The 68,333-nt window shown below is 43.3% G+C and overlaps 1 protein-coding gene and 2 long non-coding RNA genes across 5 annotated transcripts; 2 read left to right on the plus strand and 1 right to left on the minus strand.

Moving 5' to 3' along the window:
• Positions 1 to 7,261: 7,261 nt before the first annotated feature.
• KCNJ2 (potassium inwardly rectifying channel subfamily J member 2) lies at positions 7,262 to 16,480 on the plus strand. The gene is made up of 2 exons (XM_068654646.1): positions 7,262 to 7,440; positions 12,497 to 16,480. The coding sequence occupies exon 2, from the start codon at positions 12,713 to 12,715 to the stop codon at positions 13,994 to 13,996; it is 1,284 nt and encodes a 427-aa protein (XP_068510747.1). The 5' UTR covers positions 7,262 to 7,440; positions 12,497 to 12,712; the 3' UTR covers positions 13,997 to 16,480.
• Positions 16,481 to 18,542: 2,062 nt separating this feature from the next.
• Positions 18,543 to 31,122, plus strand: LOC137841610 (uncharacterized). 2 transcript variants are annotated; one of them, XR_011088677.1, is made up of 4 exons: positions 18,543 to 19,446; positions 22,303 to 22,522; positions 23,876 to 23,970; positions 27,488 to 31,122. It is a non-coding gene; the product is annotated as an uncharacterized lncRNA (long non-coding RNA). The 2 variants fall into 2 exon arrangements; XR_011088678.1 differs by lacking the exon at positions 27,488 to 31,122 and adding an exon at positions 27,092 to 27,480.
• Positions 31,123 to 47,811: 16,689 nt separating this feature from the next.
• LOC137841609 (uncharacterized) lies at positions 47,812 to 54,344 on the minus strand. 2 transcript variants are annotated; one of them, XR_011088676.1, is made up of 3 exons: positions 54,189 to 54,344; positions 51,273 to 51,377; positions 47,812 to 49,668 (listed from the first exon to the last, which is right to left on the minus strand). It is a non-coding gene; the product is annotated as an uncharacterized lncRNA (long non-coding RNA). The 2 variants fall into 2 exon arrangements; XR_011088675.1 differs by having other exon boundaries at positions 47,812 to 49,769.
• Between the last annotated feature and the right edge of the window lie 13,989 nt (positions 54,345 to 68,333).

Genomic DNA, 68,333 nt, shown 5'->3' on the forward strand with positions numbered 1-68,333 from the left:
GTTCGGCCCAAAATTTAATTCAGGATGCCCAGAAGTGGGTGGGGAATCCTCCCTCCCTCTGCGTCTGCACAAGCGAAAGGCAAAATTTAGCCTGGAGGCACAAAATGACATCAGAAAAGCAAATAAGCAGCGCAAGATTACGATAGGAAAAGAAAGGAAGCAGTGGCATTTTCTTGCCGAAGATTATTTCCTCTCTGACGACAGATTTTTCAAATGACAGAGGTGTTTTAGTGGGTGGGCCTTGAAGGCCCGGTCCAAATAATCAGTCAAAAACAATATCAGGAAGCTTAACCAACAATCTGAGCTTGGTATGGCTTTACTCATCTGTTCAATTTTAGTTTTGAGGGAAATTTAGGAAGGTGCCAGCTAATTTAATTCGTCTACCTCCTTCCCAACCATGCGGGAGTTACGAGTGGGGCTGGGCAGCCATTTTGTGCCAGCGATCCACTCCCCTGATTGCCCTGGCTGCACAGCTCCCAGCCAGGCTCTCCAGCAAGGAAGAAAAGATGCCGAGACCATGGCTGTGAGAGGTCCTGGGGCCTTTGTGGGTGCCACTGTGGAGCCGAAGAGGGAATTGCTGTGCCTGGTTGGAGGTGACATGCTTTGGAACAGCCGGCCCAGTCACCCGGTCTCCTATCAGGGAGTAGTCTGCACCACGGCCATCAAGATGGAGTTCCGCATGTGATGTAAATAGGCACAGTGCTGGCTCCTCAGGAAATTCAAGCTTGTTTTCTACTGTATTCTGTATTTTTCCTTCCACAATGGCCAATGATCTAACTCTCTGTTTTCAGCAAAGTTTATTTGCTTTCCGGCAGAGAAAATAAACTCTGATGTTGTCATTTACCGTGTGGCCACGCAGTCCAGGCCAATTCTGACGTTCTGGTACAAACCAGTGGAAAACACTGAGGACATTTTTATCTAAGCTAATATAATAGACTGAAAAATCTAAGAAAGTTAGGAGAGCAGTAATTAATTCACAGGGCAATGTTAACACAAACCAGGTGCTTCTGAGTTTATCAACGCACAGTTTTCACTAGAGTGGCTACAGTGATTGGCAGTAAAATACAGTGATAGATAATAAAAAAGACTATCAACAGAAATACAATATGCATATTGCAATGCAGGGAAGCCATGTAGGATTTTAACAGAGGCAATCTCAGTCACTTCTAGATCTTGAATCCCACTTATTTCACATCATCTTTCCTTCAGGAACTGCCAGGCATCACCTGAGAAAGTGGAGGCTGAATCACTTAGGTGAACCAACTTATATATAGGTTGGCAGGACAGTTGCAGAAATACTTTGTGTTAATTTTGCTTAGAAAAGATGAAAAATTTCCATCTCTTCCCATTGGAAATTTCCCCCATTTCCACCTACAGTGGCACACACACAGTGACAAAGGCCAAATCAGATCTCTACTTCATCCCTTCTCTTACAGCGGTACTGGAATTAGGAAAAACACGGGCTGGTAGCATTGCCCCTTGCTTGTCTTGCACAGAACACCTAAAAGTAAGCTCCCTCTGTGCTTGCTTAGTGCTCCGCTGCTGTGCCAGAAGGGTCGGTGGGCAAGATGCTGCAGGAGCGGAGAAGCGGACCAGAAACACATCTTCACATGCAGCTCTCTCCCCACCCTCACACCTTGGCTAACAGCCATTTGCAAGGATCAACTCATCAGACTCAGAACTTCCAGGGAAAGAGGTTTAAGTTTTGTTCCTGCGTCTCTGAGCTCAGAGGGCTCTGCAGGTGAACGTTTGAAAGGTGGCCAAGCACGACATGGGCTCCCGAGCGAGTACGTGGCTTGACTGGTGCTATCCCACAGCAGGGTACGCATTGAAAACCCTGTGAATACCTGCTCCCTTGATAGCCCTCCTGCTTCCATACAGTATTCACATAACTAAAAATTTGCAAGCCAGAGAAATACAAAGATATTCTTACCCTGTTCTGTTCAGCTGAGCGTGAGCCTATCCTGATTTTAGAAAATCTGGCAGGCCAGTAACACTAAACAACTGAAGCTGTAAGGAAGAGAATGAAAGTGTAGTCACACAGTGTTGTATGTGTAAGTTGCTGGCTCTTAACCCTTTTCCTTCCAGGAATTGTCAGGTTCCCTATGTCAGCTACATGGGCATGTTCTCACCACTCTGGCTAGTTTTATTAACCATTAACTCCCTTTCCCTTGAGATATCCAAAGAATGGGAACTATGGAAAATGATTACAGAGATTAATAGGAAAATATTAACTGTATTAATATGCAAATCCTTGGGCAGTTTTGCGACTTAGTCTAAGGTCATTCTCATTAATCTGAACATATGTTCCCCATTGCCTTTGAGGACAAATTGCCATAGCTGACTGAGGGCTGAAGGAGTTAAAATAAACAACATTGCTATGTCACAAATGATACTAGATGTCCCTCAACTTTACTGTATTTCCAAAAAAAAAATAAATAAATAAAAAATTATCCATAATCCTAAACTGTGAAAATAGATGACTAAATGGTTATACAAATGTCTTTCTAAAGCAAGTCTTCCAGAAAGTGAAGAACGTGCAAGGTGTACATTAAATGGCAGATTTACATTCCCTAATCATTTTTAGGGTTTTTGACCCTGTAGTGGTAAGTGTCGTTTGAGACCTGGGAGATCTCCCCACACCTTGTGTCATCTGTGTTCCCTCACTCCCCCCTTTTTTAGCCATATCTTATTGTGTCTAAGAGTTTAGCTGGAAATTAAAGATCCTTTAAAGTAGGCATCTTAATTCAGTGTGAATCAAACCACATGGAATATGGTGCTGGAAATAAGTTTTCCTTGGCAGAACTTCTTGGGTTGCTTTTGGATTTCTGGTTATATACAGTTACTGTTAGCTATGGATTACTGTTTGTAATTCATTATTTCGAGATTTCTTCACCTTGCTTCCCACATCCACCATCTGCAGTAGCAATGACTGAAAGCATTTACTTTAATATTTCAAAATATAGCCACCAGTTGGTGGTTTGACTTTACAATCAGACTGAATTAGACAGACTGAAATCTTCAGCAAAGATTTTGGACACACAGTATCTGGGAAGGAAAGAGAGAAAATGTGAATGGTGTGTGAATTCCGCTATTCTCGGTGATATAAAACAATTCAATTTCCTATGCCATATTTCACTCCTTCTATGAACAAGCACAGTATTATCCAGTATAACCATGTCACTGGCTGCACATCTGTATATCCTATTTGCTTGCAAGGTACAAAATATATTTATTTGCTCTCTCAAGTCTTATCGAACATGTAACTGACTCCCTCTGGAATTTCCATTGGATTCACCCATTCCTTTTATTGCAAATGTGGCTTCATTTTTCCTTGGAGATCCCAGCATTAGATCTATAAAGATCCAGTTAATGTCTAAACCCCAGGGGGTTGATGTGAATGGGGAAACCACTTTTTCCTGGTGAATTTTTTCCAGTTGACTTAATGGTTAGAGAAGAAAGGCTAACTTATGCCAGTTTACATGCATGGAAATGGTGAGACCAACAGAAAGCACAACACGTTATTTACAGCATTTCTTCTCATCTTGTGGAAACCGACTGCTTTGATTCTACCAGACCATGTTTTCCTTGCAAATACAATACAATCAAGCTATTTTCAGCTGGCAATAAAATCCTTGAGAACCAAAGCAGATTTGGCCACTTTAAGAGATGGAGACTAATGCAATCTGATAATTAGGTCATTTCACCGCCAAGACAGAAAAACCAATTTAATAACATGCAGTAAGACAGGGGCAAGAGCCTCTGGGTCCCAGCTGGCAAGATCTGTGCCTGCAATACCACTCTCTAATTTGCTTCTGCAGGTCATCTGCAGATCTCTGCAAGACTGAGGGAGAGGGTGGCCGTGATGGCAAAGGTGAGAATGACGCTGGAAAACAGAAAATACATGTATGAAGAGAAAAGCCTTTCCTTTCACTAATGTGAAAGGCTGAAAGATGTATGAGAAAAAGCATCCCACTATGCTAATGGCTCCTTTTCTTACACTTCCTACCCTAGTTTGAAACATAAATATTCTGCTTTGCCAGAGCCCTTTCAATCCCTTGATGCCGTTTCTTTTGCAGATAGTGGATCTTGCCTTGAAAACTCCTCAGACCATGACTATCTCCTGCAGCTCTTCTAATATTTCAGTAAGGAGGCTCTATGTGGTGGCAGAAAGGTACTTCTCTAGCTAGACTACATCAAATGGGAAAACACTGAGAAAAGACAAAAAAACCCTCACTCACTCTTGAGGGTTAAGTTTTCAGCTGTCTCTCACCCTCTTTGTCCTGGCTTGTTGCAACAGGAAAGGGTTTTTTAGAAACCTTTCTTGTAACTTCAACTTCCCTGTTTGGGGAGTTTGGGAGTACTTCTCTTGCTGAAGCTCACGCAGACGAGAGACAGCTTTGTTACACTTCTTATAATCTGTGTAATAGATTAGAATCAATATTTCATTCTAAGAAGAGCTTTCTGGGCAGAGTTGCTTCAACTTTAAGAAAGCTATAAAATAGCCATGATGTTTATATTCTAGCCTTCTTCACCGTGAAATGCTAAATGGCTTGGCCTGCATGTCCATTCTGCCGTGAATAAGACTTACTCATATCGGCAGATCCGGGCTCTCTGGGTCTCGTAGGTCAGTAGCCTTTATCAGTCAGTTTACATGAGTAAAGGCTGAGTAAGAGTCTGTAAGGTCAGGCTTTAATCGGTGACATCTTGTGGGTATTGTGCAGAGATTTGTTGAACCCACCCTCCAGCACACTGCATGTATTGTCAGCAGAGCATTTCGTAGCTATAGTGTATCACAGCACCTTGGTTTCAGTTACGCTCAGATGAGCACACACCTCAACGTGGGTCAAGTCGTTGCTATTTTAGCTGTTCAGAGGATGCACACATACGTTGAGAGAAATTAGGGATTTTTTTTTTCCTCTGGTGTGGTTACATGGACTGTGTAGTATTTGTCCCTATGACTTTCAAATCCTGTGGATGGGTGACCTTGGTCTTACTGAACATAAAAAATAATTGTCTTTCCCTCTTGCAGATTTTTTTTTCCAGTTTAATCAATCAGGAGAAACTTACCTGAGCTATAAGACTTTTTATTTTTTCAATTAAAAATGAACAGAACCACCCAAGAATAATTCATAAAAAATATGATTGCCTAACATGGCAGATTGCTCAATATACAAAAGAAATGTCTTTTCTTCCCCTCTTGCCACCGTGCAAACTTTGCATATCCTGCACACACAACACTGGGGACTTATAAAAGCAGCTGCATTTGGTCATTGTGTTTGTTGCTGCACCAGCGCTGTGCTTCCTCATTCAGAATATAGGGAACTCGACAAATACTGTAAATGACAGCAGTGACAGCGGCAATTGTTCAGCAACAACCTGAGAGTGTTTGTTTTTTTCAAGCCTTTACTCCATGAGAAAGCATTTAGGCACAGCATTTTTATTGAGTATTTAGAGACTGCTAATGTCAGTTATAATCTCCCAAAACCGGTGAGGAGGAGGAGGAGAGCTTCAGCGACCTGCTGGTGACTGCAGGCACTGGCACTGCTGTGGGAAGCAGGGCATCATCTTTAGAGCCTCTTGTGGGTATGGTAAGAAGCTCCCTGGCAGAGGGGACCGTACTGTCCCCTGGGGAGAAGGTCTGACTGCTGCTTTATGCCACCTTGTCCCTGAAGCCACCCAGCGCCTGCTTGCTGGGCATTGCAGCAGCTACCATTGCAGCCCTGGGTGCAGTTTAAGGTGCTCGCGCCAACTTCTAACACCTTGTGTGGTCTGCGAGCCTTGCATTCAGCAGTCACCTTCGCTCTTATTTTTCTAGCACAGCACACAGGGCTCTCTGATGCAGTTCAGCTGTTAGCATTCAGGAACTCGGCTTTCCGCGGGCAGCAGGAGAGCGCTGCAGCAGAGGACACCTGCCTCGGAAACTAACACCCCTGCACTGTCCATCAGAGCTGGAGTTTGGCAAACTTCAGAGCATGCTTACAAGGCTGTTTTTGTTCCTGAAGGGCTCCCAGCCAGACATTTCATCCTTGTTTTCTTTGTCAGATGTCTTAGGCCACGTCCACTGTGGGGAGGACAAGCTATTAAATATCATTTTGATTTCTGCACATTTCACCAGTGGCCAGACAGCCTGCTGATCGCACTGCCACAGGTGATCTCTGAAGTGAAGAGATGGGTCCCACGTACTGCAGGCACTTTTCTTGCTTCCAGCTTTGCTCTAAAATACCTTAGTTCAGGGATCAAAGCTCTTATTTTGGAAGGGACGTTAGATTTCAAAGAGAAGGATGTTAATTTAAAATAGCGGTAGTGCGGTATGCCTGACTTGTGTCTCGTGCACACGAGGGTTGGATGTTTGCGATTAGATACCCTGCATTTTAGCATTTCTTTTCCCCGAAATAAAGATGGAATGTGACTACAGAAAGGAACAAAACTGTTTTCTCCCTGCTATTGTTTCTTCCTACACCGGCCCTCGGACACAAGCCCGAGACGAGAAAACTGGAGCGAGCAGACACGCAGATCCCCCGGCACCTTCACAAGCTGCCCGTTAAAGCCCTTCCCAGCATGGGGAGGAAACACCCGTGGGCAGGTGCTTGGTGGCCGCGGGCTCAACCGGTGGATGCGGGGCACAGTGGGCGCCCTGGGGCTCGGGGGAGGCTGGGCTGGGTGCTACGGGGCTTGGGTGTCCCGGGGATGGGTGCCTTGGGGATGGGCGCTTCGGGGATGGGTGCTCCGGGGATGGGTGCTCCGGGGCTTGGGTGCTCCGGGGATGGGCGCACCAGGGATGGGTGCTCCGGGGATGGGTGCTCCGGGGATGGGTGCTCCGGGGATGGGTGCTCCGGGGATGGGCGCTTCGGGGCGTTCCGGGGTTTGGATGCCCCGGGGCTTGTGCGCTCCAGGGCTGGGTGCTCAGGGGATGGGCGCCCCAGGGATGGGCGCCCCGGGGCTTGTGCGCTCCGGGGATGAGCGCTCCGGGCATGAGCGCTCCGGAGATGAGCGCTCCGGGGATGAGCGCTCGGGAGCTTCTTCGCTCCCACCTCCGCCTCCCCTCCGAGCCGCCCCCGTGCTCTCCGTGCCCCGCGGCGCCCCCCGGCGGGGCAGCCCCGCGCCCAGCCCCGCTCCGCTCCCAGCCCCGCGGCTCCCCCCGGCCGGGGCCGCTCCGCCGCTCTCCCCGCAGCCCCGCGCGGCTCGGCTCGGCTCGGCACGGCCCAGCCTCCTGCCTCCCATTGGTCCGGGATAGCGCCGAGGGCGGGGACGGCAGGGCCGCTATTAAACATCCCATGGCAGCCCGCAAAAAGGGGCAGCGGCTCATTGAGTGGCTCAGTTGCAAAGCGGTGCGGCGGCGGCCGGCGGGCACCTTGGGATTGGCTTGCTGCGTCCCCCCAGCTGCTGGATCTTACGCCCTTTTAACTCTCTAAGCACCTCTGTTAAGGCCACCGGCAGGTAAGGAGAGCCTTCTTATTGCATCTCTTGCAAATGGTCCCCCCCGAGATGCCAGCCTGCTTTCTGGGGGCAGGGGCGAGGCACCGGGAGCTGGCCAGGGGCATGCAGGGTGCCCCGAAATTCCCGAGCCGAAGCTTTCCTTGCTTGGGGAGTTTGTTGCACGGTTCGGCATAACCCCTTGGAGGGGGAACTCCTGCGTTTGTCATGTACCAGACCCGAGCTATTCTCAGTGCCTAAAATAATTAGATAGGTATGCTGGGAACACTCGAGCATCTGCTTGCAGCATCTGTTTATGTTCATAACTTTCCATGCACCAGCTGCTCCCCCCGAGATATTTTATTCGGGGGAAGGGCTGGAAGTTTGCATGACAACTCCGTCTTGCAGGAGCAGCACTGCTCCATCCCTTCCCATTCTTCTCGCCTGTTGTTTCCTGTACGAGAGAAAGGTCAAAAGTATCAAGCTTTAGCGATCAGATGCGTGGTTTTGAAAGGAGTGTCCGAAATGTTTCAGAGGGGTGTGAAACCTACCCGTAACTTCATTCATTGCCCTTATGGAAACGGGGGATTTTCTTTATTTTCAATCATCCTGCCAGAAATAGGAAGAAAGAAAAAAAAAAAACAACATTGCAGCTGGGGAGCCGGTGAAGAGGCTGCATTGTTTCAACATAGTTCATGACAGCTAGAGGAAAAAATACTGATAAGAAATGGCAGATTTATTTATGGGTTTGAGCGACTGCTTTGTCATCTTCCCGGGCTGGGGCTGCCGCAGGTGCGCGCTGGCTCTGGTGTCCAGTGCTGGGGCCATGCAGCCCCGTCCGGCCCGCAGGCAGCGGCACTTGTTCGGTGCTTCAGCCTTACCTTTACACTTGTTTGCTTTTCCATCCTCACAGCCGGTGCATCAAGTACACCCCCTGGTGATGACTATTTCACTTGTAGCTATTTTGTCATCAGCTAGAAATATCCCGAACCCGGCTCCTTTGCGGGATAGCAGATGCAAACGCCACTTGTGCTTTCCTTTCTCCTGTTTCTTCATACCCATTTCCTTGCATCATCTGTTCATTATATTTTATTTTATTTCATTTTTTTCCCTCACTGCCTGATGGCTAAGGACAGATCCTTCTGAAGGCACCTCACTGCTTCGTACCCCGTGTAACGTGAGCCCTGCCAAGTGGAGTGGTGCTGGGCAGCGACGTCCAAGTGCGGCAGGGCTTTGGGGGAAGGTGCTTGGGGTGGCTGCACACAGAAGCGAGCGAGCAGGGACTGTGGGAACGGGCTTCACTCATGCGAGCAGCTCCTTTGTTCTGTTTACTGAGGACAGCAGGGGAAGGCGCTTCGCTAAGGTAGCGCCGGTGCTCTCTTAGCAACATGTGCCCTGCTCACGCTGCGGGGCTGCGTGGCGTCAGCCTGGGAATAACTGCTCCGAGCGCTCATTAGTGCTCCTCTCTCTCCCCCGCGCTTCTTGCACTTCACAGTTTTTGCTCAGTATTAAACCTTCTGCCCAAATTCCCTTCAAGGTGTTGGTCGCGGTGCTTAGACGTGATGTAAATGTCTCTCCTCTGGGGAAATCTTGAGGGGGATGCATGCTAAGGGGAAAGTGGGGGTTTGGGTTTCTGGTTGTGGGATTCGCACCCATGTTGGCTTGGAAATGCTGCAGAAGCAGCACAGCCCTGCTTCCCTCTGCTCCTCCAAGCATCCCCTTGAAGCAGAATAAGTCTGTGGCTCTCCCATCCCATCCCATCCTATCCTATCCCATCCCATCCCGGTAACACTGCGTCGGTGCCAGTGCCGGTAATTGCAAGCTGCGTTGCTCTGGTCTCCGATCTTCTTCCAGCAGGAGCGGTAGCGTCAATTAATAATAATGATAACACACCTAGCGATGATTGACTTTACAGCTCTGTGTGTGTGAGCCTGGTTGCAGTGTGTTGAACCCAATTACACACAGGGTTGGGTTGGTTTGCGGGTTCTGGGTTTGTCTGGTGAGGTTTGTGGGGCTGGTCCCGCGCTAGCTGAGCACCTCCAGCCTCCAACGCGTTGCTGTCGGGGTATGTGGGGGCAGCAGGCTCATTTTGCCTTTCAGCAGCAGGTGGATTAGCAAAAGAAGAAGTACCATTAAATTTTCATGCTCACTTGATTGTTCGTGGGATTTCTTTTGGGTGAACTCTGCTGAAACTCACTGTGCAGGTCAGGGTGAACACAGACCTGGTGGGGCCCAAGCACGGTGCTGGCCATGTTCCTTTCCCCGTATCCTCCCCATGCCGAGCACTCGCGAGGAAGAGAGGCGATTTGTGTAGCAGAAAGAAGACAGCCACCCCGCCAGCAGCGGCGGAGCATGCCAGAGCTTTGTTGTATAAACTTCAAGGAGCAGGCTGTAAACTTAGCAAAGCGTGCCCCCGGGCGCACCTCCGAGTTTTAGGATCCTCGGAGCCCAGGAGGTGCAGGTCTGCTCCTGGGGCTGAGAGCCGACAGCGTGCAGCTATAAAGCTTTTCTGATGGACACAGAAATGCTGTGCAGATGTACAGGAGGCAGAACGTGCTCAGACGGTCCGAGCGGGGATATGGCAGTGTGCGATACCTCATTCGGGTCCCAAACTTCTAAATTCAGCCAGCTCGCTGCAGGAAGTTGCCGTTAGGATTTCAGTGATTTGTGGAATTCAAACAAATGTCCTGGGGTCAAGCCTTTTGTGGGGGGAGCTGCATATTCTGACACTTGAGACTTTACAGCTTATCTTTCCCTCCACCGCAAGTTTTCCTCTAAAATCCAAGAGACGATGCAGAGGGGGGGAAAAAAACAAGATTTCAAAATAATCTGTTCCCTAGGTTGTGTATTTCCATCAGCCTGGAACAAAGCAGACTCTGAATGTGGAAGTTGAACGCGACTATGATTATAGGATGTGGTTTAGAAAAGTGATCAATCCGTGAACCAATGCAATGCTTTTTCAGGGAGTTCTGTGTGTGGAATGCATAAACAATTTCACTTTCCCCCTCTACTCAGGTTTCTAAAAATATTTTTAAGATTTTGGTTTTTTAAGTGAACATTAAAAGAATTCCTTTGTGGTTTTTGAGAAACCCCATGATTAAAAAGGTGCAAGGGAAAAAGTGACTCCCGACATAGTATAGGCTAGATAGTCAGATTAGCATAAGGGCAGTTATACCATCCCGTAAATCTACATTTCACTCAAACAGGACACTAATGAACCCATCAAAAGTTGCCAAAATGTCTTGTTTGCTGCTGAAGTCACAGATGACTAATGTCGGCAAGTAGGGGTTGGACCCATTCTTGCACAACAAACAGAAGTGAGAAAAAAAGAGAAGGTAAAAGAAAACCCTGAAGACGTCCTCCAGGGAAAAACATCCTGCACGCAACTGCAAGCATGCTGTTGTTCTCTGTTTGTCACCTGCTCCTTTTCCCAACAAGTGTTTGCTGACCTAAAGCCCTCGTGATGTAGTGGAAGGATGTGGGAGGGCCCAGAAACTGTTTGAAATCCCTCAAGTTGTTGGAACACTTCGGCCGGGCTTTGGGCGCTGCTGTTGGGAAAGGAGGTAGACCCTTAAGGAGAGTATCATGATTTAATCCCCCACTAACGTAAAAGGTGTTTAAGCCTCCTCTCCCATGACAACAGATAGCAGACGCTCCTCGGCACTTGGTTTTGGTTTTATTTCCTCCGTGGGGTGCATGTATGGATGGAGCAGTTGCAGTAATGCATCTCTTCTCCTCTGCAGCATTTCAATTACATTTCCTGATGTACAGTGCATGACTTAATGGATGACGCACTTGTTAAAAGCTAAGCCTGGGTCTAAGCCAGACCTCCCTGAAACAAGTCTGGTAGCTTCTACCCTCCGGAAGAAGGTTTTGTAGCCTCTCTGCTGAGTCTTAATTGCTGGCATCTAAGACCCAGAGGACACTCAGAACCGCTGCCTCCTGCTCCCGAGGGGAAGGTGCTGGTACTCTCCACCAAAGGTGTTACGAAGGCTCTCAGCCAGCCCTACTCCACCGTAGCCTTCTGCTGGTTGCATTCACAGGGGCAGATGTTGGCTGTTACCAGGTTTAGTTTGCTTCATATGGCTTAAACCTGATATAAATGTAAAAGCCATCCAGAACCCAACGAGTTGATGGCATTACGGGTACTAATGCAGCCTTTATTCCTCTCCTTTGCAGAGAGCACACAATGCCTTGTTAACTCCCACTTAATAAAAACAAACAAGTAAATGAACAAAAAAAAACAAACATAAGTTCTATGCAATGTAACTTCAATACATAAAGGGGACTTATAAGAAAGAGAGGGTCTGTACTGGCAGGACAAGGGGAGATGGTTTTAAACTGCAAGAGTGCAGATTTAAATGGGATATAAGGAAGCTGTTTTTCACTAAGGGTGATGAAGCCCTGGCCCAGGCAGAAGCTGTGGGTACCCTGTCCCTGAAGGTGCCCAGGGCCAGGCTGGGGGGGCTTTGGGCAGTCTGGGCTGGCTACGTGGGTCCCTACCGATGGCAGGGGGTGGCACTGGATGAGCTTTAAAGGTCTCTTCCCCAAACTGTTTCATGCTAATTTAAAGGAAATCACTGATACTTATGCTTGCATTTCCTGACTCTATTATTTTTCTCAGCACACGTTGTCCTCCCTTTTGCACACTCCCTTGTTTGCCATAGGTAAAGCAGTCCAGGAGACAGACCTTGTACATCGTTAAAAGCTGCTTCAGTATTTTTATTTGAACAGATGGAGGCTAAAGCTAATTCTTTGTTTCAAAACAAACAGAAAGCGCGGTTGTAAGCAGCAGATAGATTCTTTGCATGCTTGACTTTAAAGTGAATATTGCTTAGAGACTTGTGCGACATGATCACAGTGCTTTCACTGAGAAGAGCAGTGGCTTCTCTATAGTAACGATGTCACCTCTGTCAGTATATAACTGCGCTCGGAGAACTGTGCATTCCAGAAAATGCTGTTGTTAAGAATAAGGAAACTTCCTGCAAATCCAGAGGAGTCGTTTTACTTGATTCTTGCAGGCTTGATTCATTGTCCTTTTCCTCCAGGATCTAATACGACATTTCTCTTTCTCTTGCAGACCATGCCCTCTCTATGACGGTTACTTGTTAAGCTAACTCTGCATGCCAGAAGACCGTCCTTGGTTGATCCAAGGGCTTTTGGGGACTCCGGCCTCTCCCCAGTTTTTCTGTGTGTGTGTGTTCCTCTAGAACTTTCAAAACTGTTTCTCCAAAGGGTTTTGCAGAAACTTAGACTGTTTTCTAAAGCAGAAGCACCTCAGTCCACAGCAGTAGTGATGGGCAGCGTGCGAACCAACCGCTACAGCATCGTGTCTTCGGAGGAGGACGGCATGAAGCTGGCAACCATGGCCGTTGCCAACGGCTTTGGGAATGGAAAAAGTAAGGTACACACCAGACAGCAATGCAGGAGCCGCTTTGTCAAAAAAGACGGCCACTGCAACGTCCAGTTTATTAACGTGGGCGAGAAGGGACAGCGATACCTGGCAGACATCTTCACCACCTGTGTGGACATCCGCTGGAGGTGGATGCTAGTTATCTTCTGCCTGACTTTCATCCTCTCCTGGCTTTTTTTTGGCTGTGTGTTTTGGTTGATCGCGCTGTTGCATGGGGATCTGGAGAATCAAGAGAATAACAAACCTTGTGTCTCTCAAGTGAGCAGCTTCACTGCAGCCTTTCTGTTCTCCATTGAGACCCAGACCACGATCGGCTATGGCTTCAGGTGTGTCACAGACGAGTGCCCCATTGCAGTTTTCATGGTGGTTTTCCAGTCTATAGTAGGCTGCATCATTGACGCCTTCATCATTGGTGCCGTCATGGCAAAGATGGCTAAGCCAAAAAAGAGAAACGAAACTCTAGTCTTCAGCCACAATGCCGTGGTGGCCATGAGAGACGGGAAACTGTGCCTGATGTGGCGCGTCGGGAACCTGAGGAAAAGCCACTTGGTGGAGGCACATGTGCGAGCACAGCTCCTCAAATCCAGGATCACGTCGGAAGGGGAGTACATCCCTTTGGATCAAATAGACATCAACGTAGGGTTTGACAGCGGGATAGACCGCATATTCCTGGTCTCCCCAATTACAATAGTACACGAAATAGATGAAGACAGTCCTTTGTATGACTTGAGCAAACAAGACATGGACAATGCTGACTTTGAAATTGTAGTAATTTTAGAGGGCATGGTGGAAGCTACTGCCATGACGACCCAGTGCCGTAGCTCATATCTGGCAAACGAAATCCTCTGGGGCCACCGCTATGAGCCCGTACTCTTTGAAGAGAAAAACTACTACAAAGTGGATTACTCGAGGTTCCACAAAACATACGAAGTGCCCAACACACCCATCTGCAGTGCCAGAGACTTAGCAGAAAAGAAATACATTCTCTCGAACGCAAACTCCTTTTGCTACGAGAACGAAGTGGCCCTCACCAGCAAAGAGGAGGAGGAGATTGACACTGGGGTGCCTGAGAGCATGAGCACAGACACCCACCCCGACATGGACCACCACAACCAAGCGGGGGTGCCTCTAGAGCCACGGCCGCTACGGCGGGAGTCGGAAATATGACTGACAAACTCTTCCTCTCTCTTTTGGTTGAAAGGAAAAATAAAAAAAATCTATCGGTCAAAGGCACGTTGACCTGAGAAGTTGGCCCAGAACAGTCTTCAGACAACGGTACTGTTGAAGAGTGGTGTGAAGGCAAGCAGACCTGAGAAACCCCGGCTGGTTTTAGGGCTGTCCTCGTAGGAGGGACAACAGAAAATGAACTCTAAACACAAAGCACTAAACATGTCTAAGTATGAACAGAAGGCACATATGTTGTAGAATAAATTATGTATATATTTTTTTACAAAACTTGAACTTGCAGGCAAGCTTTGGTTGGGTTATTATTATTTTTTTTCAACTTTTTCCAGAATGCTTCTCTCTAGGGAACAAGAATGTTTTTAATGGCATAACAAAGGCAAGAATCTGCCTTATTATTATTATTATAATTATTTTTTAAAAAAGCTGCTGCTAACTACATGAACACAAATGGTTATTTTTGTTGCAGTGTAGTTTTTATTTTCTCTTGTGTAATTTAAAAAGAAAAAAAAAAGTCAGTGTTGAACTTTTGGGGTTGAAAAGCTCGTGATCACTACAGAGAGGCCAACGTTGCCAGGAAGTCTAAACTCCTTTTGAGGCCAGTAGTTTGATAGCTAGAATCAATTTCTCTCTTTCCAATTACATAAGGGGCATTATGTAATATCAGGCCAATCAGTAGCCTCCAGCAAAATTAAGATTTTTGGGGGGAGAATTTAATTCTCTGACTAAAGGAAAAATGAAATATATATATACATAGAAAAAAGTACTAAGTTAAAACTACCTAAGTGGATACCAAAGAAAATGCACAGTTTTGCACAGTGGAGTTTATTTAAGAAAAAAAAAAAAAAAGAAAAAAAAAAAGAAACAGGCTGCTTTAAACAAACAAAAAATTCAAACCTCAGACACTTTTTTTTTTCTTTTGATTTTTTTGTTTTTCTTTTTACGACCTTTATTTTGCACCTTATTCTAAAAGCTTATGACTCGGATCTAAAGTGAGGTAGGGATCTACCCTGCCTTATTTCCCTTCTACGGGGGAATAAATTCCCTTCCTTGCTGGTAAGGAGAAGCACAGCTGGGGGAAGGCAAAGGAGCAAACATCTGTCCTCCCCGGTTGCTCGCCGAGCCGGGCTGCAGCAGAAGGTCGAGTGTTAGTGCACACATTCCCAAACTGGCGCTAGACCTCAGCGCCCTGAAAACTGAGCCATCCGCCGTGCTGCAGGCGTGGGACCCCCACGTTTCCAGGCAAAATCTGCCAGGGACAGGGAAGCTGGTGAGCTGTGCCGGGGCAAAGCGCTTCTGGCGCGGGTGTTTGGGCACAGATGAGCCGAGCCATGTATAAATCCCCAGGAAGAGGTTTGGGAGAGGGTAATGGAGAGGTAAAAAGGCTTTTGTAACACAGCTCTTGGGAACGGCACAGGAATGGTGGCATTTTGTGAAAATGCTTCTCTTCAGCAGGGCAAGGGTGTCAGAAAAAGTGTATTTTCCAGCTCATTTGGAGAGGGTTTATTTGGGAGGATGAGGCTGCAAGGCAAGCTCCATCTCCTGCCTCCTTTTCCCCGCAAACATCAACATCAGTGATCAGTGGATGAGAGACATGGCCGAGCTCTGAGCAGGTTTTGTGACCTCCTGCGATGCTCTGGCCCTGGCTCCTTCGCCCAGAAGGCTTTAAATTCTCTGTGCCTCTAAGATCAAGGATGCAACCAAACTGCACGTCACGCCTGCTCACTGGTGGCTCCCCCGAGGAGCAGGTGGAGAGGGGAGGCGGTGGGGACAGCAACCCTAGTCCACTCTTACAGTATTGGATCACTGTATGCCATTAAAAAACAGCTTGTTCTAGGTCTAATGTCTTCTGCAAACAGATATCTGTGAAGGCCGCTGGCCCCTTCCAGCCCTGCCTGAAAGAAATGCCTGCAATGAAATGGTCTCTGATAAGATGGTATCTGCAGTGGGTGGGTTCGAAACTGTGGAAATTTGACATTGTAAATGTAGATTTGGCTACTAGAGAGGGCAGACGATTAAGTACAAGGCTATTACTGGGGTGGGGGGAAGTAAATGAGAGGAAAGCTGAACGCGCAAAGCGACTCGATTGCAGTTTCTGGGTCAACAGTAGTGAAGACAACTGAGTGCTGCTAGTGCTGCTATTGTGATATACTTGTACAAGGAAAATACCTAAACCAAAGAGTATTCAGTGAAACGGAAAGCGCATGAAAATGCAAAGGGGAAGGGATGGAAATGGGACGCCGGCTGGGAGAAAGGGGACCCCTTCTCCAGGTTGGTGTGCCCCAGGTGCACAGAGCTCCCACTGGGTGATGATACTTGAGATGTTTGAGGGAGGGATAAGAGATGGGGGAAAGGGGAATGCAGGACTTCAGCTTTTTTCTTTAAAGTAAAAGGAATTCAGAGAAAATTAAAAAAAAAAAAGAAAAAAAGAAAGATCCCCTCCCCTTAATATTTCTGGTGCAGAGGTTTGGGGTTTTGTTTTTTTTTGTTTTTGTTTTGTTTTGTTTTTCAAGTCAGTTTTTCAGAAATATTTTTAAAATGTACATTTTATAAAGTTTATCAAGTATTTTCATATTTAAAGCCAAATGTAAATAGAAGTCTGTAAAGGAGGACAAGGAGAAGAAGAAACAGAAAAGGCCACAAAAAGTATAAATTCCGCTCGGCAGTCTCGGCTAGCTAGTACCTAGATGCTACCGGTTAGCATGATTTTTAGCAAATACTTGCAAGCCTTATAGGATTCCTAATGCTATGAACTTCTCTTTATTTATTTTTTACGCATGGACTTTTAATTTGAAAACATGTTCTAGTTACTGGCATTTTTAAAACTTACCAGCTTTCCGAGTGCTAGTCTTGTCGAGGGTGCGCATCGAGGTAATCCATTACACTCTCTGCCGCATTCTTTTTTTTTTCTTTTTCTTTTTTTTTTTTTTAATAACCCTTTGTCTTTGCCGATGGACTCTGACATTGCAGAATTGCACTCAGCCTCTGGCTCTGGGAAGCTGCTAGAAAGAGACCTGCAATGTGCACGCCATGGTACCCTTCCCCTCGTCCATCATTTCTGTATTTCCGAACATGCCTTGGTAAGCCCAGTACAGGACAGGCAGTTGTAGCACACTTGTCCAGCAGCAAATTGGGTTGGTCATTTTTTCAAATGTTATTTTTAAGGAGTACAGAGTGACTGACAGCGTTTGGTCTGTTCCTGATGATCTGGGGCCACGCTGATGCTTAATTAGGAACCCTTTAAACTGACTGAGCTCTACCCACCGGCTCCTGCAGGCTTTGGGTGAGCCTCTTTATCAAGGATAAAGTCGGCTCACCTGGCTCGCACAGAAGGTTTATACTGTATTTTGCCTAGGGTCTGGGGGGAATATGTTATTTCTGCCCTTCCCTGAAAATACTTGAATGAGACACTTGTTGTCTGAAACATACTGCATACAGTGAAGAAAAACATTTCCGAGGCAGGTTGGGATCTCTTCTTTCCTCTGTCTCTTCCGTGCGAGCTGTCTGTTCTTAGGTAGCAAGGGTAGAACTCCTTAATTATTGGCTGTGTTTAACGATACCCTCTCCCAGACACGACAAACTTCTGTGTTGTTAGTTTAGCACTTGCTCTTCTTGGGAAAGACAAAGGGTCCAGATGTTTGATTTGTTCTCCTTAGGTCTTCTTTTTTTTTCATAATGGATTACAAGGTAAAACTGAGAAGTACTGTAATGTCTTTAAATTATGGCTGCTCATGACCATTGTAAAGTAGAAGGGTGCTGCGTAGTTGCCATCCCACAGCCAACGAGAAACTGATTTTGTAATGACTTTTGGCCTGCAGCTATTGTAAGGTGAACAATCTAGGCATCTGACAGTTGTCCATTACTATTTTCCTGTTTGCAGCCTTTTTGTATCAAAGTCTTCCTAATGTACTGCACAAATTGTGGATTGTACAGATTTTTATATATTATGTCTTATTTTATTATTTCTAAATAAATAAAAAAAAATGAGAATGAACTGGTGTATGCAGCGTGTATGTGAATGAAGTGGGGAGAGGGGTCAGGACGTTATTACGGAGCTGTGTTTATGCCTGTCTCTGAGCACAGCCATTGTCTGAAGCACTTTAGGAAGAGACAGGTCGTTCCCTCCCTGGACAAAAGGCAGGAGGAAAGGTGATACTATCATTATTTGCCAGATGGGAACACAAACATGATTCTCATTGGACTCTGCGGTCGGTGTAAGGCAGCTTGCACCAAAGGAAAATCTATCCCAGAGAGACTGATTGACTTTCTTAAGGTCATACCTGAGGCTGCAGAGCTCCAGATCATTAGCTACAAGTTGTCTGAAATAGAAAGCAAGCTCAAAGTCTATGTAAAACACAAGGCAGGGAGAGAGGGGAAATGAAAATGCAGAGCATAAGCAAGCGCACTTAAAGATTTGGGAAGGGATTAAAAAATCAGGCAGGAAACATCCTCAAATCCTCACGAATCCCCATGTTTCATATCTCCCTGGATCATCCCCATTTGGAAATGATGCTCTTCATCTGACCTGAAGTCCAAACACATTTACTGTAATCTTAACACATGCCTTCTTTATCTGGAGCCCTAAGCCTTTGGGGCTGGATTCTTGTGTAATAGGACAGGGAAGCACTGCTGGAAAGGGGCTGGGAGTATCCGAACGGGGACTCGGTGCCCATATTTGTCAGGCTGGGCAGCTCCTTTCCCGCTGCTGTGTGTGGCCTCCGGGGCAGACATTGAAGCTGTGCAACTGTGACTCAGCTAGAAAACGCTGATCTAACTGGAATAAAATGCACTACAAAGGCTGAGGACGGCCGTGCAACATCGCAGCGCGGTTTTGACCCCTCGGCTGAACTGTCCGACTTTTCATCAGTCTGCAAAGCCCTTCGAATACAGCTCTGAAATGAAGGCTGATGGAGCCCTGACCTTGTCCAGAAGGACTCCATTTAGAAATTCAAATTCCCATTTCAAAAACTAATGGTCTCTTGAAAAGCTTATAATGATAATTGCAGGGCTGGATGTAGGGACAGCGCCTGGCTGTCACAGCCTGGATCTGCTGGCTGTCCCTGCAGAAATCCACCCCCGCGGGAGCCGCTGGCTGCTCTGAGCCCTCGCTGCTCGGGGCACTGCTGGGTCTGCCTCTCCCGCTGCCTACACTGTTAGCACCCTCTCCTATTGCTGGCTGCTGGGGTGGTCAGGTGGAGTCAGCATAAATATAGCAGCAAAACACAGTCTGCGTGTTTTGGTAGCTAGCAGGGTAAGAGCTGAACTTTCTCCCCTCCCGTACCAGCTAGATGCAGCATAAAAAGTTGTGTTATAGGCAGATGCATGAACCAACTGCTCCTTCTTTTCCCAACTTTCTCATCAAACAAGTAGTGCTTGCTGAATCCTTCGACGTGCCAAGCTCATGCTGAAGGCTGCAGGTTTCCTCTCTATAACAGGTGGGCAAAAATGCTTAAAGAAATGTCCATTCTTTCAAAAATGTTTAAGGAAAACTCATGATTTCAGGAGAGACTGTTGCATGGGTTTGAACTCCAGGGAGGTGGTGGTTGCTGTTCCAGGAAGGTTTTGGACAAGATGTGCTCACTGGGATTCAACACACACCCAGTAAGGATTAGCTCCTTTGTCCTGGTGTAATGCATGCACCAGCTCAGGGAAGGAGCTGTCGGTGCTGCAGGGTCTCAGTGCCCTTACAGGGTCCCCAAGGCTTCTGCGCTGCTCAGGGCAGCAGCACAAGGAGTCACACTCAGCATGCAAAGTGTAAGTCCTGGCTCTTTGCATGAAGTGCAGTCACATAAAGAGTTTGCATTTCTTTAGCTACACCAGGGCGATCCTTCCTCACCCTCTTGCAGTGCTGACCCACGATCTGTGATTGTAAATCTGTATATGATAAAAAAAAGGAGAACGTTTTACAAATCAGCATTTTTTTTCAGACTGATTTTTGCTTCTCTCTCCATCTGCTCTTTTGTGAGCAAAATTGGGCAGTTTCCCCTGTCCTCGAGCAGTGCAGCTCCCACTGGCTTCCAGATACGGAGGTTCTGCACCTGCAAACTTCAGTCTAAATTTAACCAAGTGGTGATCTTTAGACATGTTTGCAGCTCAGATGTCACAGTGGAAGTCAGAAAAGGACTGTTAATGCTGCAAACACAGAAGCCACGCATCCTTGCGGGGAAGCCAAAAGCTAGCAGGAGCCCTCCAGCACTCTGTAATCCTCCAAACATCCGCAGCTGCACAGCCAGGCTCCGATCACCCCTCAGTGTCACGGCAGTGGCATTCTGCTGAAATTAGAGGATGAGCAAAACCAACCGAATGGTTGTGGGGTCACTTGGCGGAGTTTGAGATTTAAATACACAGGCTGAAGGTGAGGGAGCAGGAGCAGGTTTTGGTGAACTCCCTCGTGGTGCTTTTATATTCAGCTGAGCACCCACACGGGAACGACGGCCACCGAGAGGTGGGAAGCGATGGCCGGATGCCACCGCTGACAGCAGTTCTGTAATTTTTCTATTAGGGTAAAAGGGAAGGAATGCCATACCGGGCGCACACGCTGCCAGGGGAACACCAGTGGCATTGCACGACCTATTCATATCACCTCCAGGCACATTAACACAGGCTGCCACGCCGCACAAAGACCCGCAGCATTTTGCTCCGTGCTCTTGGCAGCTCTCCAGATGGAGCTGAAATCCATGGCTAAATCCTTCCATTTATCCTCTGCGTTGGGTAGAGCTCGTTTTGTAAAGAGTTTACCTCATTTTATAACCTTCACGGCCACCTGAAGCCGGGAACATCATTCCCTCTATTTCACCTTACCCTAACACACCGCCTTCGTTTTGTCCTCTCCTGGGAATGCTGCAATGTTTCCGCGGGTTTGCCAGTGTCTGGGGACAGGACAGACAAGTGCAAGCTGGGAAAATTATAGAAAGTTCAAGAACATAAAAATGAAAGATGGGTCTTGCAAATATTGTTCTTCTTCTCCTTCCCCTTCCAAAGTCTCCTCTAAAGTCATCTTTAAACCAGTACCACTACTTACAGCATTACCAAGGGTGCGAATACAGGTTGTTATATGTAAGTCAGTGCTTTTTATACATGTAGGTTACGGTGGGCAGGACAAGAAGGGGCCAGAAACACCTCTTTCAGCAATAGATGCATTTTATATTATTCTTTTTAAAAATTACTGCTCTTGCCTCTTCCTTCCTTTCTGACTTGGATTTCAACCATACATTATGGAAACAGATATATATATATTTTTTTCAATAGCATCCACTTTGAGACTCCTACAAATGACATACATTAAAATGTGTAATAGCTGCTAAATCACCCAGGCTGGGAAGCTGAGCAAAAGGGAGTCACTGACTGTGGAATAAGTCTCCTGTTTTGGCTGGATCCCCACCTATTTGCAGCTCCCAGCTGATGCAGATTTCAGGGTAAATTGGGAACTGAGGCCAAAAGCAGGTATGAGGTCTCATTCACCTGGGCTTGGCCTTGCTGTGGTTGATCCTCACCACCAGGCAGTTTGGGTGAGGAGCTCCAGGAAAGCCCTGCTCCCTCCTGACACGTAAAGCACGTTGTCTCCTCGAGGAGGCAAGGGAAAAAGTATTGCTGTGAATAACTTGTATTTGATATGCAAATTAACTCACTAATTATATTGTATTGTGTGGCTATGCCCATATTTAAACCTGGGATGGAGTTCATGGGAGCAGGGAAATGACTGCTGCTGGCTCCAGCCTGCAAACCCTGACTGTAGTGGAAAATAAAGAAAAACCAAACCAGGGTGCTTTGACTTTGCTGCCTGAGAAATTCTTTCACTTTCAAAAAAATCTGATTGCTGGTGGTGCTTGAGACTAATAATCTCCAAGATACTACTGCCACCCAAATCGTTATCAGAGCTTAAATTAATTGGTATATAATAGGCTGAAAACAGGAAAGGGTGCATTTCTATAGTTAAATAGCACAGGATCTTTATGAACAGGGATGAATTTTACCCTGGGGCAGAGAGATTACCCAGGGAAATAATACTGCTTTAGCTCTATTTTTGAAGTCTTTTGAGGTTCTTGAATGGTGCAGTGGCTGTTAGCTCCCAGGAAGGATGAGCTTCTGCCTTTAGCCAGAACATTTCCATCTTTATCTCTGTATTTGTGTGAGCATTTTGCATGCTAACCCATTCACACACACAGAATTCAAGACAGATCAGCAAATCATTTTTTCCCCCCTTTTTCCCATGTTAATACTTGCAATGACTGCATGTTGCTGGAAAGGTAGCAGTAGATCAAAAGTTGGTATTTTCTCTGTTTACACCCTAGGCAAGAGAGCTTGGGCTGTCTGCAGTCGACTCGGGATAGCTCTGTGATCTGCAGATGGAAAAGGAGGGAATTCCTTTCTTCCTTCTGCAAGGGCGTTTGGCAAGAGGTGTCCACCCTCTAATAAGAAGCCCAGCAGGTAACTGAAGAAAGGGAAGCTTTAAAGGAAAATAAAGCGAACAAAGCTATGGAGCAGCTCAAATGCTCACACCACATTTCAAAGGTAATTGAGTGTAAGTGAGAGAGCGAGTGCAAAAATGTTGTCTGTTCATTTTCATAAGCTCGGCAGCTCCACCCAAAGGACGCCTATCTGCAGGGTTTTGGGGTGATGGTAACAGAAACCTCTGGAGAAAGGCAAGCCATTCATTAAATGGCACTGAGTCAGCTGCATCTTGCATCGCAGAATCCCTGCTGGTGGAGACGGGTGCTCTTGCAGATCGCAGCATCCTTGGCCTCCCTTCTCCCCCTTGGTACCTGGCCAGCCCAAGGACCCGATCCTGTGGGTACGGTTGTCCCATGAGCAGCAGCAGGAGCAGAGGCTGCAGGTGTCTGACCCTCTGTGCTCGCCTCCACATGCTCCAGAGCAGGGCTGCAGTTGCTCCTGCCTTCAGAGAAGCCAAAGGCATTAAAAGCAATTAAAAGCCCTGACTTAGTCTAATTAGAACCAACACTGGAGATGCATTGGAGATGTTATCTCAAGTTTTCCAAAGCCCTCTCCCAGCAGGCTTGGGAGTTTATTTCCACCCTTCGCTTTCTTTTCCCCTTCTTTTTCTCCCTCCTTTCACCCTGGGAGAAGTGTCTCCCAGCGACACCCCTTGGCAGGCTTTGATCTCAAGGATGCACGGGTTGTGCGTTTACCTTTAGAGTTGCAACATTTCCACGTAGCTGGCATGTCTCAGTATTTTCCATATTTATAGCTCTTAAACTCCTACAATGAGAGCCTTCTGCAGTTCTTTATCTGTGGTGCCTAACGAGGAGGGGTTGCCAGAATCGCCGTGCCCATCCCTCGGTGTATTATCTGACAGTTTTTCTATTGAATTAACTCAAGGTATGCATTGACTAAACATCTTCAGAACTGTTGGACAAACAGACTGTGTAATATTCATAAATTAATGCAAATCGGCTTCAAATATGTCAGACTCACTCCCCTAGGAATCCCTGGACCTCAGCATGTTGTGACAGTTCTTGTTTAAGCAAATCTGGATCTTTCAGTGCAAATAATGAGAGTGCTTTCATCCTAAGCGGTATTACCAGTGAGACTAATGTGCCATTCTCCTTCTTAAAAGTGTAGTCTCATCAGATATAAATTAAACCACTGGGAGAGCAGGAAAAGAAAATGTGAGTAGCATTTGCATGCATTGTCCCTCCTTTTCATCTGCTGCAAGAGCCGCATTGTGGCGCCTTTTTAATGACAATGCTGCTATTAGAGTAAATGATTAAATAGTCGCAATCTTTCACTTTCTGGGTTTTCAGACTTGGAGATTTTGTTCCACATGTAAATCATTTGCATGCGTTTGAGATATAATTGGTTATGTATTTCTTGAAAGCCTCATGCCACACACTTCCCGTCTTGCAGGTCTCCTTCCATGGATAGTTCCACGTCCCTGGAAAGATTCAGAAGATGGTTGGTGCTGATGGCTGTCCAGAGGGAGCTTCTCAACATGCTTTCAGGTACCTTTATGTGCTCTAAAGGCTCATGAAGCTTCACTGAGACTCGGCTTTCTATCCATGGGAGCAAATAAACCTTGGGAGCTTCTGCAGCCACTGGTGGCTGGGGTCTGCCTTCAATCCAGTGCTGCCGACCTCCAACCTGCCCTGCTTGGGCACAAGTCGTGTTGTGCTGCCAGCAGGCAGATGTTTGCTATTCCCGGCAGGCCTGTGAGAGTCCCTCATGTGATGGTTATTTACCACGCTGTATTATTTGTGCTGAAACATGTAAGCGTTACCACTCAGATATATTGCTGCCCCTAACACATCTTCCTAACGAAACGCGTTCAGCCCGTTCCAACATGGTAGATTTGCTTTCAGATAGGAGATGTCCACATTCCTTCCTTGAAGTTCGTCTCCTCCACATATCAAAAATGTTAACAAATAGGCATAATATATGCCCTGGGGAGCAGAGAAAGCTGCTTTTCTTTTTCTTGGCTGGCTTAATCCACTCTGGAATTATGTGACTTTTCATCTCTGCAGTTGGAGGAAAAGGCTAACTTGCAGTGTAAAAGTAGCATGATAAATTGTGGAAAAATAACTTGCTGGCTTTCCTAAGAAACTCCAGCTCCTCCTCTCACTGTACTCCTTCCAGCGCCCCAGAATTCATTGCATCAGTGCATGTTATGGCACCTTTGGGATGCGTTACTCATAAGAATGGAGCTACTGGTGCTTTGCAGGCGTATTTTAGCTTTGGCTCTCACATGAGTGCTCTGACACATCCGTGCTGTCTGCACGTCTGGGTAGCGTTTGCTTGCGGGTGTCTCCTGAGATTCCAGTCAGCTCAAAAAAGGAAACATCTAATTTATATTTGCTAAGGTATGCGTGAGGTCCTTTTGTTCCTCTTTGCTGGTGGTGAGGGCTTTGGGTGCAGGGTTACCGGGGTACGAAGGCAAGAGGGATGGCTTGAATGGGAATGTGGTGTTCACACTGTGGTGTTCACACTCCAGATCTCTCCTTTCTCTTCTGAACACTGCAGGGTGGCCAGAGGGAGTGGGGAGACTGCATTTGCTCGGACAGCCTTGCTTGCGTGACCTTGTCTGTTATTTTCTGCATTGTAACATGCTGGGAGAGTCTACATGTATGTTCCAGGCTGTGGCAGCTGCCCTGCTGCATGCCCTGGCCCCTTGGCACTGCCTGGCCCTCCTTGCGAGGCTCCTACCCCACGACCTGCAGGCACTGGGGGCTGAAAAACGCAGCCCCGGGAGCATGCACTGGCATGGGGGAACCCGCGACCTGCCCAGCATCACATGCCCTTTGTGCAGCACAGCTGGGCTGCACTTGGTCTGAGCCTGAGTCTTCTTCCTTTGAATTCATTTGGATCTCAGACTTCATCTGTAATTGCCTATAATTAACCTCTCCTTGCAGGGCGCTCTGGAGATGGGAGCTGATAAGCGAGTGCTGCACATTGCTCTTGTTTTCCCCTGGAGGCAGCCCTGACGGGCTCTTTTGCTCTCAACTGGTGCAGTCTGGGCGAATTTCAGTGTTTCCAGGTTTATATGCAGAAAAGTGAGACTTAAACTCTAAGTTTGCATGTAAGCTTAGCAGAATTCCCTGGTCACCCGTAGGGGTTTAGCACCAGCCCTGGTTTGGAAGACTTGTGCTTTTGGGGCCCAATCTCACGTAACCAGCACATGACGGTCAAATATCTATCAAGGCTTATTATTAAGCAGTGCATTTCCCATCAGAGAGTACACCAAAGTCAGTAAGCTTTAAAATACCAAGGTGTTTTAAACTAAAATACTAAGGTGTTACACGTATAGTAGGTCCTTTCATGCTCTGAGCCATTTGCCAAAGTTTGAACGTAAGCACAATGATTTTATGCAAAAGAAGGGACAGGCAAAGTCTGAAGTAAAACTCTTCTGGCCCGTCCACACAAACTGTTCTCAGCTTTAAGAAGCTGGAGCGCAGAGAGCAACCTTTTTAATTTTTCTCTCCCTTAAAATGAATAAGCAGATAGAGATCTGGTGCACAAGCTGGGGAACAAAAATACATTAAAACAGCAAAGTACTGTGGTTAGCAAAGGTTTTGTTAAATGAAATGCCATTTTTGTTTTTTACCCCTTAGGGAACAATAAGAAAACTTCTCTTTATACATATCTCTTTCTGAGACATGCTCCATGACTGGTCGCAACCTGTAATAAAAATGCCATATCCAAGAGAATATATTTAATATCGGGAAGGCAAAATAGAATGATATGATCTGTTTGGGGTTTGAAGGTAAATGTTTAGACATTTTTTCCTTTAAAATAATCTGTGATAGATGCTGGTTAGCTGACTGGGAAATGAAATCACGGAGGATTTATGCCATTAATGACAGGCTATGATGTCAAAGACATTTGGCCTGTGGCCATAACCTTTTGTGTGGCTCTGGTTGATTTTTATAAATAAACAGGACTGCTCAGCTGCTGCCCGGATAGGAGTCCCCATCACTTGGGAGCACTGAAAACTAGGCTAAGGAAAGCACTTAATAATATTGAGCACAAAATCAAGGGGAAGGGATGTCCTGCAAGAATTGCGTTCTCCCTTTACTTGCTCTGGTTTTACAGAGCAGGTCTTGGTTAATATTTAAAGAAACTCCAGATTACTGAAATAACACCGAAACCAATCTTACTGTCTGAAAGCCCATTTATGATGTTGATTTACAATTAGTCAAAAGCCTGGACGCCTTGTCAATAGTGTGCATCAGTGCTATTCTTGTCCCTTTTTGGTACAAAAAAAGCAGCCTGGATCGGCTTGTCCAGCTGTGCCAATGTGGCAGCGGAGGTGGTGTGGGACCGGGAGGCTGCTCACCCTGCCTGCAGGCAGCCAGACAGGTCTGATACCCAGACCTCCCCCCCTTATGACAGAAAACTGCAAATCTGACTGCAAAGAGACAGGGAAGCCCTGAAGTAGATATAGCTTTCATATCTGTCCCCTTAAGGAGCTTACGGGCATAATTTTAATCATATTTTCCCACATAATACAGAGGATTTGCTTGCAGCCATTTCAGCCATTTGATACGTGGGAGGGCTTCATTATGTTGTTATTGGTGTCATTTTTCTTTTTCACATCGAGCTGTTTACCTTTTGTATTTTATCCTCCAGGAGCTGTGCTGCTAATGGTTCTCTAGGTGCCAGACCTCCGCTGGGTTAGGCAGCACAGCTGCCTTGCGTTGGATTGAATATCACCACCTTCTAAGGATCCAGGTCCCTTTATTAAGATAATTAGCTGCCCTGTGTCACGGATTTCTGCATAAGCACATGAAGAGCTCCTCGTTCTACTCTTTTATTGACAATTCTTTTACAGACAAATGATTTTCCTGTGGAAATCTTCATCTTTACCTTAAGTTTGAAATGAATAAGATACATTCATTTTGTTCAGCTGGCTAACCACACTATAAAAGTGACACCATCCTTACATAGGGTTATCTGTTTTGTCCATTAAAAGTATAGTTCCCCATAGTTCATCTATTTATTTTGGGTTAATTCTTTCTTTTCCAGAAGCAGTGTTTTGCACTGGAAATTGTGTCTTGTGGAGTCCTATCGTTAGCCTGCTGCCTTTACATTTTCCCAAACAGCACAGATGGAGGGAATTGGAACAGCATGGCGGTATTACTTGGTTGGTTGGGTCCTCCTACTATTACTACACAGAAAAAGAGCTTTAATTATGGAGCAAAAACTCCTTCTGTTAGAGTCCATGTACAGAAGGAAAAGGGTCCTTCTTCTGGTGGGACGATGCAGCACACAAGGCTAAGAAACCTTTCTGGAATATGGCTCCTGACAACACAAGGGGCCCTGCAGAAACCCAGGCAGCATGCTACAGCAGCCTAAAAGATGTCCCCATTTACACCAGGGCTGTTTCACCGCGGAGAGCATCACCGCTGGCTGAGGATTGAGCTGTGGGTGCCCCTCCAGCAGCATCCCCATGGCTAAGGGTCCATACCCCACATGTGGCACCGGTCCTGTGGTCCTGGAGGACGATGGCAGCAGTTGCCCCATTCCCATTCCCGGGCACATCTCTGCAGCTCTGTATAATGCCATCCAGATGTCGGCACGACTCTGCAGCCCGACGGCTGCATTTCACCATTAACATACTTGTTTTATGACAGAGTGGGATCATTACAATCGTCACATTATTCTGTTTCTTTTTTTCCCCTCTCCTATTAGTAGGAGATTATTATTTTAATAGGGAGAAACAAGTTCCCCATGTCCTTTTCCAGTCCTAAAAATACAAGACTATTTTCCAGAGAAGCTTATGATTGTAGATTTAAATGTTCGACTCGAATACATTAAAGTGCCCTAGATTTTAAGGAGAAAAAGCGAGTCCTGATACTCAGAGGAAGGTAGGGCACTTAAGCTGACTTACAGCAGTGTAATTATTGGTATTGTCAGATCTTATAATCTACAAAATTATTCTTAGGCACACATTTCATTCACAAAAATGTTTCTAAAATAATTTCAGGACTTCACTCGAAGACTGTTTATTTTGGAAAAATATAAATCATTGTTCCCTTTAAAAACATTTCAGCTCAGAGAGCCGTAATATTTTATTTGTGTTGAAAGAAGGCAGGGTTTATTAAATATTAATATGTGGTTTACAGCACGGGTTAAAGTTCCCCTCTTAATATATGCTATAACTTTGCTCAAGAGACTTCATTCCTGAGGGAATATAAGTTTCTGCTTAAGGGACTTGAAGACAGAGAAACAATATAATCACAGTTCATAAAAATGCCAATATATAGTATGCTTTCTGTCCAAAATGTTGTGAATGTTCATGATAATTAATGGCATGAACTAATTAATGGCAGCATATAAACAAGACACCTGGCACAGTGCCTTGCTGAGCACAGGTCATGTACTCATGTCCCTGACCTGCTTCTACATCAGGAGCTTATTTTTGAGACCCTTGAAGCTGAGACAGGCACCGGCAGGTGTGCCAAGGCCAGGCTGTGACATTAAGGACTGGTCAGAAAGACACAGAAAATGCCAGGGGTAGGCACCGGGAGAGAAAGATTTAGTAAAAAGGGAAAATGCAGATCCTCAATTAGGGAAGACGAGGTGCAGAAGGGAGTTGTGCAGCCAGGTGAGTGGGAATTGTGCCTTTCAGTAGAAGCCTGTGGAAACTGAGTGTAAATCATGAAAAGGCAGTGGGATTTCAGCTTTTAAATCATGCAGAGACCTTTGGCAACTGTAACATGAAAGTCTTCGAATCCGCAGAGATGAGGGAAAAGCTTAAGGAGGAGATTTTTCAAAGGCTTGGTGGGGAGGTAGCTGTTTATTGAATATTTATCAAGACTTTTGATGGCACACAGACAACTTCCATGCTGGTTCAGTGGCCATCAGCCATCTCTGGGCATGGAGGGCATGTGACAGGGAATGCTGTGTTATTTCCACTTCTTTATACCATAGATTAGCAAAAATAAATAACTCAATTAATTAATAGATCTCCTTGAAGATGTGATAACCCTAGTGGAACAATTCTGTAATATCTGCTAAAAGCTGTGTGTGATTCTGGATAGTGAACTTTCAAATGGGAACCTTTCACACGTGTTCAATGTGTTGACTCTCATTTAAATTCTCATAAATCCATCCTTGAAGTTTTTGCTCCTTCAGATTTAAAAGGCAGAACTGCTTTTTTTTTTTTTTATTTTATTTTTTATTTTTTTTGCTTGGGAAGGGAGTCAAGACCTTTGTAGTCTCAAAATGGCTTTTTTTTTTTTTTTTTTCTTAAAGAAAATATAATTGCATACAAACTGTAACCCCCTCTAAACAATTCTCATCGGTTCCCTGAAAGTGTCTTCTAGGCTGAATTGTAAATCACCATAAAGTGCACCCCCCCCCCCCAAAAAAAAAAAAAAAGTAAAAAGAAAAAGAAAATCAGGGCATAAATGAGTTTTGGAGCTGTCTAGTCTGGGATCTGTAATTAAATCAAGGAGACTTTCTGATCTATAGAAGGGTCAGTGTAACAGGGCAGTGCTTTGAACCACGGTCTCATTAAGATACAATTGCCTTCTTCGCTTCCCAGATTGTTTATAACAGAGGGCTTATTCCTAAGCAGTCAATAACTGGAGAGCATAAATCACTGCACAGAAAGAGTTGTTCCTGGTTTATGGGCCAGATCCTCAGCTGGTATAAATCACTGTTGCCCCAATGATGTCACCTAACTCATGCTTTATTTATACAATCCAAAGATCTGTCTCATACTGTTCTCATTTTATTGGCTTTTATTGACTCATTCTGTAGGCACAGATTCTCATATATAAAATGAAGGTGGAGATAATTGAGGTATGTGAAAAGTAGTTTTGTAAAATTTTCAAGGGAATATCTGAATCATTCTCTTCCTTCCCCTTTCATTTTATTAAAAAAGAGTTACCATCTGAATTTCTGTCAACTCATAACCATTTCCCTAAATACCACCTTGGTCACTTTGCACTCGTTCTTTTGCAAAATGTTCCAGTGGTCTTTGCATGATGTAATGGAGCTGCTTCTAGGTGCTTCTGAATTCAGAAAGGATGTCCCCAGGCTGACCAGGGGACAGTCAGATTTACATCTGAATTTCCAGGTGTGTGAAGCACCGCCTTACAAACAGTGCTACGTGGGAGCCTTCAGATTGCCCCGTGCTTCATTTTGGGCTATAACAAAACAGAGAGGTGGATCTCCAGCAATCTCCTTCCAAGATGAAGATAACTTTTGGTCCCTTGGCCAAGCAAGCTGGCAATATTCACCAGGCCTGCACAGCTCCTCTACCAAAGCAGTATTACCGGTTGTTAATTAAACTTACAAAAGCTCCTTTTCCTTTTTGTTCCGGTAGTTGCTATGAGCAAATCTGGCAGCATGAAGTCCTTTTTATATGTCCTGGTTGTATTTCATCACTCTGATGTCAGGACTGATGTCACTGGTGTCAATACGGTATTTATGAAGCTGCAGATCAATGTTAAATACTGGATTTGGGATCCATTGACAGAGTTAGAGCTCTGACTGCGTTTGACCTTCTTTAGCTGCCTGGGAGCCAGAGGGGATTTTCCATGTCATTCGGTTAAAGGAGTTTCCACTGCATGGCTTTCTCCTCTCACTGCATGGTATTGCAGTGAATACAGTCATTTGAAAAAAAAAAAAAAAAAAAAAGATAATAAAAAGTCTCCAAGGAAATAGTAAAAATTTATGAAAGAAATCTCCAGAGAACAAAACATCAAACTGGCAGACACTGAACATGAGAAAACAGCCAAGGAATATTGTGAAAAATTGATGAGCAGAGCTGCAGATACTTGAAGACAATAAACAAGCAGAATCTACTTAATTAGGGAAGATTGCGATGTTATTTCTCTAGGTTAACTTTTATGTCCACCCAGAACTTTGGCACACAGATAATGACAGGCCCAGGCATTTGAGTTTGCTGCTGTTCCTTTTGCGAAACACAGAAACTACGTCCACTTTTTTCCCATGAAAAACTACCAGAATTTTATTCCAAGCTGTTTCACAAATCAAAGCTGTTGCTACAGCGAGGGTGAAATATTCACCGGCTCTGCTTACTGGCCTCCTCCTACCATCAAATTCATCACAGGGACTTGCTGGAGCTCTGCTTTCTGCCCAGAAAGCACTGGAAGGAGAGAAGATGAAACCACGAGGAGAAGCACAGGCACAGGATGCAATTTTGCCCAGGCTGTGGCTATTCCCTTCCTGCAGCCATGCAATGCATAGCTTCTTTCTTGATGGAGCTTTTCATTAGAAACATAACATATGTTTATGAACAAGAAATAGGAGTTATTTAAGGACCTTCATCTGGCAGGATATGAAGAAAACAGCAGAGGAGATGCGCTCTGCAGGAGCAGGGTGCTGGAGAAAGATGCAAACCTTCGCACCCCAGCTCTCCTCAGCCCAGAGGCTGTTTCTAGAGGCTGTTTCTGAAGTGTATACATTTTCCTTCTGACAGTTTAGATATACATGTGTAAATATATGTATATATAGGCTGGGTTCATGCTCACCACCTGCAAGTGCATTGCCTTCACTAATCCATCAGTCTTCCATCAGCTCTATTGGACTCTCCCAAGAGATCTGAAGGATTCAAACCCTCACAGGTGGCAGAATTTCTTCCTGAACTCGTGATGACACTTTCCCTTAACTTCCTCTGAGCCTGGAGATCTTTCTTATGCTCCTAATCTCCCTGAAACCATCATTTCTTATCCAAAGCTGCTTAAGCAGTTGGAGAGTAACGTTCATTTCCAGGCAATATGTGCGCAAACTTGGATGAGGGCTGGTTAGCAAACGGAGCTGGCTGTAATCCGGAATAAAATTAAACCTTAATCACTGGGTTCGGGAGGATAGATTTGTCACTGCCCGGCCAACATGTATCTTAATAAACACATTCATTCCCGCGGAGCACAAATCCATTCATATCCACTGGCTTAAACGGATGTGCATCTGCGCACGAGGACTGGGGATTTTGCCCCCTCTGAAGCAGTGCTTCGCCATGAAGAGAGGCTTACGTACGAGCACGGGCCCTTATGGCAGGGATGTGGCTGTGGCTGAGTTAAGCTCACATCTGCAGGCTGGGAAGGGCTGAATCCTGCCAGGGGCTCTGCCTGGGCACCGTGTCAGTGAGGGGCATCTTCAGCCCCACCATGGAGAGGGGGTATCTGAGCTGCAGATGGATGAGGGGCTCCTTTCTGTGTCACACTGGACCATAGCAGAGGTTAGAAATCAACCTAGGTCTCCTGAGCCACCGCCCTGTGCACTAACCACATTTTTCGTCCTCTCCATTTCTCAACTGCTAGTAATTACTCTTAGAAATGCTCTGGAAGCCAAAACAAACAAGCGAGATATTTCCAGTGAGCTTTCAGTTCGTTACTAATCCTTCAAAGACGGTTCTGTCCACAAGGCAATACAGCAAGTTATCATGTTGCTAAGCCCACTTCTCTGCTTTGCGTGTTTGTGGCATCGTTTCTCTCTGATGAACGAATTTGCGTACGAGCTGACATCTCCCTCTTTGGACTGGATGTTTTCTCTCTCACATGATGGGAAAAACAAATTCCATGCTGAATCAGAACCCAGCCGGCACAGCTAATATGACCTGGATTTGTTTCAGGGGACAGGGATTTTGGTCACCCAGGGCCTACCTCAGAACCAACTGGAAGTAATTTTGTGCATTTTTTTTTTCCCCACTGTACTCCAAAGTACTACCTCATGAGCACTGCATCCTGGGATGACAGTAAATATCTGCAGTCACTGAATATGTGTTTTGCTTGTGTTATTTTTTTATGTTTTTTACTATTGCTTATCTCTATGTTTAAATAGAATCCGTAAAAAAAAAAAAAAAAAAAAAAAAAAAAAAAAAAGCCTTTACTGAATCTCTCTATACTACATTATATCTACATGGATGTGAATTCTCGCACCAACTCATCCTGCAATGACTCACTGGAATGTGCTTATCACAGGTGAATCTATGAAAGAAAGTCATCCTTATCGATCCTTTGCCTTCATCCTTGGAGCCTGCTCATGCATGACTTCATGGAGCTTCACAAGAGTTGACTGAAGACTGGGTGCAGTGTCCGTCTAATTAGCAATATTGTCTCATCTTGCATCGTATTTTATGATCTGCAGACATTATCTGGGTGATCTAATTCAAGGGAAAGTGATGGGAATATTTCAATTCTGTTATTGAATTTTCTTCTCAGGCTTTGTAATTAATTCCCAGTGCCTCAGGCAGGCTGTAGTAGCGGTGACAGATGAGCTGTGCTCCATCACAAATGTAAGCCAAAGCCCAAGCTGCTGTGCTAGAGTTGGCTTTCTACCCACCACGTACAGTGGCTTTGCCTCTGCTTCTGCTGCTTCTGATACAACCAGGGCAATGCAAAAGCAACACACAGAGAGATTTTCAACAAGGAGTATTAAAACATAAAGAAATTCCAGTTCATAGTAGCGTGACACATCAGAGGAGACCTATTTACCTTTCCTTGCCCGGTCTTCAAGCCCTACACATTTATAGGAAAAAAGCGTCTTGTATCAGCACCTCTGAAGTTGAACACTAAATTGTGAAGACTAATTCACAACTTTCAGGGCAAGCACTGAAGAGTTCATTTGATGAGACTTCAACTTCAAAAAAAAAGAGATTGTTTACAAGCTTTGGGCCAATGGTGCAGTTAGATTTGGTGGAATTTCTGAAAGTAAATGCTTGCTTTTAAGCCACTGAGTTCATTGAAATGAATGGGATTTAGATGTAAAAGTCCTTTGGAAAATCTCGGGAGGTGACCAGTGCATTGTCAGTCTCTGCAGATAAAAACCTGGCCTGTGGGCTTTGATGCTCATCTGTTGAACAAACATGAGTGCATTCCCCTAACCCAAATGAATATTCTAAGTGCAGACCACATTATGCAGTAAGAGGCTCATATAAAACTGGATTAGAGTCCAATAAACCTTCTAAAACAAAGTCTAAAGACAAGTTGACGCCCACATTTCTGTGTGTCCATGTAGACCCCACCTACTGCACACGTTTTACACTAGAAATTATGACCTAGTGAAGCATGTAGGTAACTCAGACGCCAACGTGTACAAACACTGCTGGTCTGCCTCGCGCACTCTGCAGCAGGGTACACGCTGTCCGACCAAGCTGTCTTGGGTAGAAGGTAGAGCTGAACCTTGGCCAAGGCTTGAAGACACATAAATCAAGATTCCAGACCTCTGTGAAGTGCACCTAAGTTGGCAAATGGTGTTTTAATACTGGCCAGTTTCTAGTTTCTTCCAGATAGGTTGGGCATTGCTACTATAAAGCGAAAACCGACAGGCTCACATTTATTTTTAAAACCTTAACTAACCAGATGATGTTTTATCTGACTATAGGCCAGTCCAGCCCACATGAAGAAAAGGCTAGAGCACAGATCAAACGTTCCTTGGCCAACATGGCACTGCTATTAGGGGAGATTTCCAGCAACCTCTGTCACAAGTTGCAAGATATTTATCAGAAACAAATGGAGTTTGAAATTTCATGACATTTAATTTTTTAAGACAGTAATTGCCTATTTCCTTACCAAAATTAGAAACAGAAAATGTTTTAAAAAGTCCTCTCTCCAGCAACCTCTATTGTGATTCAGTTTATTTGCTTTGCAGCTTAGGCATCCACCCCCTTTATAGCAGAAGCCCCATTCCCTCTTGTTCCTGATGAGCCCCATCCAAGCACAGGAGTGGGCATTGCCAGGAGGGGAGCACTGGTTCTCTCCTGCTGCCCAGAGGAGCGAGGTGAGCATGCTTTCAAGAGAATGACTAAGGCAGCTGCAAGATATAAGTTTCACTTTATCAGTCTCTTAAGGAGAAAACAACTTTACTTGCCATTAAAGTCCTGGAAGCTCCAATAGCTGTCCTTATAAATTAAAGGATGGAAATGGGCTTTCGGTAACATTTGTTCCAGTTCACCACTCAGAAGCTGAAGAACAGAACAGGAAGAGTAGCTGTTTCAAATACGTAGTCTTAATGTGGACACAGCCTTCCACAAAGTGACACGCAAAACCTTTTGGAGCTCCTGCAGATTTGGGTTGTGTCTGCATCCACCATACCGAGACCAAGAGGGTGAGAACACAAACATTTTGCAGGAGGGGATCATAGGAAAAAGGCAGATATTCTATGCAGTTTGATCATCTTGCTGGTGTTGCTTCTCTTGTCTTGGTGATACATCCAACAAAGCTCCTGTCCATGGTAAATGCAGCTGAGTGGGTCAGAGAGAGCAGCACTTGGGATTTGTGCAGGTGCCTTGCTATGTGGCAGTGGTGAGACCCCTGTGGAGAACAGGCTGTTCCCCTCCCTCGTGCCTGCTGTGGTCATGGGGCTCTGTCTGGGTGATGACCACTGCTAATGATCATTACTGCTGGGTGCAGTCCAGATGCCTGTGACTCCCTCTGACTGCTTGAGGTGCCTTCAGAAAATCACAGCTGTGACTGCAGTTTTTTTTTTTAAGATCTATCAGCTCAGCACTCACTGCCTGCATATGTGGTACAGGCACTTCAAACAGGTGAAGTTTTAATCAGCACAATTATCCTTTGAGGAATTAGTGGTAGTTGGCAAGCTTTATTTCAATTATATCTACCATCAACCCCCTTTTTTTTTGCCACACACCCCAGCTGTAAACATGTGTAAAATGTCTCAGTAACTCTCAGAAATGATTGTACCAAAGTTACGAGAAATTCCAGAGTCCCACATGAAATCGTGCCTGGAATAAAAAATAAAACTTCTGAGCAAAGCAAATGAATTATCAGTATTCTTACAAGGACTTCACAGAGCTCTCTGTGCTCCAGGGATCTCGCTGTACCTTCTGAGGTTTCAGAAGGATATGAAATTATATTGCCCCAAGCATGCATTGAATAACCTTCAAGTCCCTGCGGCATCAACGTGGGTAAACACTAGAAGACATAATTAATTGGTATAATGGCAGGACCTGCAGATCTGACTGATAGGGGTGGACAGACGAATACATCGTGAGTCTTGGTCTGAATGTGACCAGGCTTGCTGTCCAAAGCAGTTCTCGGAGGACTTCATTTCACAGGAAAGAGCTTCTGCTACTGAAAATAGCCTGCTCTCAGCACCGCTGAGTTTTCCTCTACAGGTAATTCAGTGGAATTTCTGAGGAGTGGTGGCTGAAACCAGAGGCTGTTTTAATGAGACATGGTGAAAATTAAACTAAGGCATTGGATGTGACTGTGTGGTTACTCCCATTTATCCCACAGATGGATCATAAATATTCCAACCTGAACCCAGGATTTTCCCTTTAACATTACATGTTCTTTCTGTCTCTCACATCTCTGTTTTCTCTGGGTGGTGTGAGGGTTATGTTACACCTTGGGATGGGGAAGATGTCCTGTTGCAGTCAGCTGGTTGTGCTGTCTGTAGCGTAATTACAGCTCCACAGGGGTGGAGATGTTTTGGATTTACTCCACAGACACCGGGTAATTACTACCCCATAGATCCATGGTTCTTTAAGGATTTATAGGGCTAGCATGTGGTACACCCCATGGAAAACCAGAAGATCAGGGCATGATATAGCAGGTATGATACCGTATATTAATTTCCATGGAAACCCTTGTGGGTAAACTGATGCAAGACGAAAGAGCATCAGCTAGCAATTGTGCCGTGTAAGTGATCAGTGTTCATGCTTGGGCTGAAGGTTTCTGCGTAGGGTCAGCTAGGATGAGATCATTAGTGCTCTTTGGGGAATGCCTCATCCTACCCACAGGAGTTCTGCGGTAAGAAAAAATGATCACTTGTTAAGTAAAAGTGCTAAAAGATTATTACCAATTGCCTGCTGACAAATCAGTGGAACATCTGAGCAGTCGTCTCTTGGTGCAACTCTATCAAGACCAGCAAAACCACAGTGGAGTTGGACTTAATTTGCCCCACTGCCTTTCAGTACTTTCTAAATTCTTCCCTCGCTCATTTTTCATTTTTTGCCATGACTTTCCAGCAGGCTGCAGAGACAAGGTACATGCTGAGTGATCATCCTGTCCGCTTTTCCACATCTGACACTCAAAAAAAATAATAATATATGAGGAGAGGAAAGAACGGTTTGCAGTGAGTGATAACAACTCTGCCTCGTGCTACCACGGGACACTGCTGATGTGAGGATGTTGGTGTAAATGCACGTGGGCTGCCTGATGGCATGCTGGGCAAGCCTGGTGGCAATGGATTATTTGAGGCCAAGGGTTGGGACATGCAGAAAGCTCATGGCAGAGCAGGAACTGAGTGCAGGCAAAAGCTGTGTGAGCCTTTGTGCAGCTGTCTGGATCAGTCCTGGGGCTGCTGGGGTGTCATGGCATACCTGGGCTGAGTTTCAAGTCGACCTCAACTGATTTATGGGCTGGATGGAGACCTATAAAACCTGCGGCAATTCTGCATGGGGGTTCGCTGTGGAGCTCAGCAAAACTGTGAAACTCCAGCTGAGCTTTGTCCTGATTTTTCTGACACTCGGATAAATGTAAACCAAAAGCCTCAACCCAAATACTGCCAAATTATGGGGAATGTGCCAAAATGGAGATTATTTTTAAATATCTTCCCCTGTTTTGTGGCTTATGGGATGGGCATAGGGATACTAAGCAATAAACAAAGGACTACAGAGACAGTGTTTTGTGAACTCTGAGCATGACCTTTTCCACGAGGTGAAGTTATTGTATAAGACTTTCCTGTCTGAATGGGAAGGGAATGGGCAGGACGACACAATAAACCATCTCTCAACAAATGTTGAGGACTCAATTACAAGAGTATGGCCTAATTTCAAGGTCCCAGCTACACTGAAACAGCTGCTGAGCCACAGCTTGGTGTAAGGAATCACAGGACTGGTCCTCCTTGGATTGCAGGCGCAGTTGAGGGCTGTCCAAAAAGGACAATCTCTACAAAAGTCTAAAAAAAAAATCAAAAATGTTGATCTTGCATTGGGCGATAAGTAAGCTCTAGGTAGAACGATACAGAGTGATTTACAGTCCTTAAAATCTGTTTTCTCTTAACAGTCTTTCTTCTAAATAAAAATCTTTCTTCTAAATAAATAGTACTTGGCTCAGATAGGGCCCTTTCTTTACTGTATACCAATGTCATTGCTCCCAGAAAGACGAGAACCACAGGCAGTGAAAATAGGTCAGGCCTGCTGAGGTAATCGGGATAGATGGGAAAACAGTCTGATTTCTCCCCAAAGCTCAGGATGCAAAGCAGAGATGTGTGATGATGTGGGAAGCACTGGGGCAGGTGCCCACACCAAGCCCTGCAAAGCATCAGCAGCCAGAGCCCTGCTTGGGTGGAGAGGGAAAGGAAGGAGGGAATGTAATTAACTCTGCCCCAGGAGAGGAAGAGCAAGAGAAGCAGTGTTTGTCAATAGGAAAGATGAAAAAACAACCACACACACACACACACAAAAACAACCCTTCAAACCCAACAGTCCTGATTGCACCCATCAGATAAGCTAATGGAGCATTAGCACTTCTCCATTTCACCCTTCCTGCCCTGCCCTGCAATTTGCAAATGGAACAGAAGCCTCTGCATCCTTTTGCTCTCGCTCAGCTGCCCATCCTATCCCACATTTATCTGCCAGGATCACAGCACAGTGTAGGTATCTGTTCCCATTATTAAATCAACAAAAACGGGGATGTTGACAAATGACAGTAGCTTTCTCCACCCCGGACTGCTGATGATGTGACAGTGACCTGCCCTCCCCAGGGAGCAGGGACCCTGCCCAGAGCTCTGTGAGCTTTAAAGTGAGGGGGAAAGGGTCTGACTTCAGTACTCAGTGGGTTTGTAGTCCAACTCCTTCCCTATTAATTTGCACAGGGAAGAAGATGTGGTTTTCCAATAGCTGCTGAATGAAGTACCAAGCAGCGCCTTCTGCTTTGCAGGAATATTACAGGGCTGTTTTCCCAAGGGAGCTCTTGCATCCCTTCACCAGGAGGAAATATTGTGACCTCAACACACCTGCCCTTCAGTCTTCACGGGTACATGGGCTATGAAATATTGTCATGGCCAAAAGCTTGTGCATTCAAAAGGAGTAAGTCTGTTTTTCACAGCTTCATGAAAATTTAAGGCACAGGGTGAAGTCTCACTTTGTCTTTGCCTTAGTCTCCTTCCCCCAGTTCACAGCCCACTGGAGTCTGGGCTTTTCGCCTGGTGTATCTTCCAGAAAGACATCCAGGCTGCTCTGAAGAGATAAAGATCCACTGACTCTGGCAGGAATTTCTTTCCAAGGATTATAGTGCTCTTCTGTTAAACACATTGATCTAACTCTCGTTGCAATCTTACAATCAGTGGCAACCAGCTACTGGTTCTCGCTGCAGCCATTGGAACGGAGCACGGTATTCCAGGTTCAGCCTCTCCTGCCCTTTCTGTCCCTTTACACTGCAATAAATGTACATTATTCTGCACTTTACTTGTTCTGTGACCTTTTTAATGCAGAATGCGTTGGACAAATGTTCTAAGTTGGAAGAAAGCGATTGTGCATTAGTGACCCTGGATTGCTTTGGCTGGTTGTGAATTGCCCTTCATGCCTGAAGGGTATTAAAATGTGATGGGAACAAGTCCAGCAGACAGTCCTGACGGATGCTGCATGAGTCGCTAGCTCTGGCAAGGAGTTCTGTTACTGCAAAAAACTTCATCTTCCCCCCTAGAAGTACAGTGGATATAAAGGACCCATCTGTGGCTGAAAGAGAAGTGTTTTAAAGACAGAGGGCTTTGTTCTTATCCTTACTGCTTCAGACATATACCGGAGAGACATAGAGTAAGGTACGAGGCCAAAATTAATATTATTTTTGGAAAGAGATTGATCCTGGAAAGTAAGTACATGAAAGAGGAAGAGAAACAAGGGATTGTTAGTTAAGGTCACTCTGAGGTCTGGCACACATGACCCGAAAAAGCCCAAAAGCTTTGGATTCAATCACCCCAAACAATGCAGGAATTGACTGTGATTATATAGTTACAAGAGTGCGCAGGGTAATTTAACAGTCGGAAATTGAATAAGAAAAGGCTAGGATATCCACAAACAAGATGTACTCTGCCATGTTATGAAGGGTTTGACAGCAGCCATAAGCACATTTAGGTGAGCCTGCCACTAACGTCAGCCTGCCAAGAATATGAGCGTCCTTGGGAATATGGGAATACTGTAAACTTCTGGGACTCTGTGGCTGGGCACGTAACCCGACTTTCTCACCACTTCCTTCCTTCTCAGTAAATGGAACATTAAAAAAAAAAAAAAAAAAAAGAGTGGGTATCTGGGTAGGCCAAGTCCGCATCCAGTTTCCCAAAGCCCTTTATTAGAAAGTGCCTGAGTGTTCGAGCACGTAGAGCTGCGGCTGTCAGGAACCGAGGACACCTCACACTCCTCTTCCTGGGGGGACACTGGGAATTTAACAGAGAGAGGAACATTAAGACCTGTGGCTTTCTTCATTTTTACCTGAGACTGTAGAATATGCTCTGTTTTTTTTTTTTTTTTTTTTTTTTTTTTTTATCATTTTATAGAGATGTAATAAAGCAGTTATCAGACAGACCTCTGAGATGAAAGTTTTCCTTAGCTGAACCGAACTAACAATGACCTGGGAAACACAAACATTGCTGTGGCTTCCCCTCTGCTTTGTTAATGTTACAGAAAGCCCTGGCTAAAGAATGAGGAAAACCAGTTTGCTAAAATACCCACTGAAGCAGCAATACATACACAAATTAATATGTGCACACACCTATAAGAAGCACAACACGGGAACAAATGTCACAGCAGCCTCTGACAGGCTTTAGGGCTGATTTTGAGAGAATGGGCACAAAAACAAACTCCACAGAAATCCCTTGCTGCACTTTTTCCCCTTCTTCTATATCCCCAAGGCTAATTAGCACCTAGCAACACCTCAGGAAAGATGAAAGTTCATTTAGGGTTCATCGCTTTGACACTGTGTTAAAGGGCCAGGGAAACAGAAGTGTTTTTTGGTATCTTATAGCCCACAGACATGGAGCACCTGTAAGATGAGAAGAATATGCTTAGCTTTAATTAGCTTTTTAGAGCTTGCAGACACATTTAACAAGCATAAACCCTGCCAGTCCGGGGTTTGTTATCAGACAGCAGTAGTTATTAGTTCTCAATTGCTTCTCTCTCACTCGCTTTGCTGAAACCTCCTCAGATTTGACACAGTGTGGGAAAGAAACCACTTTGCTATGTAGAAAACAGGTGGGAATCAAGCCCAGGTGGGCAAATTCTGGGAGGCACCGGATTATGTGAGAGATGGAGTGATGATTACCATGCCATGCGTCACCCACTGGAACTTTGACCAGCTTTCATGAAAAAGCTGTGAGTTTTGCATCCAGATCTTGCCACAGGACGCTGCTGTTTCTGTGTGTATGAACCTTGCATGCCTTGGACATGCAAGGACTCATTTTCAAAGCAGTGAATTGGATGCTTCAGTCAGCCTTTAGACAAGCTGAATCACCCTACAATGGAAATTAAGCAACTCTCTTTTAATTAGTTCCCTATGTAAGTCTGAAAGAAAAAAAAAAAAAAAAAGAAAAAAAAAAAGAAGCTGTCAGGCTGTTGCAAAGCACTACTTTGTGTCAGGGCAATGCTCAGATACAAGACCTCGTGTCTCAGATTGAGGGAAATTACCTCTAACCTGAAAATCCTGCATTCACCGCACTGAGGAATGTTTCAAATTCTTCCCTGGAGGAAAGTTTCATTTTATCTCCTCTGGCACTAGCTCTTTAAGCACTTTATAATGCTGGACAACGTCAAGCACTGCAAAGTGCAATATTTCTGGATATGGAATTGACAAGAGCTGAAGAAGAGTGAGAACATGCTTATCCATTTCTTTCCCCTCAATCTTGTTTTTGTCATTAAACTGAGCTGATAATGAGCTGAATTTTATTCACTTCCTACATTTAAGTAGAAAAGGCATGTAACAACCCAAAACACCTGATACAATTAACATTTAATATTGTTCATCTGTAATGATCTCCTGTGACCACTTTTCTAATTCCTATTAACACAACTTCCTAATGCTAATTGCTTTCACACTTGGCTTATGAGTATTTTTATAGTGAGTGTGTAGACAAACAACAGCTAATAGTAACAATAGTTATCAAGCCATAGTCACCCTCAGCATCTAAATTTTTAGCACAGTACTTTCTAATCTGGGATTGTTTCCCAAACCTTAACTAGCCACCTGAGCTGATTTACACATTTTGCAACTTAATTAGACCTCAATATGGATGAAGATTGTGAAGGTTTTTCTTTTTTTTTTTTTTTTTTTTTTTTCTGGCTAATAATAGTTGTACTTTGTCTTGCTTTGTCTTTTAACTAAATATGCCCTAATTGTGTATTTACATTTGCTGGCATGTGCAAAATGTTTTAAGTAGATGGGCAAAGCAGCTAATTAGTATTGTACGTTCTGTACTTGCATGGTACACCAGAAAATTGTTCAGTGGAGCAGGTTATCAAGCACACAGTCAAAAGCATTCATTAATCCAAAAGTAGGAGTCATGTATGAGGTGCCCAAATTAGTGCTGTGAAACTTGTATCCAATAGCATGGGATTTCTTATCAAACCTTTATATGAAATCATATCCAGAGACTTCATGATCAGAATCTGAGAAAATATAGAAATTTGCTATGTCATATATCAAAATACACTTTTGTTTAATGCTTGATATGTTCTTATTCTCAATAAAAATTAATGAGGAAGATCAGGTCTTCAGCTATTCTGCAAATCCTCCACTCAGCATGTACGTGTTCTTGTGCTTTTTCTTGTTCCCTTTTCCTCTGTGGAATACACAAAAAGCCAAAAATGGAAAAAAAAAATCTGCATCAACAAGGAGTGTATTTCTTGTTTAAGCCTATTACTGTGGTTTCTGAACAAAATACAAGGAATGTATGTGGGCTTTAATGCAATGCTTTTTAAAACCCTAGTCAGAAGCACTCTAAGAATCACAGATCTCTCTCTAGAGACTACAGCAGATTGTTCACAGTTATGCAGGAGTGTAGTGGGGATTGCAAGGAGTTGCCTTTCTTCATAACGGGGATGAGGATAATGTAGTTTAAAAACACAGACTGTATCAATGTGCTTGATATGCAGTCATCTGCCAGTCGGTAGCTTTAGCACAAATGAAGCTGAGGATGGATATTACGAGTTGTGATTGTTGTGTACCAGAGATCTTAAAAGTCTTTAATGCCATTTTGGGGGGACTCTGCCACTTTCTAGGACATCTGATCATCACTTTGTTTCTATTGAGCTGCCAAATTTATTCACTGGGGATCATAGTTTTAGTGCTAATGAATTTTAAATATATTGCATCGACTTGCAGAAGAAACAACTACCTTAGCGGTATCTTCATTTGTATGTGTTGAACAATATTCAGTGTATAAAAAAAATCATACATCCAAAAAAACACCCAGACTTCTAAACAACTGAAATCAATGCATAATGGTTTATAACAGTCATTACTATCACAATTACTCTAATTGTCTGTTTTCTTGTCTTAATTGGTCATGTAAAGCAAATCACAAATCTTGAGCAGTCTTTCCCAGAAGGGTCTACTATAAAATTATATGCAGCCTAAGTTACCAGGAAACATAAAAGTAATTTTTCAGAAGAGAAATCTGGCAGGTGATGGGGTACTCAGCTGGAAAAGGTCAGCAGTCAGACTTCATTTCAAACAGAGATTATATCTAGGATAAGGCTCAAGTTCAGAGGTTTGGTGAACAGGTTTTCTTCTTTTATGAGTTTTTTTCAAAACCTATAGTTAAGAGCCAAGCTAGGCATGCTTTCTGAAAAATAAAATAGCCATTATTTGCAAGAAATGAAAGCCAATAAATAAATGTGTTTTCTCTCTAAGCTAATACTTCTTCAATGCTTCCAAAACCAAAAAGAAATAAAGCTCAAAAAGATAAGTTATCCCCTCAGCAAAATTATCTCCCAAGAACCTGGCAACTTTCATGAGCTCTAACATTCAATTAACATTTTTTGCTTTGTGTGTCACGCTTCAATTAAGTAGAAAGCATATTAATCATATAGAACAGGAGTGTATTTAACATGAGATAATGTGCTGGATTTCAGGACTTTGCAACTTCAAAACCCAGAATGTGATTCAAACCCAGAATGGTCTGTAGCTTGTTTATGTCTCTGGAAAAGGAAGGGTTGGGAGTCCTCCGCAGTATATTTATCAGTTGGAAAAATTACTAGAACTGCATTTGAAGAGCTTGGAACAGTCTTTCCCGGCAAACTGTCGAATCCCTGCCTGGCACTAAAAACATTTTAGCAATAGGGCAAAAACCACAACTGGATCTCTGAGAGAGATCTAGAATGTTCACAGTATGGACTACACCTAGGAAAAAAGGTCAGATTTCCAAGATGCAGAAGGACGTGTTTGGAAAAGCACGTAGTTGCTTCACGCCTAGGTACCAGACTCCCACGCAACTGCGTATTTTTGAAAATCCCTATAGTCTCTGCCTTTAAAAATCTCCCTCAGGAGGCATGAACCAGCAGCTTTTTCCTTACAAAGGGGAGAGAATGATGCTGTGGTGGTTTTGGCAACAGGGGAGAAGTCAAAAGCTCTGCATTTTCATTTTTGACTTGTCATTGTTTTTGACAAATCATTTACACTTGTGAGCTTCTATCTCCCATCTTAAAATAAGGACTGGCCCCACTTCCTTCACTTATAGAGGGTTTGTGAAAATAGGAAGAGCTGCAATACCAAATGCAGTTACAAGGCAAGCTCTTTGAGACAAAGGGGCATCTCTTTATTCAAAGGCTCTACAGTGCACGGTGGGGCTGGCTCTCCAGCAATAATGAAGGGATGTTAAAAAGCATACACACATTCTGGGCAATGCCTTCCTGAATGATAAAGCTTAATAGCTAGTCCATCCACGCTGATGAATGGCACCGGTATGAAAAGATTAATTTAGATACCTTTCCAAAATATCCTGAACTTAGCCTTCCAGGCTGCCAAAATTTTACTGGAAATCTCCTGGGATTTGCAACGCCGACTGCTTCTGCCATTTCAGCACTTCCAGCCTGAGCTAAGAATTGGAACCTTAGTATGTAATAGGGTAAAAATTAATGGGATTTGTCAGAAAGTTCAAAGAAGTTTGGCTCTATAAGTAAGGAAGGATCCAAGATCGGCAAGATATATATTTTTTCTCTCATTCAAGAAGATTCTTAATTACAAAACAAACAGAAGCAGAAAACAGAAAAAAAAACTTTAACTTGCCATATGGTCAGGAGTAGTTGGAAAGAAAAGTAAGTTTCCTTCTCATGTTTCTACTGAAAGTTTTTATTTATTAGAGATGATTTAAACCCTAAAAATTTGAAAAGATTAGAATAGAAAACAATAGTGGTTAGATGTGTCAACTTTTCAGAAGAGACCAAAAGAAAAAGAAAAAAAAAACTTTCAAGCAAAACCCAATTGCTGTAGTAAATCATTGTATGTGCTAAATAAATCAGTGTGATACTGATAAAGCTTCTTTGGCTGCTTCAAGTCACATTTCAAAAAGGTTTTTAAACTGGTGGTTACATCCCGTCTGTGATATGTAGTTGTGTAACTAATCAGGTGGGCCAAAAAAGTATCAATAAATAAATCTTTAAGAAACATAAAATGGGATTTGGCTCACAGGACAATAGGACCTGTGCAAGAAATTTCCACATTAAAAAAACATCGCTCTTTCTGAATCCTGGGGTGAAGAAACAGTTTGAAACGAAACAGACAATTCCATAATTGTAGGGGAAAATATTTATTATAAAAGAGACAAGTTCACCAAAACATCCAGTCCAAGTTTAATTTAGAAAAAAAAAAAATCTCAGTCCCCTGCGCAAGTTTGCTAGCAGTCGTAAGCAGGAGCGTGGTGGATTCAAGGGCTTGGGGGAGATGATTTAAGCTGTCTGTGTAAGCACTGTGATTACAGATTTTGCAATCCAAAGTTATTTTTGCTTTTAATTCTACTCCAGAAGATCTGAAAGGTTAACTTTGAGCTCTTCCCACAAAAACAAGCCACTTGTAACTGCATCTGGAAAGACCACGAGTGGTGGAGATAGTTTCCTGCGTCCAGAAAGAGCCGAATGAAACATCCCCAGATGGGCATCTGGGCATGGTGCTGGAAGGATTGTTCTATCTCAGTCTGAGATAAAGCAAGATATCTGCAGGGGAGCTCAGGTGGGAATTCAGCTCCTTGTTGGTTCAGGGCCACCCTTCAGCCACTAGGGCAATGATTTCAGGTCCAACAGGTATTTCATGCATCTTGTTTTAAAAGCTTGTCTGCAGGAGGAGGGACAACCTATCCACAAAGGATGTGCTCCTTACAGTTATCTCTTGAAAAAGAAAATGGGAAAAGGGAGCTTTTGGGGGAAAAACAGCTTCTAGAAGTGGTTGCCGATGTCCAGCAGGCAGTGTAAGGGGAGCTGCAGATCACGGCGTGGTGCCAATGAGCCTCTGCCCTCCCACTGCTCCCGCAGCACTGTGCGGCCCCTGTGGATGTGCCACTGGTACACCCAGTCAGCAGGGAGGGATATGAGGCAGCGGATCCCCTCAGCTGGGATCACAGCCGAGACTCTTCTGAACTGCTAAACATACATACAGGTAATACATACACCTTGGGTGACAGTTTGAAGCACGTCAACCCTATGCTCTTGGGATTAAAAATACCACAAGTGAACCCCTGGACCTATCTGATTTTTTTTTTTTCCTGATTTCAATGTGGCTGGGATTTGATTCTATAGCAGCACCCTTCCTTTGATTTATTTCAGGTTTTCTTCTTCTTCTTTCTTTTTTAAAAACATGAAAAAACTTAGGTATTACCTAACTTGACTTCTGGCTTTCCAAAGCATGAAGTTTTTCTTCAAATGTGGGAGGCAGTGCATCCTACAGATAGCAAAAAGTTACCGTCAGACAGATCTCTGCATTTCTCTATCTCCATTGCTACATTGGATATGAAAATCAAATAAAGAACAGTAACAAAACAGTAAAAGCAATAAAGGAGTGAAGAGGCTGGAACAAGACTCCTAAAAACACAAGGACTGAATTTGCGTCCAGGTGTTCTTTCTTTGCATTTCCCCACTGCCATCCTGCTGTTGCATGGTGCATGGCTATTTTTCTGTTGATGAAACTACTGAGGGAAAAAAAAAATAATATGAAAAACAGTGCTGGATAGCTGCATATTACATGTGCATGAAAAATCTGTGCTGGCATGGCTCTGCGTAGTGTTTTGCAGGTGAGGTCATTACAACAGCAGACCACATCTTTTGTTTTTGACTCTTGGAAATACATCAAGCTTGGAATAGGGAAAGGGGAGAGAGGGAGACCTCATTTCTTTTCAGTGTAGTTCTTTCTCACCTCATATTTTTGATGCCACTCATGACCAGCCTGAAATCAAAGCCCATAACCTCACAGTATCACAGACAAAGCACCAGGTTAAGGATTCAGCACGGGGGATTTTCTGTGGTGGAAAGCCCAAAGCTGTTGGTGGGCCTTGCTGACAATTTCCTGTTTTTGAGTTTTTGATTAAAATTCAACATTCAAGACAGAATATTATACAACAACTTGGAAAATGTTTGACATGGGATATGCAAAGTGCATGCATGCGTCCTCATTTTATCCTATGAGTGATCAATCTGACTAACAATAGTAGTTTTACATGTTTGTCCATATAATTTTATGGCCCGAATTACACTGATTTGTAGTTGTAAGCACATATTAAGGGATGCGGCACATCTTAGAGCATGAGACCATCGATCAGACAAAACAACCACCATTCCTACTACTTCTGCTCCTACAGAGTGGGACAATGTTTCTGCAGAAGACTGCCATTGTCTGAGTTGGCTGGGAAGGGAAACCTGCACAGGCACAACATGATAACTGAAGGTGTTATATCCATCCTCCTGGGCAAAGATTTTGTGTCATAGCCTGGATAAAAGATTCTTGAAGAACAGTCAGATCTCTATATCTGTATTTTATCTTCTGAACTATAGACTTTGACTGTTCTGCAGGTCCTCTTAGTGATTACACATATATCAAATCCTGATGAAAGTGCCCTTAAAATTTGGGTTTGGGTCATTTACAAGGGGAAAACAGGTAAAAAAAATAAAAAATAACCTGGATCCTACTTTGAACTTCCTTTGGTTAGAATGTTGTTTGGGTTCTGGGGCTTGGTTTTGGTCCATTTCAATAAACAGAGCTGACAAGCACAACCTGCTTAATTCATCATGCATCTGAAAATGGAATAAGGAAAAGGGCCGATCTATTTCTATTTCTTTAGAGGATGCGAGTCTGAAATTAAGAAGAATAAAATGTCTACAAGCTTACTTGAAAATATCAGAAGGTTCATCATCTTTCTTTAATCCATACCCAAAAGTGACCTAGACTCGGAGCGAATACAAAGCTTTGAAAGACAGTTTCAGAGTTTCTATGAGCTCATGACCCTTTGTGTAATCTGTATTATATGCGAAATTGTTTTGCAGTGAACTAGGAAACGATCACTATCCAGCATGTCACCAGGGACTCTTTCAAACTGTATAATTAGAATAATTTCACTTGTATTGGGCAGGGCAGGGATTCAAAAAGCCATTCAGAGGCAAAAGGGCAAGCAGCCAGACCAAGCTATGCGGAGCTGAGTTATGTACTTTGCATTTTATTACTCTTCCACGTAGAATCTGGCAGTCATGTATTCAGCAAATGCTGCTATTTGTTGTCTGTGAGCTCTTCTGAAATAACACCAGTCTGCTCGAGTTCGATACAACTGAGCAAGGAATGGCTAGGAACAGTTTGCAGGAAACATAATGCAGAAAGTTATGGTTTGGAAGCTGTGTGGCAGAGGCTCTCAGAACCTGAGACAGCTGGTACAAAGGGGCCCTGTCTAAGCTGTAATGACAGCACAGGAAAGCATGTAGACCCTGATCTCACTCAAGTAAAAGTTAGAACGGAGTGGTGCTGTGTCCAGGATATTCACAGGTTTTATTCCTGACAGATATTATTTCTATTTGTTAATGTTCATAGAGAGAACAATTTGAGTGCAAGGAAGAATACATTTTGTGCAGAACTATTGGAAACAAAGGTCCATGTTTTCATGAGATTTCCATAAGTTCATGAATGGTTTTCTCCCATCACCTTCTCTGAGATGTCTCCTTTCCTCAGCAAAGTGTTCGCTCAGCCACACACCTCTCCCGCTCTGGGAATATTTTTCTTTTACTCATTACACAGAAGGTCTGGAACCTTAGAGGAATGATATAAACACACATCAGCCCCTCAGGGATTACAATGACTGCCATGGTCACTGTTTGCTTTAGAATCACAGTCCCTTGCACATCGGACACCTGGAATCACAGAAGGAGTCTAGGATAAACAAAATCCTATTTTATACCTTATTTCTTTTTGTTACAAATATTTTAAATTGCCTGTCTACAACAAAATTTGGATGGGAGAAGGCAACTGGTCCTTCTGAAACCTAGGAACCTTAGACCTTACTCTAACCTGTCTGACCTCAGACACCTTAGTGTAATCCCGGATCTTCCTGCTCTCAGCTTTACCAGCACGAAAGTGCCTGCTCCTGAATGTTTTGTTTGTGTTTGCAGTTAGCTTTCGTCCACCTTTCTTGATTCTAGAAGCCCTTGAGGTTTTGTCTTCACTGCTGAATTACCTGAGATAAACAGGCCACAAACAGAGGAGGCAGAGAGCATCAGACCTCATCCAAAAGGTGAGAACACAGGAGATGCTACCAAATTACCAAATCCACCACAGTTGCAAGTTCAGAAGTGACTTTGGCACACAGGATCTGAACTTCTCGTAAGAAAGCAGTCTTCTTAGTTTCAAAGCTTTTTTTTTTTTTTAAATAAATACTTCCACATTTAAAAAACACAGCTCCTAACACTGCCGTATATTCCTCTCTCCTGCATGAAAATCCACTATGTTCCTGACTTGATGTTTTGTCTGGCACCAGATGAACTTTTTGGTAAGAGCAGAAAATTGTTACGTTTCATCCCGAATACCTGAACGTGAGACTCCCTTTAAAATCCTCCTTGTATGCAGTATTTTTCTCCATTTAAATCAGTAGCCTGGGCAGCAGGGCAGGGGCTGCTCTGGGTGACGCTGGGGATTTAGCTTTCCATTTTATTCACTTTTGATTTTTCTGAGTGCAGAGGAGACCCTCATCCCTGTGATTTATCCTAAGCCTTTCTGTGGTGTCTCCTCCTGTGGCAGCCTGGGACAATGCAAGGTGCGAGCCCCAACCCTGAGCAGCCAGGCCAGCAGGCTCTTGGTGTCTCGATCCCTCGTTCACTACAAAGGAAGGGCAGCAACAATGAGTTTGCAAGAGCGTGTTCTGAGATAATTGGTCTTGCAGAAGTGCTTTGAAGAGGATCGGCATTATATAAATGCCATCTGACAGTCGAGTCAAAAGACTCCTGCTAAGAACAAATTAAAACCACTTAACCTAGCGAGAAGTTACTCCTTCCATTATGATAGCTGCTCTGCTCTGATAAAAGCAAGAATTCAAACAAGTTAATGATTTCATCTCCTTGGCATGGAGATTACAGCACAGCTGCACAGCTGAGATGTCACAATAAAAGCAAATGCTTACGAAAGGTTGTTCTTTATGTTTCTGGCTTGTAAATGTAAACTGCCTGTGCTATCCATACATGCCAGGAATGTCAACAGTGGCTCGAGACTGCATCTCTCGCCTCTGAACCAGGACAATACGAAATTGTAAGTGATAAATTCTCTCCATTTTCTGAGCTCAGAGCAGCAAAAGAACTAGTATTTGGACAGAGAAACCTTTTATGTTGGCTTGGGCAAGATATAAGCATAGAAGAAAAACTTACCCTGCCAGAAGAGCAGAACAGGTGAACTGCATTAGCTTGCCCCTCTCTCCTGTTGCAAAGATGTAGAATATGGTGAGTTTTCTTCCTCCACTCCTCTCATATGGACTGCAGAAAAAATAATTCTAAATGGAAGTAGTAGTTTGCAGGGCTGTCCTTTGCAGTGCTATTTGCTTTAAAGCACTTTCAGTGTAGGAAGCTGACAAATGACCACGTTTCCTGGAAGACAAACCCTTTTGAAACATTTAGAGGGTATGAGTGCAGCTGTGCTTCATACATTTGTGCTTTGTGCATTTGTTAAGAGCGCAAGTGGAAGTTTGTCTTGCATTGCATGTCACTTGTGCTGTTGGAGCGCTTGCACAGGAATTCCCTGTGACACGTAAGGGAATGCATTGAAAGAAAGAATTGACAAAAAGCAGGGAAAATGAAGAATCTGGGGGTGGCTTCAAGTTTCCAGAGATGAGATGGGAATTTTTCTTTGGTGGACTATCTTGTAACAGCTAAGTATGATTTTTTCCCACCTTTTCTGAAGCAGCTTCTTGGTTAGTCTTTGTTCCAGAATTTAGACCACTACTCACCCCTATGTCCCTTTACCCAGCCATCATCTTTGCAGTCTGTAGGCATCTTTTCTCAGGTTTTCCACTGCCCGTGGTGTTACAGAGCTGTATTGGACATGCAGGAACCCAGCCTGCTCCAAGGTTTGCAGGAGGGCTGCCTTTGTGATATCTAGGTGATGTATTTGTCTGGAACTCCAATTTGTTTCTTGATTTTCTTTAAAATGCGAGATTTTGGGAAAGGGAGACAGGAGAAGGGAACACTTAGCTGACCTGAAAAATATTACCACCAATTTGTAATATGAACCTGAAGCCTGTAAAATGGTGACAAGTATGTGAAATTGTAAGATTCTGGCTGACATTTCAGAGTACAAATATCCACAGCTTCATCCAGATTGCAAAATATTAATGATTTCAAATGGAAAAATCTAATGGTCCAAACACTGGTTTTTCTTTTTCTATTTTAGGGACACCTAAAATATGTTTTTTTTTGTTGTTGTTGTTTTCTAAGAGAAACTAAGCATATTCTGGAAGTGAAATGACTTAAGTTTAAACATGTCAAGTATTAGAAAAACAAAAAAAAACAAAACCCCCAAGCTTCAACTTAATACACACACACTGCCAATATTAAGATAACACAGATCAATATTCTTTCCAGGTTGAAGCTACCTTTTTTAAACAAAACAAACTACAAATATGATTGAAAATGCTCAAAATCATAAGACTTTGATACTTTCCTGGCACTTTAGATTATTAACCAGTGTTGAGTGCCTTATCATTTATGCTTTTTGCTTAGTTTTTCTCATTTTCACCTTCTGGTTACTGAGAAAATTCCAGAACAGCAAGGTTGGGTTTAACACCACCAAATGACATCAAAGTAACTCCCGAGAGCAATTTTCTTGGATTTCTTTAAGAAAATTACTAACTTCCTTATTTGTCCAGGCACGTATGGATGGATCTACGTTCCCCTTTCTGCTATTTAATATTCCTTCTATACCTCCACACAGATACTAGAATTTCTGTAGACTTTTCGGGAGTTTTATTTTTTAAGCAGGCAGCATGCCAGCCTCATGGTCAGGTGCAGTAATCCAAGGAGTGCGTAATTTTCAATTGCACGCTCACAAATTAAACTGCAGCTGCTGCCCACAGTTAACCTGATCTGCTCCATGAGACATCATTAAGGAAAATCAATTAATTTTTCCATTCTCCCAAATGGTGCTGAAGCTGAATAGGAGGAGAAGGAAGAGAAAAGGGGGGAAAAATAGAGGACTTCTGTGTCTATTGTATTGGAAAGATAAAACCGGTGGTATTGAGTAGCCAGGTTAATGCAGGTCAGTTACAGCTAGAAAGAAAGGAGATACAAGTAGTTTGTATTCAATTTTATAAATGAAAACGAGAGCTAGTCAACCATGAAACAAACCTGCTTGGTACTCAAGCACGGCTTCCTTACTTTTTCACCAGATACTTTTTCCATGTACTTCTGCTTTATAATCCTGGGTTGAGATTAGTTAAAGGTGAATAGAAAATCTCATATTAAGGGAAAGCCTGCCCTAAAAAACTTGATGCTGGCTTCAAACTCCACAAGGTTCAGGGATTTGTTATAATTCATTAAAAATTAACCGTAAAATAAGTCTTTGGAAAATGGGATATGTTACAGTAGGATTATTATTATTTTTTTTGAATCTCATCATGGGCCAGACATAGAATAAAAACAAAGATGACACTTTATTGAAACTCATTGCACAGGGCAAAAGATGAGCTTCTGAAGTAAAATCCATTAGGGTGGCTTTTATGAAATGAAATGCAGCTGAGTGCAATCCAGGTTTTAATGGAAATTAAAAATATCATTTTTTAGGGATAGATATTTCAATTTGGGTATATTAATTTTTACAAATGTAGATGATATTCGCTAGAAAAAAAAAAAAGTTTTATTTGCTATAGAAGTTTAAATGCTCTAGTCAAAACATTATTTTTGCAAATTCTTGTCTGAAGATGACTTGTTTTGATGGTAATCAGAAATGAATATTCAAGAAATAACCTGGCCAGAGATGATTAATTCCCTTCAAACATTCATACTGAAGTTTAATGAACTAGATATTTGTTATAACTATATTTTCTGAAGGAAACTCTAGCTAAAAGCAAAACTAAACCCAAATAATTTTAGTAGAAAATAACATTAACACATATATTCTTTATTCCCAAAAAACATGAACTGTAACCATTAATGAGATGTAATTACATACATTTTTTAAATTATAAACTATATAAATAAATGTCTTTTCACTAGAACCCAGCGATTCATGAAATGTTTCAAGCATCGATCTATGCATATAGCATTTTCTCCTGAATCATGGGTAAAACTTACCAAAAGATTTCAAAATGTGAAATTTGTTATGAAATGAAGGATCAGAGCAGAGTGTGGGAAAACCCTCCTTCTGTTTCACATCCAAACAAAAGCAAACCCCATGTTTTGAGGAGAGACCTCAGCAGGAACAAGCCATTTAGTAAGAGTTCATTATCAACCATACCAGATGCCATAACAGACCTGAGTGATCACATCACTAAGCAATTAACTAAGTAATCAATCAATTAATTATAAGGGAAAGTTACTCTTGTAACATAAATCAGTTCAGAAGCTCAAGTTTCAGAAATAAAGTATTTACTAAAAGAACTAAAGAAACAGAGCCACCACTATTCGCAAGAGAGGTTCTGTTATTCTTAATTAACATTTCTGAGCATGGGTAGCACTCAAATGACCAAAGACCAAATCATCAGCTGGTGTGAATGAGCACAGTGCTGGTAAAGGTGAGGATCAGTGCTCCTTAGGACGGTTGATAGCCTGGGTCTAGATTTCAGCAATTAACAGAATAGCTCCAGATCAGGCAAAGTTTTCATTACTTTTTAATAAAAGACATTCAAGCAGAGTTTTCTTTCCCACCACAATTTTTACGTACTCCTTTTTCTTCTGGGATCTCAGCATCACTGAGATTGAGTGTACTCCATGAGGAGGGGATCTGAACTTCACTTCTACTATTGAAATATCATGCCTCTTTTTGTATTTATCCATCATCTGTAAAGTGGGTAACATGACCTGTGCCTATCATTTCTAGCTAAGGTATAGGCTCTGGGGGGAAGTACAGTGTCCTGCTGAATATACAGAGATCTTAGTTGTGACATGGATTTACTGAAAAACAAACAAACAAAAATAACAGCAACAACAACCCTCTGCATAGTGTGTGCTCTTCTTTGCCTATCCGTGTGCTTATTTGCTTACATAAAAGATTAAGAGACCTGGGATATGAGTTATGTTTTTTTTTTATGCAAAAGAAAACTAATATGTTTGGTTCCTTTGAATATAATAAAAACATAAATGTAAATATATATATAAATATTTCTGTCACGGGATGGAAAATTAGACTTTCCTGGAAAAGCAGAATAGAAGAATTTGGATGATTTACTTCCAGAGAACCATAATGGAGAGGGGAAAAAGACTTCCAATGGCTTCTCTGGGTCTGACACAAAGCTGCTACTTTTCATATTGACATCAAAGCTTTGATTTAGGCAACAGGAAAGTCAGGGATCCTGACTGCACTGTTACCACAGCTCTGAGAGCACAAAGAGATATCTCATTGTGTTGCTTGGATATAAAGGTATTTATTAGGAGTTCATTAACTGTTCATTCAATTAAATGAAAAATACATCTTGGAAAATCTAATAAACTGCTAAGAGTGGACAGCAAATAAATGATAGCCTTTGCTAGTATCATAGTTTATGTTGGAAATACACTCAGACTAGAAAATATGGTCATTAAATACTCTTTTTCCTTAACAAGTAGTGCTAAAGCATTACTAAACCTAATATTTGTACACCAAGTTTTAATGCATCATTCTTATTGACAAGTCCAAGAGTTGACTTTCCACTCAGTTTCCCAAGCTGGAGTTTGACATATTAGTAAATGCCATCTGCAGCACAGAGTCTTCAGGGACTTGAAGAGTTCGCTAAGCTTTCAGTAAACTAACAGCAAACTAAAAACCTTGGATGTGTGTCCAGCAATGTAGCGTGCTTTGCAAAGTACGGCCCTAAAGTTTCCTGCTTTAGGGGATGCAGAAAAAGGGGTGAGAGAGAAAATTAATAACAGTTCCCTACCACTTTTTGAAGTACAGCCTGTATGTGTATATGTATATGTGTATATATATACATATATATATATATATACACACATACATCATGTACATGTGAAAACTGTCACACAAAAGGCAAAAAGCACACATCTCTAACTGCGGCCCTGTCCCAAACCCCTCAACCAAAGCCTCATGATATTAAAATTTATTTCCTCTCCTCTCCTTCTCTTCTTCCCTTCTTTCCCTTTTTTTCTCTCTTTCTCTCTCTCTCTTTTTTTTTTTATATATATATATATTTTATTTTAAAGGGAAAATTGGTATATTATTTTAACTTGAGAGGAAAAATAATGAAAAATTGTCTGAAACCTGCACTCCAGCACATACAATTTTGGTTCAAACAATTAACATTTTTCAGTGTTCTATGTAACCCAAACCAGGAGCTTATAAAAAGGAAATGAGGACAGAACTAATAATAGTACTAACAGGACACTTATAAAGTGAATTTATTACCCTTACTATCAACCAAAAGGAATGTTGAGAGACAGACTGGGAAATTTTTGATTAATTTATAGGTGGACCACTTAATTTATAGGTACTTACAATCATGTAGAAATAAATGGCATCAGTCACAGAATAAATCCTATTTACTACTGTTTCCAGGTTGCCCTATCAAAGCAGAGCTGAACATTATGCATTTCCTGGCAACTAATGGACTTGGGCAACCAATTCCTTTTGGCAAATTAAGAGTAGAATCTGAAGAAATGCCCGATTTCTTAAACACAATTGCATAACCGGAGGACCATACACGGGGTGTGCCTTTCCAACTGTTGTGATTCACGTATAATGCAGTCACACACAGATTTTGTGTTTTCATGCCACGTTGAAATGGATGCTGGAAAATCTAAACTTTTTCCATTTTGCAACACAACTACTTCAGTTTTGTGACTAGTGAGAGCTCCCATGTGAACAGAACAAAGACAGGAGATAAGGAAACAACAGAGAAAAAGGAAATCAATATCATTTCTGGTCTATGAAAATATGTCTGAAGGAATTGAGGCCCTAAACATATCTTATGCTGTATTTTCAGGGACAGCTATGTAGGCATCTGTGTGATGTAATGTTGAACATCTAAGAGTTGGGCATCATGGCTGAGGTGGAACCCCAGGCTCCATGTGGAGTGATCTGGGAAAGAAAGGGGTGATTCATTCAGGCTGGTGGGATGAATCACCTCTGAAGATGCCTTTTAACTCTCAAGTAACCAAAGAGGCTGCCTGGATGATTAGTTCAGACCAGATATCCAAATATTTGGCTAATAAATGGCTAAGGTAAAGGAAGAATTCTCTGTATTCTCCATCACTCTACAAGGCTTGTTTTAAGGTATATCAGAGTATGATGCTTTCACTAGAAGAATGTTCAACAAGCTGCTAGATCATGATTTTGGCTGCCTTCCTCTTAGTAATCATTTGTCTTGAGGCTTGGGAGGTGCCACAACTCCTCAGGGTCATGAGAAAAGTATTTTCTGCTACAGGTAACCACAATAATATGAAATCAAGGGTTTAGCAGATTGAGGGGAACAATGAAGTTCTAATTCCCTTTCCAGGAAGAGGAAAAAATGATTAGCAGTGTCACTAGTCTTGTGACGGGAGAGGAGCTTTAATTCCTTAATATGCCAAGATTATATTTATATTGAGTAATGCTTTAAGTTTCCTAGGAAAAGAAGAAGAAATTCAGGCTAGCAATTTGTTCTGAAATGGCAGAGCTGTGACCTTTTCACAGACGGGACAATCCAAATTCAGATCAAGAAAGAAAACTGAAGCCGATGAGCACTGATGTTATGTACAGAGAGATTCAGGAGCTGGTCTGCTAGAACAGCTTCATGGGAGTGTGGACAACAGTTTTAGATAAATAAAGATTGTTATCCAGGCAAAGGGTAAGACAGCATTGGTCTGGCATTACAAGATTAAGAGCACACAAAAAAATCAGCCATTCTAAGCCCAGAATCCTAAATGGGAGATGAACGGCCTGGGAAGGAGTAGAGCTAAATAAAGAGCCCCATGGAGGGAGGGATGCCAGGACAGAAAATTCCCTCCTTCTGAATCTCCTTTGAACCAGTGTGGTTTTGTGCACCTGTGGCTTATCAGCAAGGCATTTGCATTTTGCAAAGCTGGCTCGGGCTCTGTTTCCATGAGAGCTTGCTGGATCTTCTCCCGGTTTTACAGAGCCCTGGAGTATGTGTTCTTGTAATCGTGTTTGATCATATGTTTGACTGCTAACACTGGTGAGTTTTAACACTTCCAACAGGAAGATTCATCAGCACAGACCTGATCAGTGACAAACCTGCTCTTCTGACAGCAGTAAAAAATACCTATTAAGATGGCTTTACATGGATATGAGCAAAAGTATATAAAAGCAGATGTCAGTTATTTAATTGGCTTAGTCTTTTGTTCTCTGCTGAGTCAGACAAAAAGCTCAGAGATCTGTCATTATGCAGCTTTTCTTATCTATGAAGTCTGAATCTATTATACTGAGGTAGCATGTTTTTAATCCACTCTGCTCAGTATGACCTCATGGCTGTGAGATTGCATTGTCGTATATAAACACTTAATTGTGTGGGCTTCATGTGGACACTAGGGGATTAAACATGATGGGTTCGAACGTGAGATAGCTAAATGCAGAATATTGGCCTCATATTTTAATTTGTTTCTAGGGAGAGGACACAATACAATATGTATTTGGGGTCAAGCAATTCACATTTTATCTAGTACTAAACGTAAACCACACAGAGGCAATGGAGTTCTTTGTGGTTTGTTAGTGTTATAACAGGAATATAAGATCTGCAGAGGTGCAACAGTTCACATTGCAGATTTACTTTTCTCAGTTGATCAGTTGAACATGCTAGGTTTTATTTTGCTAGTCTTTCTCCTAAAAGATATGACTTAGAAGTTCCCTACTTTTCTTTTTATTTATTTATTTATTTATTTATTTAACTTTCCTGAAATGGGGTAAGAGATGATATAGCTGAAATGATACTATGGTGACATAACAAAGAACAGTAAAGGTCAGACCGGATTAATTTGCTACAGGATCAGCTGGAGAATATTAAACCTCTTAACTGTAATCCTTTGATAACCAGTCCTATAATGTAATCATCAGTGTACATCCAATAACATCCATGTTAATTACTTTAGAATTATATGTTTCATTTTTAATCAAAAGACAAATTTTAAAGGATGCCAGCACCCTCCCCCACATCCCAACAGTTAAAATAACTCTTTTCAAATAAAAAGAGACTATTTTTATGAGGCGGCTGGGGAAAAGTCAGCCTGGAAAATATCCTTATGAAGGAAGCATCTGTCACAAGTCAAAATGTTATCACTGGTCCCTGGGGAGATCCAGTACAAACAGAAGTGAAATACTCGGTGCTGAGGTTTGACAGGCGAAGTGAGGATTTTGCAGTTTGGAGAGCGTGTTATCAGGCTGGATCTGAGCAGCTCACCCCCGACATGCGGGACAGCATACGAAGTCCTTGTACGTGGAGGCTTGGAGGAGAAGGAGGAGGATTTTTGTTTGAGCGCAGGGAATTTAATATTCATGGCGAGGGGGCAGCTGCTCTGCGCAGGATCCGCAGGAGCACTTTCTCACGAAGCGGGGAGCTGTGTCCCCAGGCGGCGGCAGCTCTTCTGGGGCAGAGCCCACCCTCAGAGCTGCCTCCAGCCCATCCATGGCTGCCAACTGGGCAGGAGTTCATCCGCTGCACGGACAAACGTGCAGAAAACATCAGGCTGCGACCCACACGTTTCTGTAACCGTTCCGGAAATAATTAACCACCCTCTAATGCAGGAGTGGGTGTGCTGCACAGCTTGTGTGCGCAAATGTCTTCCAGAAAGGTGAAAAAATGCTCCGAGTCTTAACTGAAAAACTGGGGAAAAAAAAAAAAAAAAGTCCACAGATTGATCTGAGCCAAAGCGTGGTTATGTTGAAACATTGACTTTACTGGGGGTGGTGAGTGTTAAAGTGCTTTACAAGTCTGTCTGATACTTTGGTGGCTAAAGAGGAATTTTGAGGTGTAATTTTAAGCATCCACCACGTAACTGTCAGTAAACTATTGGTAAACAAACTGGTAAAGCCCTTCCTCCTCTCTCCAGAAGAGCAGAGATTGGGCTGGAGTGGATCGGGGTCGTATGGTCCAGCTTTTCACAGAAAGGGCAAATGCTGTTTTCCTTAAAGTAGCTTGTAAAGTCTCATAGTCCTTGGGAAAAAAACAATCCCATGGGTACTCTGAGAAAGAGTATTTATACATGACTTCAGTTCCAAATGTGCTGTAAAAGTCTGGTTGTACCCAAGTATAACAACATCCTTTTTGATCCTCACAATGTCATCATTTTACAGTAAAATTTCAGGTTTCCATAACTCTCTTCTTTCAACATCCTTTCTAGTGAAATTTGCTAAACAGAGGTGAAGGGGGACAGAGATGCAGTTTAACAGCAACTGCTGGGCTGAGTTATGGAGTTCCTCCAGGACGAGATAATTGCTTACATTTCCTCAGACGGATGTTTGAACATAATCGAGCCGCACGTTTTCTGGCACTGTGCTGAACCGTGCAGCTTTCTGGGCAGGTGCAGTATTTGCAGGAAGAGGCCAGGTCTTGGGAAATGAGGGTTCATCAAGTTGCTCGATCTTCTGAGAGCTCAGGTGAGTTGCCTAAAGTTTATCTCTGGCAGAGAGTGCTGAATTCATGCTGGCCCAGTGCATTTGCAGCTCGGAGCTGTGCAGGGAGCGGGGTGGCACTGCTGGCCCTTGGGCAAGTGCTGCTGTCACTGCTGACCCTCCTAAGGCAGCATCGACTGGGGCTCCAATGCTCTCCCCATCAGCAGTTTTAGTCCATCTCCATGTTACTTCTAGGGACCAGCCTTTCATTCTGAGGTTTATCCATGATGCCCAATGTCCTGTTGTGCAGAGATGCCTCCTGCCATTAGGCCTGGCTTAATGAGTCCTGCAAAGAAGCACGTTCATTTGGGATGGGTTCCATGGCCATGAATCCATATCAGTCTTGGCCAACTAGCACAGGCACTTTGTGCCTAGCACCACTTTGTGTCATGACAACACGCTGAAAGGACCGAGTCAGACATGAAAATGAGTTTGGGAAGTCTCTCCATACTGACTTTAAGTTTTTGGTGTATTCTAATTTTCAGCTCCTTCCTCCTTCAATAAATACCATGATCCAAAACAAATACTTCCATCAAAACCCAAATCACTTAGAGAAACCTATGAAGAAGCAGCATCTGTACTTTACACTGATGACTGATCCAATATGTTATTGTCCTTTAAAAAATATACTAGAAAGGAAAGCTGACCTCAGGAGCAATTCTTACTCTGGGTTGTGCTGTAATGCAATAAGATTTATAAATCTTTAATTGCAGTTGGTTTGCTATAAATGCTTAATGATAACATGATGTCCAAGTGGCTGTTGGAGAATATTAGTGACTAGGCAGAGTTACAAAGCTGCAGTGCTGTAAGTAACCTAGCAATGGACAGAAGCTACAAAGGATTCACATCTGCTCTAAAAATGTGCCAGGGATAACGAGGTGTGTGTGCGCGTTTGTGCGTGCGTGGAGATGTGCGTGTGCATGGACTTACATAGCAATAATTCGATCAGCTTGCCTGGGAAATTTCAGTTTGTGTGGGAAGACTATTGAATCACTTGAAATTGCTTTTAATTAAACCTTTAAATGTTCGCTTAGTCAAAGAAATGCTTGGAGCTCTCAGCTTGTTCCTCTGCAGAACTCGCTTTTGGTGGCTCTGCTGGTGCCAACACAGGGCTGAGCCAAAAGGGAGGGTGGAAGGGGAGAGGTGGGGGCCTGTCTTTAGCACCCCCAGCCCCTGCACGCACACTGCCACATGGCAGTCTGGTCCTGTCCAGCCTCCCCATCTGCACAGCAGGCACATCCAGCCCTGCAATCTCACCCTTTACAGAAAAGGCTGCTATGATTCACCTCTTCCCTTTCTTACCCTGTTTCCTTGAAGGAGGGAGTGGAGAGAGAGGGGAGAGGAGAGGACCCCACCAGGTGTGATGTGTGCTTTTGGCTAAGAGTTGCCTCCAGGATGCAGGTCATTAAAAAGAGACTTCACATAATATTTTTTTTGCTTAAGAGAGGGAAAAGCAGCACCAAAAACTCATGGCTGTCCTGACTCGTGTGGCTTCCTGAAGCTTTTACTCTGCACCATTTACCCTGCATAAATCAATTGCCAGAATATTAGTGCTTTGCTTCCTTGTTTACTCTGAAAGATTATGTCCCATTAGCAGATTTGTCTTGTAATTGAACTGAAGTGTAAAATGCCAATGTTCTGACAACCTCAATGGACAGGATTAACTGCTGCAGACATTTCTGTTCTCTTTTGAAACATTTTGATTGAGCATAATTAATCCAACTGAGCTGATAGGATGATGGATGCTTCCAGCCACAGTGGTTTGCAGAGTGAAGCGAGGCTGGACATATATATCACAGCAAGATAAAGAGGTAATGACAGACAATGGCTTCTGTTTTTATAGCACATTTTTCCTCTCCGTATGGCTACGTCTCAGTGGCAAAGCCTAAACCTCCCCCAGTGCCCAATTGCAGGAGTACATTCTTCTGTCAATTTGTTTCTGGAGCACCCTGAAAGCACATCTTTAGCTTTGATTTTGTGCCTAAGCATCAATTCAGAGTCAGACCCTTCAGCAGTGACAGCGTGTGGGCTGCCACTGACCTAGCCACAAGTGGGACTGAACGAGGATTTTTCACTACTGCTCTCACAGGCACCTTCTTTCCTGAGGGTTGCAGGGCACCATCAGTCTGGCAGGGAGAAGCTTCAGAGGGAGTAGAACAGGTCTTTTGCATGCTGCCTTAATCCAGCAGCAAAAGGGTTTTCTGTCCCAGGCTGGATTTTTGAGCCTGCATGATATACAAAATTGCAGTGCTCAAAGGCAAAAATTTGAAGTTTTTTAAAAGGAGGACATGGCAAGCTAAGCACCAATTGCTGTTTTTCAACAGGAACAGCAATAACGAGAGTTTAGATGAGATGTCTGCATGCACAGACCCATCCTTGAAGGACACAGAGTGAAGCCCAAAGAGGAATGGCCAGTTATCAGGCTTGCCTGATGAGAAAGTAGCTTAATGAGTCTTACCCCAGACTCAGGGTAAGATAGATAGATAGAGATGTCCTGGCTTTGCAGTTGGTCTGGGTTATTTTATGTCTTCACTTTTTTTCTGCTGTTGCTTTTAACCCTTTTTTTACAGGCACTCAAAGCTGAAAGGTTTTATGAAATGAGGACAAATAGATGCTTTGAAATTCTTAATGGCACGGTCTTCAAGTTCAGTTCAGAGAGGCGTCATTGTTCTAGTTTACCAGAAGTATTTAAGTCTCTTGTCCCTGACCAAAACTAAGTTAGAAATCTTGTAAAAAATTGTATTATTGTGGTTAGTTCCTCTAACCAATCCTGGAATTACAGAAGCATGAAACAATGAATAAAAGGAAAAAAAATCAGAAGATATGTGCCACCACGTGCCTTTATTTTCAACTACTATGAATAGAAGACCATTTACTATCTTTTTCACATGTGAAAACAACACCTATAGCTTCGCTTAACTCCTGGGGCTTCTGAAAGCTCTTGCGTGTCTCATGCACCTCGTGTTCTAAATCAAGAGGCAAAATGAAATTATGCCTAAAGAGATCAAATGATTTGCTTCAGCTGGATTTCTGCAAGCAGCACTGCAGCCCTCTGCTCACTGGACTGGAAGGTCAGCAATAGCTTGGGGAGTCATATTCTGCTTTATTATATAACTCGTATCTCCGGAATTAAAGCTTAATCCCAAGCTGGAGCTCGGTGTACAAATCAGACAGGACTTGCTTACATTATCAGTAACACAACCACCCTGCTTTTGGATGGTACAGCAACAGGCATAAGCAATAAGGATGTTTTTTAATCTGAGCCACCATGTAAGGGAAATGAAGCTGCTAGTTCTCCTTTGTTGCAAGGCTGTAGCAGCTGTCCAGAAAATAAAGGTTTTTGCCAGTACTTTGATGAAACAGAGTTTTGCATGGCATGGGGTGCCAAACATGCTGCCGGTAGAAGCAATAAAGCCACATCCAAAACCTAAAAATAATATTGGGATTGTTTTAAATTAAGGTTACAGAATATGGATTTAATTAGACCCTGCATGGATTCTGAATAGCAATTATTACATATTTGTTCAGGTTTAAGTATTTTTATAGGATTTTGTTTTAATCCTGTTAGAATATTTTTCCTATGGGATGGGGATCATCTTTGTGAGAGGAAGAATGGTCTTGTGGTTAAGGCTGGCCTGAGACTTAGGAGATCTGGGTTCGGTTGCTGGCTCTGCCACAGACACCCTGTGTGAGCTTGGGCAAGTCCTTTAACAGCCAGCTTCTTTTTCTTAAAATAAAAGTCCGAGCCCATTTAAGCATCTAAAAGATGGGGCTGCTGAGAACTGCTGAGTGCTCAGCATTAAAAAGAGGGAAAAAAAATAGAAAAAAAAAGAAGAAGAAGAAGAAAGCTGGCTGCCTATCTAAGAGTTGTCTTCTTTTGGTCCCTTCAGTGCATGCTGAGAATTTCTGAAAATTTGCCCCTTCGTGTCTCTATTCTTCATCTGTGCAGCAGAAATCGTTGCACTCCTCTAGCACACAGGGATTCCCAAAGTGTTCACAAAGCTGCAGCTGCAGCATGGGATGGGCTGAAGTTAAAATGATTTTACTTTGGCTTTTATGCCAGCAATGGGTGAAAATATGAGAAATATCATTGCTTCCTGCCAAACTGGTTAGCCTACTGCTGCAAACCGGCCACCAAAAGGAGGAGGTGGCAGGGCAGGATTTCTGTTGTCAAGGCACCATCTGGGATTGAACTCAGCAGACTGGTGGCCTGACTATGGGGACTGCTATGGTGAGGCCTCACCTTGAGTACTGTGTGCAGTTCTGGGCACCACAGTACAAAAAGGTCATGAAACTGTTGGAGAGTGTCCAGAGGAGGGCTACGAAGATGGTGAAGGGCCTAGAGGGGAAGATGTATGAGAAGCGGCTGAGGTCACTGGGCCTGTTCAGCCTGGAGAAGAGGAGGCTGAGGGGAGGCCTCATGGCAGCCTACAGCTTCCTCATGAGGGGGAGCAGAGGGGCAGGCACCAATCTGTTCTCTTTGGTGACCAGTGACAGGACCCGAGGGAATAGAGTCAAGCTGTGACGGGGGAGGTTCAGGCTGGACATCAGGAAGAGGTTCTTCACTGAGAGGGTTGTCAGGCACTGGAACAGGCTCCCCAGGGACGCAGTCACGGCACCAAGCCTGTTGGAGTTTACAAAGTGTTTGGACTGTGCTCTCAGTTATATGGTCTGAATTGTTGGGTAGGCCTGTGTGGAGCCAGGAGTTGGACTCGGTGATCCTTATAGGTCCCTTCCAACTCAGGATATTCTGTGATTCTACATCTCTATGACTCAGGCATCTGTTTATTGCTCCCTCCGGCAGCCCAGTTTTCAAACCAGTTGTGTGAAACCAGTTTGAACCAAATGCCAACTGCAGGAGATGCAAGGGGCTCAAGAGGGGCCCTGCCCATCTCATTTATTATTGTCAGGAGTGCTGGTGACAGGTGATTAACCAAAGAATAATTATTAAATCAAATCAGGGCATCAGGGATTAATATTTCAGAGGAGATCAATAAGAATAATAAAGTGGCAGTACATTCATTCAGGATGCATAGACATATGCCCAAGAAAATGTTATTTTCTGAAGATACAGCAACTGGAAAGGCTAATTTACAAGAAATATTTTTGTATATAGCAAACTTATAGTTTGTGTGAAGTCAAAAATCACAGGTATAGATTCATTAAGGTCACAGCATAATTCTGGTTAGAATGAACCTTCTGCTCAAAGCAGAGTGAACTTCAAAGCCAGACTGCGCTGCTCAGGGCCTCATCTTCTAATTGAGTTTTGCATATCTTTATGGGTGGGGATTTCACAGCCTCTCAGGCACCTGTTCACAGTCATGGTGATTTTTTTCTTCCTTCCTTCTAACTAAAATTACCCTTGCTACAAACTGTGTCTGCTGCTGTTTGTCCGCTATGGCACAGCTCAAAGTAGAGGCTGCCTCTGCAACATCCCCCCTCCCCATTAAGTCGTTGAAGGTGGCAATTAAAGCTGTCCTCAGCAAATAAAGCACAAAGCAGCCTTTCAGACAGCTGTGCTAAGGACTGATATTGTCTCCTGCTATGAAGTCATCTGCTACAATCACCCGTGCTGCTCACATGCTCCCATTCACTTGTTGTAGATAAGCAGCTCTGCATTTATTAATATTTTAAAATATTAATTACTAGTGGCTCTGGCAAGTAGCTGATCCCTTAATTGCTGGGGGCTGGGAGAGTGTGCAGACAAAGGACCACAGTGAACTTGTCCACCCATCCTTGGACTCTCGCACCAGCTATGGACATCTTCTGGGAACAAGACACTGGGCTCGGGGAAGGTTTCACATCACTGGAAACATTTTAGGGGCATGAATGCAACCTGCCCACTTACTTGTTAACATAAATATTTGCAAAGCTGCTCTAAGAGCATATTTAAGACAGGTGAGAACAAACTAACTTCTCCTTGCCTCTTATGCACTTTTCCTTGCTGAGTGTGGGCTTGCCCATCTGCTAGTCACAGATGCTGGTACCTCAGTATTCCCAACACCAGTTCTGGTGGCACTGTGACAGTAGGACAGGGAAAGTCTCTCTATCCTGTGCCTGTTTCCAGTGGAATATATATACATATATATTTTTCCATAAGCAGCATGTGCCCTGGAACGTGAAAAATGTCCCATGTGGATTTCTATCCATTTGTGCTGGCCAGTACACACAGATTTCACTGTGGAGCATGGCCAGAATATAACATATTTCCAATATATTTCCTGAGTTGTTTATGGTGGTTGGGTGAGTTTTCCTCCAACAGCTGTGTAAAAATCAAAAGATAAAAACAGAGATCTGGTGTGTGTGGCCACCCAGAGAAGAGGTTGTGAGCAATGATACAGAAGCTGACCACTGGAGCCAGTGACATCACCAAGTGGAAATTCCCCGTGATTGGGGAAGAGGTTACAATTGGCACTGGTAAGATTTAATTTATTTGAAAGCAGACAAAAAGCACACTACAAAAACTTAGAGAGAATCATATAGTGCTCACCATTTGTGTTCTTTAAATCCACTCTGAGCTACAATTCTGATTTTTCTTAATGAAAGTTAAACTCATCTTTGGAAGTACAGTTACATAGATAGTTTCATTCCATACTGAGCAAAATGTGAGGCCAAGGGTATTTTTTTAAACTTTCCACCAGCTATGCTATCAATTTATCTTGAAGATGTAAAGCAAATTTGTTACATTTTCTCGTGGTTTCATCATTTGTAAACTTCATAATAAAACAAGCAGATGTTTTAATGTACATTTAAATAAAATTTTGTGATGCCTCAGCTTATGAAGTCTTTTTTTTTTTTTTTTTTTTTTTTTTTTTTTTCCAACTTTTTAACTGAAGGAGTAGAAAGAAAACAGGAATCTCCTAGGGTACCCAGCATCCTGCAGGGTTTGAGGGTTTGAGCTTTAATTGGGATCTTAGAGGTCAGAGGTGGTATTTTATACATCATTTGGTGCCAAATGTATGGTTGGCACCAAGCTAATCATCTGCCTCCAAGCAATGTTACAAGGGCAGAATCAGATCAAAGAGATTAAAAAATGAAGAAAACTGTATGAAAGCTTAGTATTGCCAAGGTACTCCATTGAGGTGGGCAATGGAAAAACCTTGTTTTTCAGACATAAAAACTAACAAAGGCTCTCAGGCTAGGCGACATGCTGCCCAATGGCCCGTGTACCAGAATTGCTCTAAAGATACTGCTAGAGAGAAAATTGGAGGGAAAAAAAAAAAAAAAAGGACAAACAGAAAAATAACTATAGATGTCTGCCTGGCTATGTCCAAAATACTATCTGAATTCTTTAATCTATGATGTTTTGAATGAATATGTGAATACATGAATACAAATGTATTTGAAATATTAACTTATGTCAGTAAAATTATCCTGAAATAGTCATCAACCTCATAGCTACCAATTACAACGACTTTCATTTCTGAGTTAGTATTCCTTTTCATCTCTGACTCTTGGGCTCAATTAAACTACAGTGAAAAGAAATGATCTTGAAGGACTAAGAGCTATGTTCCAAATATTCTATGGCACATATCTAAAGATTTCCAGGAACATTTCACTTATAACAAGGGTTCTTCCCTCTGTGCTCTTGGAAAGCTTAAAGGTAAATCTCAGTCAGTTTATAGCTAGGAAGCAGGCTAAGATAGGTCACTTCATACAACTGACGGATTAGTTTTCTTTTC

The sequence above is a fragment of the Anas acuta genome, chromosome 18 (genome assembly GCF_963932015.1).
Source record: "Anas acuta chromosome 18, bAnaAcu1.1, whole genome shotgun sequence".
NCBI classification, from domain to species: Eukaryota; Metazoa; Chordata; class Aves; order Anseriformes; family Anatidae; genus Anas; species Anas acuta.

Bases quoted from the DNA above. Each gene is read 5' to 3' on its own strand.
- KCNJ2 (XM_068654646.1), top strand. From the start codon at position 12,713: ATGGGCAGCGTGCGAACCAACCGCTACAGCATCGTGTCTTCGGAGGAG.